General features: G+C 50.1%; 2 protein-coding genes and 1 long non-coding RNA gene across 3 annotated transcripts; 2 read left to right on the top strand and 1 right to left on the bottom strand.

Moving 5' to 3' along the window:
• Positions 1-19,937: 19,937 nt before the first annotated feature.
• LOC148217272 (uncharacterized) lies at positions 19,938-20,920 on the top strand. The gene is made up of 2 exons (XR_015801106.1): positions 19,938-20,048; positions 20,409-20,920. It is a non-coding gene; the product is annotated as an uncharacterized LOC148217272 (long non-coding RNA).
• A 26,685-nt stretch (positions 20,921-47,605) lies between these two features.
• LOC148217271 (olfactory receptor 14A16-like) lies at positions 47,606-48,538 on the top strand. Its single transcript, XM_088158780.1, has one exon. The coding sequence runs from the start codon at positions 47,606-47,608 to the stop codon at positions 48,536-48,538; it is 933 nt and encodes a 310-aa protein (XP_088014906.1).
• A 10,402-nt stretch (positions 48,539-58,940) lies between these two features.
• On the bottom strand, positions 58,941-60,009 carry LOC148217270 (olfactory receptor 14A16-like). The gene has a single exon (XM_088158766.1). It carries the CDS (start codon positions 60,007-60,009, stop codon positions 59,077-59,079), a length of 933 nt encoding a protein of 310 aa, XP_088014892.1. The 3' UTR covers positions 58,941-59,076.
• Between the last annotated feature and the right edge of the window lie 11,069 nt (positions 60,010-71,078).

Here is a 71,078-nt window from a genome sequence, read left to right as displayed (position 1 = left end):
TCCCAGTGGAGTGCCAAGCATCCCCAAGATCCATCCCAGTATAATCCAGTATACCCCAGTTTAACCCAGTAAAATCCAGACTATCCCAGTATAACCCAGTATAAACCACTACAACCCACTCATCCCCAGCACCCCATCCCAGTTATAAACCTGTATAACCCAGTATAACTCACAGTCGGCCACCAGGTCCTCCCAGCCAGCAGGGGGCACTCACACACCCCTTCTCCCTTTCTCATTGGAACCCAGTACAAACCACTAACACCCCAGCACCCCATCTCAGCACAAACCAGTACAAACCAGTACAAACCACTCACAGTTGCAGGGGTCATCCACCAGGAGGTGCTCGCACAGTGCCAGGTCCTCCCGGCCAGCAGGGGGCGCTGCAGTGTCCAGTGTGACCCTACAGAACCAAGGAAACCCCTGTGACACTGCGGGGCCCCACGGAACCAAGAGTCCATTGTGAGACACCTGGGCCACGTGGAGCCAAGGAACCATTGTGACACTGGGGAAACTCATGGCACCAAGGGGCCACTGTGACATTGTGGGGCCTCATGGAACCTGTGAGCCATTGTGACACTGCACGGCCTTGTGGAACCAAGGAGACCACGGTGACACTGTGGGGCCACATGGAACCAAGAGTCCATTGTGACACTCTGGAACTACAGAGACCATTGCTGAGAGTATGGAACCTCGAGGAACAAAAGTCCATTGTGACAGATCAAGGACTCATGGAACCCAAAAGAGCATTGTGACACCGTGGGACCCCATGGACCCAAATCTCCATTGTGACAGAACAGAACCTCATGGAACCAAGGGGCCTTTGTGACACTGCAGGGTCGCAGGGAACAAGGGGGTCCAAAGGTCTCAAACATTCCATACAGGGTTCAGAGCTGGGAAAGCAGAAGGTCCATGGCAGCACCTTAGGCTGGCACACACTAATAGAAGGTGTCTGTTTTCAATGAGGAAATTCAAGAATTTTAGCTTGCTTCAAAATTAAAAAAAAAAAATGAGGGGAGGGGGAAACTTTTTTTTGGCCTAAGTGCAGGCAGTTCTCCAAGCAAAGCAGGTCCCAGGTGAGTGAGGACAGACAGGATGGGGTTGGGCAATGTGGAGCAAGGTTGTCCACACTGGCTCAGACCTCAAGGCACAGCTTCTGTGAGCAGGCCAGACCTCGTGAGACCCTGGATCAATATCAATCACAGAATGCTGCAATCACCTCTGCTCTACAGAGAAAAGCAATGAAATACATCCTTCAAAATAGGAATGGATATTTTGAAGAACCTCATGGAAATATTTCTCCATAATTGGATTTGAAAATCTTCCTAATGAATGGCAGAAGACCAGAGGACAATCAAGGCAGAGCCATGGTTTGTCAGGACTTGCTTGATCCCAATCAGCCCCGTGGTGCATTTGGTGCTGAGCACTTGAACCTCAGGGCCTGAGAGAAGATTGCACAAACCCTTCCAGGACTTCAATCAGAAGAACCCAAAATGTCTCAAAGCATCAATGGGTCCCACTGAGGTCCATCCCCAACACAGGTTCCTCATGGACACCTTGGAGGAGAGAACTGGAGGACAGGATTGCCCAAAAATCTCTCAGAGACTCAGAGAAGAAAGAAAAAGGAAAGTACCTTAAACAGGCGACCTACCTTGAAGCATTATGAGCTCCACTGAGTGTTGTTACTTACAAAGACTCTCAAGGGACTAATTAAAGCAGATAATTGAAGGCCCTGATTACAGAAAGCTCTCAGAGACTCCAAGGCAAAAGCAAAACCCAAAGTCCTCTGAAAAACCTGCAGTTCCTGGGAGCATGAAGGAGCCCCCAGGGCCATTCCTGACCAAGGCTCCCCAGGGACTCGTCCCAGCAGATCCCTGAGGCCACTGGGATGTGGGGGGATGCTGAGGGCAGGACAAGGGGTGCCAGTGGCCAGCCTTGCTGGGGCTGTGCCAGGAGGCCCCAGTGGCTCAGGACAAGGTGTCTCCTCCCAGCCCTTGGTGGCACAGACCCTGCTGTGCCCCAGGGCACCAAGACTTGGCTTCTCTTTGTGCCCACCTGTCATCTCTGCCTCCAATTTCCTGCTGTGACTGGAAATAGGGAACACTTTCTCAGTTGTGTCCCTCAGTGGGACCCATTAAATCTTCAGGAAACTTTGGAATTTGATTCTGACTTGGAGTTCTTGAGAGGTTTCTTCATCTCCCTCTCCGGGACTGATGTTTAGGGCCTCAGCACAAACCCCAAGAGGGTCATTAAAATCCTTGTGCTGTGTCTGTGCTGCTGAGCTGGGCTGGGCTCCTGGCACAGAAGGAGATCCTGGCAACCAAGAAGAGCTTCAAAAACACATTTCTCTTCATGAGCAGCTCTTCTCCCAGCCCAACTGGGCTGGGGCAATGCCTGCAGCCACCCCAGGCACAGCACAGAGGCACAGAGAGCTTCAATCAGTCAGGGCTGGGAAGATGCTCACAAGTGCCTGGGGCAGAATCACTCCCAGCCCTTGACACAGGAAGCCTCTGGCTGCAGGACAATGCAGCTGCAGCTCCTGCAGTCATCTCCTAAAGCTGCAACATCCCAATGCCTGCAGACTGTGTGAGTACATTCTCTGATGATCTCTTGTGTAGAGCAGCCAGGGGTGCCCAGGGCTGTGGTGCAGCGCAGGGTCCTGCAGCCCAGGGTGCTGTGCTGGGGCAGGGACTCTGCTGCCTGCCAGGGACAGCTCTCAGCCAGCCCTGGGAGCTGCTCCCAGCACTGGGGGACAAGGTCTGGGTGGAAGGAGACAGCTGGTGAGGCTTGGAAGTGTTCTCCTTGTGTGGTGAGGATGCTGCATTGTTCAGCACTGCTCCCAGCATAGCATTTAACTCCACAATATTTCTAGGTAGACTATACAGGGAGCACGGTGAGGCAGGGGCTGCATAAAAAGGAAAATCCTGATTTTATAACCCACTGCTCTAGGTTGCTTAGACGGCAAATTGCATCATCTCTCAGCTCAGATTGGGGAAAGATATAATTTTTTTCTCTCAGATCTTAATAAAGCAGTCAGTGACAGAAATTAACACAGGGTCCCTCACAGGCAGCATCAGTGTCACTTTTCCAGCCTCCTCAGGGTTGCTGTGCTGTTCCCATCAGAGCCTGCAAAGGCAGAGGTGGCCCTGGGCAGTGCCCTGTGCTGGGAGGGGTCTGCAGGGCAGAGCTGAGCCCCCAGGGCTGGGCTGGGCTCTGGCAGCACTGGCAGGGCCCAGCCCTGGGCACAGGGAAGCAGCTGCTGGCAGGGACAGCTCCAGGAAGCAGAGCCCTGGGCACGCAGTGGGGGGAAAGTCCCACCAAGCTGGGCTGGGATATTTCAAGTCCTCTCCAAACTGAACTATTCCATGATTACTTTTCTTACAGATCCCCATGCCAAGACACAGGAAATGTCCAACAGCAGCTCCATCAGCCACTTCCTCCTGCTGCCATTGGCAGACACGCGACAGCTGCAGCTCCTGCACTTCTGCCTCTTCCTGGCCATCTCCCTGGCTGCCCTCCTGGCCAACGGCCTCATCATCAGCGCCGTAGCCTGCGGCCACCACCTGCACACCCCCATGTTCTTCTTCCTGCTCAACCTGGCCCTCACTGACCTGGGCTCCATCTGCACCACTGTCCCCAAAGCCATGCACAATTCCCTCTGGGACACCAGACACATCTCCTATGCTGGATGTGCTGCACAGGTATTTCTGATATTCTTCTTCCTTGGATCAGAGCTTGCCCTCCTGACCATCATGTGCTACGACCGCTACGTGTCCATCTGCAAACCCCTGCACTACGGGACCCTCCTGGGCAGCAGAGCTTGTGCCCACATGGCAGCAGCTGCCTGGGCCAGTGCCTTTCTCAATGCTCTGCTGCACACAGGCAATACGTTTTCCCTGCCCCTGTGCCATGGAAATGCCATTGGCCAGTTCTTCTGTGAAATTCCCCAGATCCTCAAGCTCTCCTGCTCCAAATCCTACTACAGGGAACTTGGGCTTCTAGCTTTTAGTGCCTCTTTGATATTTGGCTGTTTTGTGTTCATGGTTTTCTCCTATGTGCAGATCTTCAGGGCTGTGCTGAGGATCCCCTCTGAGCAGGGACAGCACAAAGCCTTTTCCACCTGCCTCCCTCACCTGGCTGTGGTCTCCCTGTTTGTCAGCACAGGGACATTTGCCTACCTGAAGCCCCCCTCTATCACCTCCCCATCCCTGGATCTGGCAGTGTCAGTTCTGTACTCCGTGGTGCCTCCAGCCCTGAATCCTCTCATCTACAGCCTGAGGAGCCAGGAGCTCAAGGATGGCCTGAGGAAAATAATCATGAAATCTTTTCAGAAGCAATAAACTCTCATTCTACTGTATAGCTCTTAAGATGTTACTCATTAATGCCCACACTGTGTCCTGGGTATTTTCTGCTGGCACAGGTATTATATTTTTGAGAATTTGTTCACAGGATAATCTTTGTCTGTACTGTGTTCCCCTGACATTATTCCTCCCTGGTATCTTTGGAGCTTCAGGGTCACTGCCTCTGGGCAGAACTGGGGTGGAAAGGGAACCCCAGTGCTCCTCACTGCCAGGCAGCCCCAGGGCTTCTGCTCCACAACCTCCCCATCCCTCACTTCCACACTCCCCTTCAGATCCCCTGTGCTGGTTTAAGGCCTCAAGGCTGTCTCAGCTCAGTTCCTGTCCTGCTGTGTGACTGTCCAGGGACTGCAGGCAGGGACAGGTTGTGGGCACTGCTGGGACAGAGCTGGGCTCTGCAGCAGCATTTCCATCATGCAGGGGCATCTCCCCAGTGCAGGAATGAAAGCTTCAATCTCCTTCCCAGTTTTCTCCCAAGGATGTTCCCAACACAGTGCCCTGGAGAGGAGAGCAGCAGTGACCAGCACAAGTGTGGCAGTGTTCAGGGTGGGGCTGTCCCAGCAGTGCCCTTGCAAAGCCAGCGCCACTCCCAGCAGTGGCCTCTCACCCCAGGGCACAGAGGTTGTTCTTCTCTGCGTGGAGGGACATCAAGTGACCGTGTCAGGAGTCTGTGTTTGCAGTGCAGGGACATTCCACAGCCCTGAACATCCTGTGTGTGTGTGAGGGGACACAAACCCAGTGACACAAACACCTGCAGCTGTTCCTGGAGTTTCCAGAGAGTAACATCCCCTGGGAACCCCTGGATGCAGGGCTGGGATGAGCTCCTGTGCCCAGAGCTCCCTGTGTCCATCCCTCCGGCCGTGGGGCACCTCGGGCAGGGGCAGGGCAGGGTGACACCCACAGGGCTGAGGTCCCTGCCAGGCTCTGGCAGTGGCAGCAGAGCCCAGGGAGCCCCTGCCCGTGCTGCAATGAACTGTGTGTGTGTGTGCCAGGGAAGGACTCGTGTCCCTGGACACCCCTGGGGCTGTGAGCAGGGCATGAGCCCAGCTCAGGGCTGGGCACCTGACAGAGCCCTGACATTGCTGGGGGTGCCCATAAGAGCAGAGCTGGGCAAGATGACTGTGGTTAAACCCCTCTGGGGATCAAGTGACAGCCAAGTGTCTCTGTCACTGGCCCACCTTACTCAGAAAATAGGGGAAAATAAAGTGAAAATATTGTGGGTCAGCATAAAAAGAGATTAATGGTTGGGGTGGGGAAGTAAAAATCAAAGGCCAAATGCAGAATCAAGAAAAATCATGGGCAGAAAAGAATACAGCCCCAAAATTCAGCACATGTAGTGTTTACTTTGGGAGACAAATGTACTAATAGAGAAAATCCAGAGACTCTCTTGTCACCTGCATTTCCCTGCTGATCAGGACATCCCATGGAATGGAAGATCCCTTGGGTCAGTCCAGCCCAGCTGTCCCATCTCAGTGTCCCCAGGAACGCTTGCCCACCCCCAGCACATTGGTTGGGGGGTTGCAGAGATGCCTCATGTGGGGCCAGCCCTGCTCAGGAGCAGCCAAAGCCTCAGGCTGGGACCAAACCCACTCCAGCCACGAGAGCCAAGCACAGCAGGACAGGGGCTGCTCTGGGCAAAGGGAACTCCATCCCAGCCACACCCAGGCCAGGGGGGCTCAGGGCGCTCTTCCCACCTCTGTTATTCCACCATTCAATGAATCTTTTCCTTGGAGAGCTCTTTGAAGACAGAATTGGCAGAGAGGCAGAAGCAGAGCTATCAAATGCACCAGTACAAACACAGCAGCTCCAGTGAGGAATGAACCCTCCCAGGGCAGTGCTGTGGCAGGAGAAGCAGCCAGGAGGAGGAGGATGAGCTCAGTGCATGTGTGTGTGTCCCAAGGCACAGAGGGTGAGGGTGGGCAGAGGTCAGGGCAGGGCTGGCAATGGCAGGGCAGAGGCAGGGGCAGCGAGATGGGAGTGTGCAGCCTGCAGGGACACAGCAGCAGCTGTGGGACAGTGCAGGACAAGCTGGGCTGGACATGGCCAAGGGCCCTGGCAGGGCTGGCAGTGCCCAGGAGAAGCCAAGTCTTGGTGCCCTGGGGCACAGCAGGGTCTGTGCCACCAAGGGCTGGGAGGAGACACCTTGTCCTGAGCCACTGGGGCCTCCTGGCACAGCCCCAGCAAGGCTGGCCACTGGCACCCCTTGTCCTGCCCTCAGCATCCCCCCACATCCCAGTGGCCTCAGGGATCTGCTGGGACGAGTCCCTGGGGAGCCTTGGTCAGGAATGGCCCTGGGGGCTCCTTCATGCTCCCAGGGACTGCAGGTTTGTCAGAGCACTTTGGGTTTTGCTTTTGCCTTGGAGTGTCTGAGATCTTTGTGCAATCATGGTCTCCAATTCTCTCTTCCAAAGAGTCCAGGAGGAGCCTGTGTTGGTGATGGATCTCAGTGGGACTGACACTGAAACTGCATGAAAAACAGGAACTCCCCAACAGCATCTTCTTAGTGTTAGAGAAATTAGGCATTACTTTCTTCTGGCCAGTATAATATTGTAGCCAGCAATAGAAATCATTCCACCCACACATATCTGGGTCGTGCAGTGAAAATCATTCCATCACACATGGTTCTTTACTAGGTTTTTCACATACTTATACAGACAATACTCAAAGAAATTAATGTTCATTGATCTTAAATTACACAATTCTTAGTATTCGATTGGCTGTTGGCTGTTGATCCCTTTGCCTTTGATGTCAATTAGGCCCTCATTCTTTGATTCTCTTACCAATCTTATCCCAGACCAGGTGTCTCCAACCACACCGGGGGTGATGTTTATTAATGTTCATTTACCTCCTGTGTATCTTCTGGCTACTCCCAATCTGTAGATGTTAAACTCATCAGGCCTCATCCAACCTTGGTGAACTGAGTCTTTTGAAGAGAAACTTCAATTCCCCTCCCCCTGGGCAAATGCAAACAAAATCCTGACTGAAGTTACATTAAAAAATTCAAAGTTGTATCATTTGCAGCAACTCCATTATGTTCCTTACTGTCCCAATTCTCTCCTTGGTCCCATGAGGGCACACAGTGTCACAACAGCCCCTTCATTCCATGAAGCCCTTCAGGGTCACAAAGGTCTCTATAAATCCATGAGGCCCCACAGTGTCACAATGGCCCCTTGGTTCCATGTGTCCCATGCTGTGACATGAATCCTGAGCTCCATGGTGTCCTGTAGTGTCACAATGGACTCCTTGGTTCCATGGTGACACAGTTGCCACAATTTCCAAGTTACCACAACTGTCCCTTGGTCCCACAAGGACTCACAGTGTCACAATGGCCCCTTGATTCTATGACATCATATTGTGTCACAGTATTCTCCGTGATTCCATTACATACACAGAATTCAGACTCAGAGAATTCACAGAATCACTGGGTTGGAAGAGTCCTTCAAGATCATCAAGTCCAATCCCTGCCTTAACACTTCAACTAGACCATGGCACTGAGTGCCATATCCAGTCTGTTTTTAAACACATCCAGATGGTGACTCCATCAACCCCTCTGGGCAGATCATTCCAGTACTTCATCACCCTTTCTGTAAAAAATACTTTCCTAATATCCAACCTATATTTCTCTTGGCGCAGCTTAAAACTGTGTCCTCTCATTCTGTCATTGTTGCCTGAAGGAGACCAACTCCCACCTGACTACAACCACTTTTCAGGGAGTTGTAGTCATAAGGTCATCCCAAATCCTCCTTTTATCCACGATAAATATCCCCAGCTCCCTCAGCCCCACCTTACAGGACCTGTGTTCCAGACCCCTCACCAGCCTTGTTCCCCTTCTCTGCACACACTTCAGCCCCTCCATGTCCCTCCTAAATTGGGGACCCAGAACTGGACACAGCACTCGAGGTGCTGCCCAACCAGTGCTGAGCACAGGGGAAGAATCACTGCCCTGCTCCTGCTGGCCACACCATTCCTGATCCAGGCCAGGAGCCATTGACCTTCTTGGCCACCTGGCCACACTGCTGGCTCATGTCCAGCCTGCTGTCCATCAGTGCCCCCAGGTCCCTTTCTGCCTGGCTGCTGTCCAGTCACTCTGTCCCCAGCCTGGAGCACTGCAGGGGTTGTTGTGGCCAAAGTTCAGGACCCAGTACTTGGTCTGGTTAAACCTCACCTTGTTGGATTTGGGCCCTGGATCCAGCCTTTCCAGGTCCCTCTGCAGAGCCCTCCTACCCTCCAGCACATCCACACTCACACCCAGCTTGGTGCCATCTGCACATTTGCTGATGCTGCACTCAATGCCCTCATCTAGATCATCAATGCAGATATTGAAATCCACGCTGGCTGGCTCTGATCCCTCAGCCATCCTGGAGGTGCCCTGTGATGGCACTCAAGGTGATCTGTTCCATCACCTCACCAGGCACCCAGGTCAGGCTGACAGGCCTGCACTTCCCCACATCCTCCTTCCAGCCCTTCTTGGGCATGGGCTCACATTGGCACCTCCAGTCCTCTGGCACCTCCCTGCTGAGCCAGCACTGATGAGAAATGATGGAGAGCAGCTTGGGGAGCTCATCCAGCAGCTCCCTCATCCCCCTAGGATGGATCCCATCTGTTCCCAGAGACACCAGTGAGCATCTGAGTGGCTCAGCAGGTCCCCAGCTGCTTCCTCCTGGATTACAGGGGGTCTGTTCTGCTCCCTGTCCCCATCTACCAGCTCAGGAGAACACTTGTCCTGGGGGCAACCTGTCTTATTGTTGAAAACTGAGGTGATGAAGGGGTGGAGTACCTCAGCCTTTTCCTCATCTTTAGTTACTATATTACCCACTGCAACAAATAAAGAGTAGAGGTTCTCCTTATCCAACTGTTTTCAATTAATTTATTTACAGAAATACTTTCTATTATTTTTTCACAGAAGTGGCCAGGTTAAGTCCTAATTTAGCTTTCACCTCTGATTTTCTTTCTGCATGACCTAACTACATCCTTAAACATTTCCTGAATTGTCTGACTTTTTGTCTAGTGGTGATGCAGCCTCTTTATTTTCTCTGTGTTCCTATAAAAGCTCCATGGGCAGCCAGGTCACTCATTTTCCTCACTGGCTCATCTTTTTGCACACAAGGACAGGCTGCTCCTTCCCCCTTAAGATTACATTCTTGAGGTGTGTCCATCCTTCCTGGAATCTGTTGTTTTTAAGGGTTATTTATCTTAAAAAACAAAATCAGTATCTGATTCAGTTATTCCCAAATCTACATCCTGAATAGGCCAAAGGCTTCTCTCTCTAATTCCAGTGTAGAAATTTTGTTGCTGCCCCTCCTTCTTTCACAGATTATTTTCAAAAACTGCATTATTTCATGGTCACTGTACCCAAACAGCCTCTGAGCACCACATCTCCCACCAGCCCTTCTCTGTGAACAGCAGGAGAGAGAGCTTTCCTTGCCAGTGAGAAGAGAAGGAATTCTGGTTTTAATCAAGAGCATATTATTTTTATTTTTCAGTTCAGCCAACTGAAACATTCCTTAAGTGATCTTGATGCTGAATGTCTCCTTAGGAGGTCTGGGCATGCAGAAGAATGAGCCCCTTGCAGGCCAACCCTGTTTGGACAACCTGCTCCTTAGCCTCACCATGTCTGACATTGCCTATCTGGGACTGACATCCTAAAGCATAAAACACCCTCTATAAATATTAATATTGTAATTTAATTAAGTAATAAAAATATGATTATGCTTTTCTTTTTATATTAGTATTATTCTTTTTTTATACCTAATTTTTATGTTTCTATGAAAAAATTGATACATTTTTAGCAACCAGAAAAATTAATGATCATTGGTTCTAAGTAACACAATTCACTTCATTAATTAATTCACCCCTCTTGGCCATTGATTTCCCCCTGTTTATGATAATTAGTCTTATTTTAATCCCTTTCTCATCTTTTAAATCATTTTCACAGACAGGATAAAATGGGGCCACTTTGGGGTCCATGAAGACATTTCTGGGGTACATTTCAGGAAGTTTTGGCTCTGGGAAGGGAATTTAGAGAGAACTTGATGGTCTGGAGGACACTTCAGGGAGCCGGGTGGTCACTTAAGGATTCTGACAGAAACTTCGGGGCCCAGGGGAACTTTTGGGGGTCCAGGGGGGCACTTGGGGGTCACGGAGGAGAATCTGGGGCCATTTGGGGTCCGGGCGGGCACTTGGGGGGCTCTAACGGGGCTCTCTGTGGTGCAGGGGATGATGGGAGTTGTAGGCACAGGTATAATACAGTTAAATAAGGCCGCAGAGCATCATGGGAGTTGTAGGTGCAGCTACAGTGTCTCTTGGTGGGACGCGGTGCATGATGGGAGATGAAGTCATGGCTGCAATAGCACTCTATGGGAACCACAGAGCATGATGGGAGCTGTAGTCCCGGAAGTGGCTCAGACGGGGTGTTTGGGGGTCCGGGAAGGCACCTGGGAGACGCTTTTGCATCAGAGCAGAGACTTGCGGTGCTCAGGGGGGAGCGTGAATGGTTCTAGAGCCTTTGGGGGGAGCTTGGGGAGCTCTAACCGGGCTCTTTAGGGCCAGGGCACAGCAGGAGTTTTAGATACGGAACTGTGTTAGGAGGGACTTTGGGGGCCTGGGGATTGGCAGAGGATGAGTTCCCAGAAGTGACTGTAACGGGAATCTCTGAGGTTGGGAGCATTCAGGGGATCTGGGGACACTTTTAGGGCATCCTGAATGGGTGCTGAGGAGGCATTTGGGAATCCTGGAGGGTCTGGGGGACACTTAAGGGACATGTGGGGACGGACACCAGGGTTCTGTGGGACGTGGGACATGAGAGGCATTGTAGTCCTGCCTCCAATGGGGCTCTGTCAATCCCAGGATGTCCCAGGATGTCCCTGTATTTTTAAGTGCACCCCACAGTCCATCCCAGTCCACCCAGATCCCCCCTCAGCACTTCCCATCTTCCCAGTATGTCCCAGTGCTCCCCAGTGTTTCAAAGGAAACTTGAACTTCTCCCGTGGCACCCAAAGCCAGCAGTGGGGTCAATGCAGTGTCCGTGGCCACAGTCCCTGGCAGTGGCCCAGAGCAGGTTGGGATGATGATCCACCCTCACAGCTGGCCCAGGGCAGCTCTGCAGTGGTTTTGGTGGTACCTTGAGCTGGCACACACCTGAGGAGTGTGTCTGTTTGCAGTAGGGAACATTAGGAATTTTAGATTGCTTAAAAAAAAAAAAAAAGGATAAACATCTATTTTCCTGATTGCAGCCAGTTCTCCAAGCAAAGCAGGTCCCAGGTGAGTGAGGACAGACAGGATGGGGTTGGGCAATGTGGAGCAAGGTTGTCCACACTGGCTCAGACCTCAAGGCACAGCTTCTGTGAGCAGGCCAGACCTCCTGAGGAGAGACCCTGGATCAATATCAATCACAGAATGTTGAAATCACCTCTGCTCTAAAGAGAGCAGTAATAAAATACACCCTTGAAAATAGGAATGGATATTTCTAAGAAGCTCTTTCAGATATTTCTCCATATCTGGAACTGAAAACCTTCCTAATGAATGGCACCAGACCAGAGGGAAATCAAGGCAGAGCCATGGTTTCTCAGGACTTGCTTGATCCCAATGAGCCCCGTGGTGCATTTGGTGCTGCCAAGGTGCTCCAAATAATATTTTGGAAATATTGGCTCTCTCTCTGCAGTGCTGCCTTTGCCAGGAACCCAGCCCAGCTCAGCAGCACAGACACAGCACAAGGACTTTAATGACCCTCTCGGAGTTGGGGATGAGTCCCTGAAAATCAGTCCCTGAGAGGGAGTTGAAGAAACCTCTCAAGAATTCCAAGTCAGATTCAAACTCCAAAGTTTCTCTTACTTTTAGTGACTCCCACTGATAAATGTGAAGGAGGTTTCCCATGGATTGAATTAGAACAGGAAAAGAAACCTCTCAAGAACTCAAAGTCATATTCAAAGTCCAAAGTTTCCTGAAGTTCTAATGGGTCCCACTGAGGGACATGACAAAGAAAGTGTCTCCAGGTGCTGGTTTGTTGTTTTTACGTTATATTTTCAGAACGTGTGTTCATTGTTTCTATTATATACTTTTAAAATGTAGCCATATTTTTTTTATGTTGTAATTTTTGGTGGGGTTTTTTGCTTTTCCAAATGAAGCAGAGAGACAGGACGGTTCCTTTAGAAATTGTGATTTATTTTTTTTCTTTATTTTCCATCCAGGCAGAAATGGTAAGTTTTTCTTACAAATGGTCACAGCATGGCTTAGAAGTCACAAGACTTATGGTTACAAGGCCTTTTAAGGATTTATTAACCAATAAAGCACTGTCAACAGAGATATTTAGGTTTCTAATTCAATGCAAAGATATTTCGTCTTACTGACTCATACCACAGAGTGAACTTTCTTAGCCAATTATATCCCAACACACAAACTTACATGGCTGCACTCTGAAACTTCTTCTTCCCTTTGTAAGTACCTTTATTTCTTCTAGATCTTTAATTCTAAAGCTAAACTTGTGTTTAGTTCTAAGCTTTGGCTTACAGACCCTTGCATTTTGAATTCCAACACAGCAATGAATTGACTTTGCTCTGGATGTTGCCTGCAGCCTCCATCAGCTCCAGCTGAGCTTTGCCTTTCCTAAACACATGAACACACGCTCAGGGCAGATTTCTGAATTCCTCCTCTGGACTTTGTCCTCACTTGCCACCTCCAGGTCGTTGTGCTGTGGCTCATGCCTGTCATTTGTCCCTGGGGCAGCACAGCCCCCCTGGCCAGCACAGGCCCCACATCCCCTCATCAGACACGGCACAGCACAGGGAGTGTTTTGGGTGGGCAAATGTTCCCCACCAGAGTGTCCACTCCACACCTCAGTGTCCAGTCCCAGCACCCACATCCCGTGCCAGGGTTCACAGAGAGCCCTGCCCTGGGCTCTGCCAAGGGCTGGGTGAGGAGGGAGCCCGGGCAGGGCTGATGCTGCCCCTAGAGCAGTGCTGAAATGGGCAGGAGGAAGGAGATAAGCACAGAACAAATAGACCAAGAAAGTGGGGAGAGTGCCCAGGTCTGGAAGTGGCTGATGGAAGAGGCTGGAGGGATGCTCAAAGCCCTGGGGCACCTTCTCACACTGGCCATGCCACCAAGGCCACAGACCAAGCTCCTCAGTGCTGCACCTGCCTGTGTGAGATCCCTGCCAGGGGACTGGCACAGCAGCACACACCTGCTGGAACGTGTCCTGGCCCTGCAGAGTCACACAGCTCAGCTGACACGAGTGGGTTTTATCTCCTGGGCACTTCTCAGTCTAGCCCAGCTTCTGCCCAGCTCTGCCCACTTCCCCTGCCCTCACCCAGCCCAGCCCATTCTGGCTGAGCCCCATGGCAGTGCCTGCTCTGGGGTGCTCCAGCACTGGGGGCACTCACCCCACAGCCCTGGCCCCTTGAAGGGCTCAGCAGCTGCTGAGGGGCAGAGAGGGAGCTCAGCCTCCACATCAGCCCCAGGGCTGGAGCTCCCCATGGCAGGGGAAATGGAGCTCAGGGACAGTGCAGAACTGCTGGTCCTGGCTCCAGGAGATGCCCAGCACAGGCTGCCTCTGCCTGCTCAGTGCCAGCCCCTGTCTCTCCCCAGGCCAGCAGAGCAGCCCTTGGCAGGGGACAGAGGGGCCTGGCCAGAGCTGGTGCCTGCAGCAGCAGCAGCTTCCTCTGCATTCCTCCCTGCAGACACAGAAACGCTCCCTTGCTCCTCTCCCTGCACATCCCTTTCCCCAGCTGAGCGTGTCCTGCCTGGCCTGGCTGGCTTGTCCTGCTGGCCCAGCCCCTGCTCCCCACAGGGCCCTGAGCTGGCCCTGCTGCTCGGGACACACCAGGTTCTGCTGCTGTCCATGGCCGGGGCTGCAGGGAAGCAGCAGCTCCAGGGGGAAGGTTGCAGAAAGGCTCTGGGCAGGGAGGCTGAAAGGGGCACCCCAGGGTCTGCAAGGTCTCTGTGTGGGAGCTGAGCTTGTGACCCCTTGAGCCCTGCCAAGTGCTGGGGATGCACCTGCAGCTCCAGAGGAGATGTGACAGCTGGGAGCAGAGACAAATAATTCCTGCTGGATTCTTTAGTGTGTTTGCTTCTACAGGTGACCTGCATTCATATGTAGAGGAGGTGTTTTGTGTCAGATAACACAGGATAGTGATATGAATAATATTTTTTTATTTTTATGAAATATTAAAAATTAAAATATATTCAATATATTTTAATATAAAAATAATATAAAAATTATACATAATAATAATAAAAAATATTTTGTGCATAATCCACAATGAGAAAAAAATATATACATGATCTGAAGAGCATCTGAGCTTTTCAGTGGATGAGAGAATCATTGATATTCCAGTAGTCAAACCTGTTCAAATACTTTCCTTAGACCTTCCTTGAGATGAGAGGTGACCACCAGTGGGAAAGGCCATCCAGAGCTCTCCATCCTGTCCTGGCAACTTTTGTCTGGGAGAACCCTTGCATAAAGGGAATTTTTTAGAGAGAGTACCAATTTCAGCCTTGGGCACCTGGGAAGACCCAGTGCTCCAGGGTCTGATGAAAGGCAACCCTCAACATTCCAAGATCAGCCAGACCTGTCAGGTGGCCCCCAGGAAGGGAAACCATGCAGATCTGTTCCATCTCCCCTTGCTTCCATGAGGCCCTGCAGGGTCACAATGGCCCTTTGGTTCCATGGGGTCCCACAGTGTCACAGTGGCCCCTTCATTTCAGAAGGCCTCCAAGTGTCTCAATGCTCTCCATGGTTCATAGGGCCCCACAGTGTCCCCATGGTCTCCACAGGAAGGGAACCACAGAGCTCCAGTGTTTCAGGGGCGGATGAACTGCAGTCATGAGAGGCCAAAGTCAGCCAGACCTGTCTGCAATGGCAGCTTTTGTGTAGGAGCAATCTTGGGATCTAGGACTTCTGGAGCTGGAATTGCAATTTCAGCCATGAGTGCCAGGAGAAGGATTTTGTTTGTTTCCATAGGATGGAAAGCACAGAGCCCCAGTGTTTCAGGGTAGAATAGAGATGGCCAGCAGAGGCTAAGGCCAACCAGACCTCAGTGTCCTGGCAGCTTTTATTCCTTGCAGATAGGAATTTTGGAGGAAAAGTTCCAAATATGACCATCAGTGCCTGTGCAGGAAGAAACGTTCTTTTCCATAGGAAGGAATACACCGAGTCCCAGTGTTTGAAGGCAGGGTGAGAGCTGGCCCTCAGGAAGACAAGGGCAGCAAGACTTGTTGGAAATCGCAGCTTTTGTCTGGGAGCAATCCCTGGATATTGGGAATTTTGGAGGGGAAATCCCATTTTGGCTAGGGGTGATTGAATGAGAAGGACAATTATTTTCCATTTGAAGGAAAGCCCAGAGCCCCAGTGTTTCAGGGGCATATGAGAAGAGAACCTCAACATGCCAAGGTCATTTGGACCAGTCAGGCCAAACCACTAGACCTGTTACCTGTTCCCTTGTTTCCATGGGGCCCTGCAGTGTCACACTGGTTCCATGAGGCCCAGATGTGTCACACTGGACTCTTGTTTCCTTGGGACTCCACAGTGTCACAATGGTCCCTTGTTTCCATGAGCCCTTGCAGTGTCACAATGGACTCCTTGGTTCCATGGGGCCACAAAGTGTCACAGTGGCCCCTTGGATCAGTGAGGCCTAGGATGCCTTTAAGATTTTAGCCTCTATATTTTTGAAATCCTGTACTGCATTTTGGCATAACTCTAAACTCCATATAATGTGTTAGTTAACTTTGTTTACATTTAGGTCAGACAAAACAATTCCTCTAGGCCTGAAACTCAAGGACATTTTAAAGCCTCAGGCTCTAAAAAGTATAAACAAAAGTGATTTGGTGAGAGGGAGCAAACTGGGGGAATATGACTTCAATACCTGAAGCTGTAATTGGAGGATTAACCCCTGATATGCAAACAGACCAAACTTAAATCTATCTGAAAAACTTGTCACCCCTGTCCATCTTGGGTGTAGCCTCTGGGAGGCTTTTGACTGTCCAAGGTGAATCTATTGAAGGCCTTTAATAAATACCCACTTTATTCCCTTAACCTTGTCTAGCCTCTGTTCCAGATAGCCACTCCAAGGCATCACCTGTAGTGTCAGAATAGTCTCCATGATTCCATAAGGCCCTGCAGTGTCACAACAGACCATTGATTCCATGAGACCCCATAGTGTCACAATGGCCCCTTAGTTCCACTGAGCCCAGGAGTATCACTAGAGTCCCCTTGTTTCCAAAATGCCCCAAAATGCCACAATGGCCCTTTAGTTTCAGAAAGCCTCAAACTGTAAAACTGGTCTCCTTTGTACCATGATGCCTTGTACTGCAACAAAGTTCTCCTTGGTTCCACAGTGTCAGAATGGCCCCTTTGTCCCATGCAGCCCCACACTGTCACTGTGCTCCCCTTGATTCCATGAGGCCCTGCCGTGCTACAATGGCCCCAATGGCTACAATGGTCTCCAGGGAGACTCTCTACAACCACCTGAACAGAGGCTGTAGTCAGGTGGGGGTTGGTCTCTTCTCCCAGGCAACCTCTGACAGAATGAGAGGACACAGTCTGAAGGTGAGCCAAGGACAGATTAGCTTTGATATCGGGAAAAAATTCTTCACTGAAAGGGTGATTGGACACTGGAATCTTCTGCCCAGGGAGGTGCTGGAGTCACCATCCCTGGAGGCATTAAAAAAAACAACCTTGGATATGGCACTCAGAGCCATGGTTTAGTTGATGAGGTGATGTTAGGTCATAGGTTGGACTTGAGAATCTCAAAGGACTTTACCAACCTCATTCATTCTCTGATTCTGTTTCATAGTAGTGTCCATTGTTCCATGAGGGCCTGCAGTGTCACAATGAATGTTTGGTTTCATGAGTCCCCACAGTGTAATAATGGACTCTCCGTGCCAAGAGGTTTCTCAGTGTCACAATGGTATTTTGGTTGCAATGAACTTCTGGTTCCATGAGCTTTCATAGACTCATCAACAGTTCTGCAATGTCACAATGCACCCATGGTTTCAGGAGGTTCCACAGTGTCACCAGGGCCTGCTTGGATCTGCAGTATAACAGTGGGCCTTTGGTTCCATGTGGCCCCACTCTGTCAAAATGGATTTCGGTTCCATGAGCTCCCACAGTGTCAAAAAGCCCCTTTGTTCCTTGAGGTTCCATAGTGTCACAGTTGATTCCTTGATTCAGTGAGGCCCCGCTGTCACAAAATCTCCAAAATATCAGAATAAGACTCCTTAACACTAATTTCGTGCTAAAGAGGGTATCATTTATTCAGGCCTGAGGTCCAGCAGGGGAAAACACCAAACCTTACATAGACATGTGATGCTAAAAGCATGTTGCTCATGTACAATTGCTACATGTGTATTACAATTTATCCATTACCATGAAATCAACCCCAAGTTCCCAGTTCACTCCTTGCTTTTTCTATCACTGCACCCTTGAGCCATCTGTCATTTTCTTTTGCAACCATCCCTGCCAGGAAAACAGTCCCTCAATGCCTCGTTTCTCTAATGAAAGTCCAAACACAGTAAAAATTGATTGAAACCTTTTGACATCAAGGCCAAGGCTCTGTGTGTGCAGGCAGAGGCAGGCAGGAGGCAGAGCTGTCAGCAAAGGAAGGGGCCAGCGAGGTGGGGCAGCCGGGGGATGACGACAGCCTGCAGGGACAGAGGCGCAGGGCATGGACACCGTAGGACAGCCTGGGCTGCAGAGGGCACAGGGATGGGCAGCAGCTGAAAGGCCCTGACACAGCCAACTCCTGCAGCACTTGGGCCATGCAGGCTGGCCCTGGGCCTGAGGCCAGCAGGGGACAAGTGAGCCTTGCTGTGCTGGGGCCTCATTGCTTCCTTGTCCCTGCTCAGCAGCCTGGCAGGGGCCGCCCCATGGTGCTGCCCTTGGCATTGCACATGCCCAGAGCCCAGTGGCCCGGGAAGAGCCCTGAGCAATGAGGGAGGGACAGGATGTGCCTTGCCAGGGGCTGGGGCTCAGCCCTTGGCCCTTTGCATTCCTGAAACACATCCAGGTTTGCTCAGCATCAGAGACACCTTTGCCTTGTTTGTCCCCACCTGTCATCAGTGCCTCCAGTGTTCTGCTCTAATTGGAAACTGGGGACACTTTCTCAGTCCCTCATTGGGACCCATTAAAACTTGAAGAAACTTCAGTGTTTCAATTAAAATTTGAGTTCTTGAGAAGTATTTCAAGCACACTCTGAGGGACTGAGTCTGATGCAGACAGCACCAATGCCCTGAGAGGGTCATTAAAATCCTTGTGCTGTGTCTGTACTGATGAGCTGGGCTGGACTCCTGACACAGAGGGTGATCCTGGCAACCAAGAAGAGCTTCAAAAACACATTTCTCTTGATGAGCAGCTCTTCTCCCAGCCCAGCAGGGCTGGGGCACTGCCTGCAGCCACCCCAGGCACAGCACAGAGGCACAGAGAGCTTCAATCAGTCAGGGCTGGGAAGATGCTCAGAAGTGCCTGGGGCAGAATCACTCCCAGCCCTTGACACAGGAAGCCTCTGGCTGCAGGACAATGCAGCTGCAGCTCCTGCAGTGATCTCCTAAAGCTGCAACATCCCAATGCCTGCAGACTATGTGAGTACATTCTCTGATGATCTCTTGTGTAGAGCAGCCAGGGGTGCCCAGGGCTGTGGTGCAGAGCAGGGTCGTGCAGCCCAGGGCGCTGGGCTGGGCAGGGACTCTGCTGCCTGCCAGGGACAGCTCTCAGCCAGCCCTGGGAGCTGCTCCCAACACTGGGGGACAAGGTGTGGGTGGAAGGAGACAGCTGGTAAGGCTTGGAAGTGTTCTCCTTGTGTGATGAGGATGGTGCATTGTTCAGGACTGCTCCCAGCATAATATTGAACTGCAGAATATTTCTTAGTAGATTACTTAGGGACCAGAGTGATGCAGGGGCTGCATAAAAAGGAAACTCCTGATTTTATAATCTATTGCTCTGCATTGCCTAGGTGGGAAATTGCATATAGATATTTATCTCTCAGTTCAGGATGGGAAAAACATAAAATTTTTTTCTTGGATTTTAATAAAGCAGTCAGTGACAGAAATCAGCACAGGGTCCCTCACATGCAGCATCAGTGTCACTTTTCCTGCCTCCTCAGGGTTGCTGTGATGTTGCCATCAGAGCCTGCAAAGGCAGAGGTGGCCCTGGGCATTGCCCTGTGCTGAAAAGCGTTTTCAGGGCAGAGCTGAGCCCCCAGGGCTGGGCTGGGCTCTGGCAGCACTGGCAGGGCCCAGCCCTGGGCACAGGGAAGCAGCTGCTGGCAGGGACAGCTCCAGGCAGCAGAGCCCTGGGCAGGCAGTGGGTGGAAAGTGCCACCAAGCTGGGCTGGGATATTTAAACTCCTCTCCAAACTGAACTATTCCATGATTACTTTTCTTACAGATCCCCATGCCAAGACACAGCAAATGTCCAACAGCAGCTCCATCAGCCACTTCCTCCTGCTGCCATTGGCAGACACGCGGCAGCTGCAGCTCCTGCACTTCTGCCTCTTCCTGGCCATCTCCCTGGCTGCCCTCCTGGCCAACAGCCTCATCATCAGCGCCGTAGCCTGCGGCCACCACCTGCACACCCCCATGTTCTTCTTCATGCTCAACCTGGCCCTCACTGACCTGGGCTCCATCTCCACCACTGTCCCCAAAGCCATGCACAATTCCCTCTGGGACACCAGACACATCTCCTATGCTGGATGTGCTGCACAGGTATTTCTGATATTCTTCTTCCTTGGATCAGAGCTTGCCCTCCTGACCATCATGTGCTACGACCGCTACGTGTCCATCTGCAAACCCCTGCACTACGGGACCCTCCTGGGCAGCAGAGCTTGTGCCCACATGGCAGCAGCTGCCTGGGCCAGTGCCTTTCTCAATGCTCTGCTTCACACAGCCAATACATTTTCCCTGCCCCTGTGCCATGGAAATGCCCTGGGCCAGTTCTTCTGTGAAATTCCCCAGATCCTCAAGCTCTCCTGCTCCAAATCCTACTACAGGGAACTTGGGCTTCTAGCTTTTAGTGCCTCTTTGATATTTGGCTGTTTTGTGTTCATGGTTTTCTCCTATGTGCAGATCTTCAGGGCTGTGCTGAGGATCCACTCTGAGCAGGGACGGCACAAAGCCTTTTCCACCTGCCTCCCTCACCTGGCCGTGGTCTCTCTGTTCCTCAGCACTGGCATTTTTGCTCACCTGAAGCCCCGCTCCATCTCCTCCCCATCCCTGGATCTGGCCATGTCAGTTCTGTACTCTGTGGTGCCTCCAGTCCTGAACCCTCTCATCTACAGCCTGAGGAACCAGGAGCTCAAGGATGCCCTGAGAAAATTGCTGACTCTGTATTTTCTGAAGCATTAAACTTTTCTGCTGCATAATCTTCTGAATGTAACTCTCTAAAAGCTCACCTTTTTCCCCCCATATTTGTCTGTTTTTCCTAAGGTATCTTTTTCTATTGTTTTAATATTTCTTACAAAATATTGCAGTGTTACTCTTTGCATTTCTACATGAATATCTACCTTTCGTTTGAAACACAAAGACATGCAAGAGGTCTTTCAGCTGTGCATTTTAATAAAAACAAATGCCTGCCCTGCCCTGTGTGTCCAGGATCCTTCCTCAGCTCTTCTCTGTCTCTGCAGGGCAGTGCCTGTGGGCAGAGGTGGAGGGAAGAGACTCCCAGCACAGCAGCACAGCCAGGGACAATGGCCCTGGCTCTTCCCACATCTGCTCTTCCCAACTCCACCCTCTCCTTGCCAGCCCTTCTGTGGCTGTGAGGCCGCAGTGCTCTGGCAGCTTGGTCACTGTCCTGTTGCGTGTCCATGCTGTGCCCACAGGCAGGGACAGGCCATGGGCACTGCTGGGACACAGCTGGGCTCCAGCACAGCAGCTCCATCAGCAAAGGGCATCTCCTGAGGGCAGGGCAGGAAGGCTTTGCTCTCCTCCAGAGCTGCTGTCAGCAATGTGCTCCAGGAATGACCTGGCCAAGCAAAGCCCAGTGCCTGGGGCAGAGGGGCAGTGTGCAGGGGGCACACAGCAGTGTCCTGACACAGCCAGAGCTCCTGGGATGGTCCTGAGGGAGTAGCAGGGCAGGGTCTGGGCTGTGTCTTTGTTCTGGGCACAGCCTGGGAAGGTGCCCCAGGGCAATTGTCCCACACCAGCCCCTGCAATCACCACACCCAGCACTGGTATTTCCCCCAGCTGTACGAGGTTGTTTGTCCCTGCATGGAGGGACACCAAGTGACCAGGCCAGCAGGCCATGTTTGGTGTGTACTGAGGAGATTTCAGTAGTGCATCATGTATGTGTGGGGAGATGAACCCGAGTGAGCACAAACACCATCATCAGCACTCGGGGGTGGCACAGTTCTGGTGGCACAAACAATGCCTTGAGGCCAGTACACTCTGGAAAAACACCTGAACTCATTACTGGGCTGTGGTAAGGATTGCATAGAAAGAAACATTCTGGCAGGGATGTTCCAAGAAAAAATATTCAGGCAGCTAAGGACTGCATAGAGAGACAACTGGAATGGTAGGTTTTGGGGAAGAAATCAGAGCTGCCTTCCTTCTGAACTACCCTGAGGACCTGGACAGGGTTGTACTGTGCTCTGGGCACTGACCATGAGCTGAGGGATGTGGAAAAGGCCTTTGGAGTCAGGGATGCTGACAAGGATGGGCAGTGTCACTGTGAGACCTCTCTCAAACCCCTTGGAAAGGCCAGAGCCATCCCAGAGGGTCCTGGGCACTTGGGAAGGGCAGACATGGAACCAGTCTGCAAACAGTGCAAGGAGGGGCACTGGGACAGCCACAGACTGGTCAGGCTCAGCAGGGAAGGGCAGGTGGCAAATCCTCCTGCAGCCATTCCAGGCACTGGCAGCACGAGGCAGGGATTGCAGAACCCCCATGGGAGGGAAAAGAAGGGGATGTTGTGTGCCCAGACTTTAGCCAGGCCTGGGACATGGTCTGCTGTGCTCTCCTCAGAGCCAGATTGGAGAGAGCTGGGCTGCAGGAGAGGAACATGGGGTAGGTGAGAATTTGGCTGAACAATGAGGGTCAAATGTCATCCATGGCACAGAGTCCTCTTGGCAGCCACTCCCTGGTGACATCCCTCAGTGACCAGCCCTTGACCACCAGTGTGGAACATTTCTATTATGTCTACAATGGCATGAAATGCATTTTCAATTCCTTTCTGGATGCAGCCAAGTTGTAGGGAGTCTGTGACAGAATTCATCTGGTTAATGGCGACTGCAAAATGTAATTTGGCAAAATGACTGAATTGGGTAAATTTGTCTTGCCATCAGGTGTCAACCAAGCCACAAAAAAAGGTAGAATTTATATATCAGAAAAAAAGGCAGTTCAATAGGGGAAAATCAAACCCAAACAAAAAAAAAAAAAAAAAAAGCAAGACCCACCCACAACAACAAAAACCCTACAAACCAAGCAAGCACAAAAAGCAACGGCCATACACAGAAGAAAAGCAAATCCACAGGAAATCTCCTAGCAGCAGAAAATACTTAACCATATTGTAGCAGGAGTGGATTCTGTATGTGTAGGCGCTGTTTTGAATAAAAATGTTCTTAAAAAAGAAATCAATTCCCTACGCTTCTTGCCCGTCGCTTCTCAGTTAATTTCTGATCATGGTGTGACATGCAATGGAACATCCCTTGGGTCATCCAGCCCAGCTGTCCCATCCCTGTTCCCTCAGGAACACTTGCCCACCCCAAGCCCATGGCTTGCAGGGGGTTGCAAACACGCCTCATGTGGGGCGAGCATTGTGACAAGGACAGGAGAACAGAACAACATTTACACTGATCAAGGGCAGAGAACAGAACAGCACAGCCTTGGAGAAACAGATAAAGGATGTAGCTGAGGCAAACAGAAGTCACACAAAATGCAAGGAGGATGCCAGCTCAGCTCTGCAAGGCTGATAAAGCAGAAATTATAAAAAACAATAATACAGCGCTAACTCAAAAGTGTAGGTTGAGAAGAAGCTCCCTGAAAAGGGCACCAGATGTTGAAGACAGACCCCAAAGAACCATATAAGGACTTGTGATAAGGAGTGTAACTATGTCCAATAAATTCAAAGAAAGTGGGGAATAGCTAAAGAGTATGTAACCAGTGTGTGTGATAAAAACTCTGTTCATTCAATGCTCAGTGCACTCGAATGGAGGAAGGTTTGCCACAGTGACCACCATGATGTAATAAAGAATATCTGTTTTCAGATATTCAAAACTGTGTTCAAAATTTTCTTTCCTGTGGCTTTCAGTGTCAGTGCTGTCCTTGTCTCCATTATGGCCCTTGCACAATTTCACAATGGCCCCTTGGTTCCATGGGGCCCTGCTGTATAACAATGGACCCTTGGTTCCATTTGGGTCTGTACTGTCAAAATGGCCTCCTTGGTTCTGCACTGCCACAATGCTCTCCTTGGTGCCACGAGGTCTTGGTGTGTCACAACAACCCCTTGGTTCCATGAACTGCCATGGTGTCACCACAGTCTCTTGGATCCTCAGTATCACAATGGACAATTGGTTAAAGCAGCCCTGCAAGGTCACAATGAATATTTGGTTCATGAGGACCCACAATGTCACCATGGCCCCCTGGCTCCACGAGGTCTTGCTGGATAAGAATGACCCCTCAGTTCCATGAGGTTTTGTACTGTCAGCAATGCTCTCCTCGGGTCCGCAGTGTGAAAATGGCTGTATGGTTCCATGAGGTTTCTCAGTGTCACAGTGGTCTCCTTGGTTCCATGGGGCTCTGCAGTGTCACAATGTCCCATTGTTTCCATGAGGTCCTGTCCCATCAACCATGTCCTTTGTTCAAATGAAGCCCTGCAATGTCACCATGGTCTCTTGGTTCCATGAGGCTCCATAGCCTAACACGGTTGCCTTGATTCCAAGAGGTTCTGCTGTGTCACACTGGACTCTTGGTTCCATGAGGTTCTGTGGTATCACCATGGTGCCCCTGGATCCGCAGTATCACTATGGACCACTGGTTCCATGTGACCCTGCTGTGTCTCAGTGGCTCCTTGGTGCCATGAAGCCCCACTGTATAAAAATGGAATCTTGGTCCCATGAGGTTCTGGACTGTCAGAATGGTCTTCTTGGTTCTGGACTGTAACAATGGACCCTTGGTTCCACGAGGTTCCATTACGTCACAATGATCTCCTTGGTTCCACGAGGCCGTGGAGTGTCACAAAGGACCCTTGGTTCCATGAGGTTCCATAGTGTCACCATGGTCTCTTGGGATCCACATTGTCACAATGGACAATTGGTTCCATGGGACCCTGCTTTGTCACAATAAACCCTCAGTGCCATGAGGTTCTGAGTGTCACATAGGCCTCCCTGGTTCAACGAGGCCCTGGAGTGTCACAGTGGCTGCTTGGTTCCATGAGTTTCCATAGTGTCACAATGGTCTCCTTGTTTATGCAGTGTCATAGTGGACCCTCGGTTCCATAAGGTTCCTAAATGACACTGGTCTCCTTGGTTCCATGAGGCCCTGCTGTGACACTCTGGACCCTGGCTTCCATGAAGTTCTTCAGTGTCACAATGGCCCCTTGGATCCATGAGGTCACAGTGTCACCATGACATCCTTGGATCTGCATTGTCACAAGGGAACATTGGTTCCATGTGGGTTGGCTGTGTCACTATGGTCTCCTTGATTCCATGATTCCCCTCAGTGTCACAATGGAACCTTGTTTCTGTGAGGCTCTGAACTGTCACAATTGTCTCCTTGGTTCCATTAGTTCCCGCTCTGTCACAGTTGTCGCCTTGGTTCCATGAGGATCCAAAAGCTTTGAATAAACTCAGTGACACCTGCTTAACACACCTGGACTGTCTGTATTCAAAAGAGAGGTTAAAGGTGAGAATGGCACCAGCAGCTTCTATCTGCAACAGAGATCCAGAGAAAGGACAGGGACAGAGAATTCAGCTGAAAGACTCAGAGAATTCTGCTTACAGACATCATTTCTGCTCACACTCGCCCTTGCAGAAAGGAGAGCCTTCCAGGAGAGCCTTCCAGTCAGCCTGGACTGAGCATGTGGTTCTACAGTGGGAGTTTATCGTTTAGGAAACCTGCTCAGGCTTTTCCATTCTTTCCTCACAAACAGGAAAACTTCTCCTGTGCCTGTGTTCAGGCAGAGCCCTGAGGAGAGCAGGTGGGACATGGTGCAATGGGCTGGGACACCCAGCTGCAGAGCTCAGGGGACAAGGTTCTGCTGCAGGGCACAGGGATGTCAGTCCCAGGTGGGCGATGTCAGACATGGTGAGGCTGGGGGTGAGGAGCAGGTTGTCCAAACAGGGTCAGCCTGCAAGGGGCTCATTCTTCTGTGTGCCCACACCTCCTAAGGAGACATTCAGCATCAAGATCACTTGGGGAATGCTTTTATCCCCTCTTCTCAGAAATGAAAACTAAAAAAAATGCTCACATGATTAAAGAAAAAAAGTAATGAGGTGCACTTTGAAATCTTCTTCCTTAAAAGAACTCCAAGCATTCTCCAAGCAGCTGCACAAGCCCTGGAGACTTGACGACAATTGAAGGAAGACAAAGAGCTCCTAAGAACTTTTTGTATTTTAATGATCCCCGTGGTGGATTTAGGGCTGAGTGCAGGAGCCTCAGGCACTGAGAGAAGGTTGAAGAAGCTGCTCCAGGAGTCAGAAGCAAAACTCCAAGTCCCTTGGAGCATCAGTGGCCCCACTGAGGGCAGGGAGTGCCAAAGGCTCCCCAGGGACTGGTGAGAGCAGATCCTTGAGGGCAGGATTGCAGGAGCCCGAGGCTGTGAGCAGGGAACTGCAATGCTGAGCAAGGCCTGGGCTGGCTGGAGGAAGCAGAAAGGCCAAGGCCTGAGCCCAGGCCTGGCCCAGCAGGGCCTGTCCCTCACGGGTGGCTCGGGGCTGTTGCTGGGGCAGTGGGATGGCAGGGGCAGCAAGGACAAATGTCATCAAGCTGTGTGACACTCCAGATGCTCATGGAACCAAGGGCCAGTGTGACACAGCAGGGCCTGATGGAAACAAGAGGCCATGGTGACCCTGCAGGGCTGCAACACCCCAGAACACTGAAATGCTGGGGGTGACCAAAGGTTCCTTTACTTGAGTTTAGTGCACAGGAGAAACCCCAGACAGATATTCTCAAGACGTCAAAATGACACAAAAATTTAGTGGTATAGAAAACCAAGGAACTTTGGAAAAGGATTTAATATAACATCCAACTCAACATAAAACACTTATCATAGCCAGAACTTCATTAACTTTTCCCACTTAACCTCAAAACCTTTAAACATTTAGGTTGTTGCGGTGCCCAAAAATAATGGTGTTCCATATAAAGAGCATTAGAAGGAAAGAGAGACAGAAGGACAGAAGCTCTATAGACAGACACACACATGGCTCCCAGCTCCTAGGGTTCCAGTGTGGGTGAGACACAGACCCCAGGAGAAGGCAGGGTATGGACCATGGGCTGAGCGCCTGCTCTGTGTTTTAAGCCCCTGGGCCTTCGTGTGCCTCCCCCAGGTGGGACTTGTGATTGCTGGGGCAATCAGAGCCTGGGTCAGCAGCACCCCACTGTGTGACTGATTGACAGCTCATCCCCAGGTGTCTGGGACATTGATCTCATCCAGCCTCTGACAGTGACCATGGTGACACTGCAGAACCTCATGGAACCATGGGTCAGTTGAGACAAGGACAGCAGCAGATCCAAGGACACCATGGAAACACCATGGAACCCAATGGAACCAAAGAGACCATGGTGACACTCTGATGCCTCATGGAATCAGGGGGACCATTGTGAAACTCAGGACCCCTATGGAACCAAGGGTCAGTGATGAAGCTGTGGGGCCTGTAGAACCAAGGAGTCATTGTGGCACTGAAACAAGGGGAATAAAAATTGAAATAAAAGAGTAAAATTTAAAAATACAGGTGGATGCTTTAACTAGAAGGGAGTTGACAAGATTCTATGAATGCTTAAAATTTGCTGTCTTTGAAAGAACAGGAGGAAAGAGCAGGGCTACAAGATAAGATAGATGGGCAAGAATGTGCAAGCAGGATGGATGAGATAGGCCCCTTCCAGATAAGGGAAGGAGCCCTTGCTGCAGGAGTTGGCTGTGTCAGGGCCTTTCAGCTGCTGCCCATCCCTGTGCCCTCTGCAGCCCAGGCTGTCCTACGGTGTCCATGCCCTGCGCCTCTGTCCCTGCAGGCTGTCGTCATCCCCCGGCTGCCCCACCTCGCTGGCCCCTTCCTTTGCTGACAGCTCTGCCTCCTGCCTGCCTCTGCCTGCATACACAGAGCCTTGGGCTTGACACCAAAAAGAGATCATTCCATTTTTACTGTGCCTGTGAATTTTTAGCACAGGAACAAGGCATGCAGGGGCTGCTTTCCCAGCCAGGATGGTTGGAAGAGAAGAAGAAAATACCTGGCTCAAAGGTGGAGTGATAGAACAAACAAGGACACAACCTGCTAACTTGGGGTGGGTTTTATGGAAATGGGTAAATTGTAATACACATGTAGTCACTGAATATAAGCAACACACTTGTATTATCATGTGTCTACATAAGTTTAGTAGTTATTCCACATTGGACCTGAGGTCTGAAAGAAATGATGCCCTTTTTAGAACCAAAGTACTTTTAAAAGTGTCATATTCTGATATTTTGTTGATTTGGTGACAGTGGGGCCTCACAGAACCAAGGAGTCAACTGTGACACTATGGAACCTCAAGGAACAAAGGGGCCTTTTGAAATTGTGGGAGCTCATGGAGCAAAAATCCATTTTGAAAGAGTGGGACCACATGGAACCTTTGGTCCCTTCTGACACTGCAGCTCCAAGGAGACCATTGTGGCACTGAGAAACCTCATGGAACCAAAAGTCCATTGTGACCTAGAAAGGCCTCATGGAACCAAGGGGCCATTGTGACACTGTGGGGCCACATGGAACCAATGGTCCATTGTTATACTGCAGATCCAAGGAGGCCATGGTGACACTGTGGAACCTCCTGCAACCATGGGTGCATTGTGACACTGCAGGGCCTCACAGAACCAAGATGACCATGTTATACTACAGAACCTCATGGAACAAAGGGTCCATGGTGACATTGCAGAGCTGTTGCTGAGTGTATGAAAGCTCATGGAACCAGAAGTTCATTGTGACCAAAGGGTCATTGCAACACTCAGAAACCTCTTGGCACCAAGGGTTTGTGATTACACTGTGGGGACTCATGGAACCAAAGGTCCATTGTGACATTGCAGGGCCTCATGGAACAATGGAGACGATTATGAAATCTTCAAATCCAACCTGTGACCTAACATCACCTCAAAAACTAAACCATGGCTCTGAGAGCCACATACAGACTTTTTTTGGCTGCCAGGGACCATGACTCCACCACTTCCCTGGGTAGAAGATTCCAGTGCCCAATCACTCTTTTACTGAAGAATTTTTTCCTGATGTCAAAGCTATAGTACCCTTGGCTCATCTTCAGACTGTGTCCTTTCCTTCTGTCAGTGGTTGCCTGGGAGAAGAGACTGACCCCCACCTGACTACAGCCTCTGTTCAGGTGGTTGTAGAGAGTCTCACTGGAGACCATTGTAGCCATTGGGGCCATTGTAGCATTGCAGGGTCTCATGGAATCAAGGGGAGCACAGTGACAGTGTGGGGCTCCATGGGACAAAGGGACCATTCTGACACCATGGAACCAAGGAGAACTTTGTTGCACTACAGGGCATCATGGAACCAAGGATGTCATTATGACACAGAATGGCCTCATGGAACCATGGAGATCATGATGACACTTTGAGGCCACATAGAACCAAAGCACCATTGTGGCACTGCAGGGCCTCATGGAACCAAGGGCACAAGAGTGACACAGAGAGCTCCAAGGGACCAAGGGGGCATTGTCACACTGCAGAACCAAGGAGACCATTGTGACACTATGGGGCACCATGGAACCAAGACTCCATTGTGACACAGCACGGCCTCATGAAACCATGGAGGCCATTTTTATAATTTGAGTATTTGTGAAACAAAGAGACCATTGTAGCATTTCAGGGCCTTATGAAACCAAGGAATCCATAGTGACACTCTGGGGCTCCATGGAACCAGGGGGCCATAGTGACACTTTGGGATCTCATGGAATCATGGAGTCTATTGTGACACTTTGTGGCCCCATGGAATCCTGGAAACCATGATGGCACTTTGAGGCCTCGTTGAATCAAGGAGCATTGCAGAACCTTGTGGAACCAAGGAGACCCTTCTGCCATTGTGAGTCCCCATGGAACCAAGGGTCCTTTGGGATACTGTGGCACCAAGGAGAACCCTGTGACACTGCAAGGCCTCATGGAAACAAGGGACCATTGTGACACTGTGCAACCCCATGGAAACAAGAGGCCAGTGTGACACAGCTGGGCCTCGTGGAGCCAAGGATCCAATATGACACAACCACTGTGACACTGCAGAGCTCATGGGTCCAAGGGAAAAGGTAACAGGTCTGGTTGGCTTGGCATGACTGGTCCAAATGCCCTTGGCATGTTGAGGGTCTCTTCTCATGTGCCCCTGAAACACTGGGGCTCTGGGCCTTCCTTCAAAGGAAAAGAACTGTCCTTCTTATCCAGGCATCAATTGCCAAAATGAGATTTCCCTCTCTAAAATTCTCAATATCAGTGATTGCTGCCAAAGAAAAGTTGACATTTCCACCATTCTGGCTGCCCTTGGCTTCTTTAGGGCTGGGTCTCATCTGTCTTCAAACACTGGGGCTCCATGCTCGCCTTCCTATGGAAAAAAATCCCTCTTGCAGAGCCACCCATGGCAAAAATTGGTGCTTTTCTTCCAGAATTCCTATCTGCAAGGGTTTCTGCCAGACAAAAGCGGCCAGGACAGACAGGTCTGGCTGGCCTTGGCCTCTGGTGGCTGCAGTTCATGAAACCATGAAACACAGGGGATTCATGGATCCCTTCCTGTGGAGACCATGGTGAAACTGTGGGGCCCCATGGAACCATGGAGACCATTGAGACACTTTGAGGCCTTCTGAAATGAAAGACCCATGTGACACTGTGGGGACACCGTGGAACCAAGGACATCACTGTGGCTCTGCTGGGCCGCATGGTGCCAAGGGGCCGGTGTGAAGCAGCAGGGCTTTGTGGAACCAAGAGGCCATTGTTGCATTACAGGGCCTGGTGCAGCCAAAGGGCCGTTGGGATCCTGCAGGGCACCATGGATCCATGGAGACCATTGTGGCATTGCAAGGCCCCATGGAATCATGGAGACCATTGTGACCAAAGGGCCATTGTGACCCTGCAGGGCCTCATGGCAGCAAGGGGCCATTGTGACACTGCAGAAGCAAGGAGAACACTGTGACACTCTGAAGCCCCATGGAAACAAGGTGAGAGCCCAGGAGATAAAACCCACTCGTGTCAGCTGAGCTGTGTGACTCTGCAGGGCCAGGACACGTTCCAGCAGGTGTGTGCTGCTGTGCCAGTGCCCTGGCAGGGATCTCACACAGGCAGGTGCAGCACTGAGGAGCTTGGTCTGTGGCCTTGGTGACATGGCCAGTGTGACAAGGTGCCCCAGGGCTTTGAGCATCCCTCCAGCCTCTTCCATCAGCCACTTCCAGACCTGGGCACTCTCCCCACTTTCTTGGTCTATTTGTTCTGTGCTTATCTCCTTCCTCCTGCCCATTTCAGCACTGCTCTAGGGGCAGCATCAGCCCTGCCCGGGCTCCCTCCTCACCCAGCCCTTGGCAGAGCCCAGAGCAGGGCTCTCTGTGAACCCTGGCATGGGATGTGGGTGCTGGGACTGGACACTGAGGTGTGGAGTGGACACTCTGGTGGGGAACATTTGCCCACCCAAAACACTCCCTGTGCTGTGCCGTGTCTGATGAGGGGATGTGGGGCCTGTGCTGGCCAGGGGGGCTGTGCTGCCTCAGGGACAAATGACAGGCATGAGCCACAGCACAATGACCAGGAGGTGGAAGTCAGGACAAAGTCCAGAGGAGGAATTCAGAAATCTGCCCTGAGCGTGTGTTCATGTGTTTAGGAAAGGCAAAGCTCAGCTGGAGCTGATGGAGGCTGCAGGCAACATCCAGAGCAAAGTCAATTTATTGCTGTGTTAGAATTCAAAATGCAAGGGTCTGTAAGGCAAAGCTTAGAACTAAACATAGTTAAGTAGATATAGGGTTAGCTTTAGAATTTAAGAGAAGAAATAAAGGTACTGACAAAGGGATCAAGGAGTTGTGGAGCCAGAAATGCTAGTTTCTGTGTCAGGATATAATTTGCTAAGAAAGTTCACTGTCTTATAAATCAGTAAGACGAAATATCTTAGTATTGAATTAAAAACAGAAATATCTTTGTTGACATTGTTTTATTCATTAATAAATCCTGAAAAAACCCTGTAAACATAAGTTTTGTGACTTCTAAGTCATGCTGTGACCATTTGTACGACAAACTTACCCTTTCTGCCTGGATAGAAAAGAAAAAAAATAAATCGCACTGTCTAAAGCAACTCAGAAGTCCTGTCTCTCTGCTTCATTCGGAAAAAAGAAACAATCCTCACCAAAATTGTAATATGAAAGCAGTAAGCCCACACTTTATAAATATTTCATGAAAACAATAAACCCGCACTTTATAACATAAAAACAATAAACCTGCAACTGGACACACATATTCAGTCATGTCCCTCAGTGAGACCTATTAGAACTTCAGGAAACCTTGGGGTTTGAATCTGACTTTGAATTCTTCAGAGGTTTCTTTTCCTCCCTTACCCCATTTTTTCCTACCTGACATCATTGTCATCAATTTTCTGCTCTAATTCAACCTTTGGGAAACTTTCTCCTTCATGTTTATCAGTGAGACACACTAAAATTAAGAGAAACTTTGGAGTTTAAATCTGTTATGAATGATATTCTAGTTATCAAACAACAAGATTAACTGTGGCAGCAAATTTTTAATAGTAACCATTATAAATGAATACAAGTATTGGAGATGAATACAATCAAAGTGCATATATTTGAGAATATACAAAATTTGGCAGTAAGTAATTCAGTATCATTGAGGTTCATATAAAGCATAAGCAAAACTGACCGGGGGTACAGGGAGGGGCTCCCATTCCTCACGTACCAAAGCATCCAGGCTAACAATCCCACTTATATACTGTAGGCTACAGAAGGTTCTAGAAAACTCCTCCTAGTTTCTATTCCTAAAATCTCCGTCACTGTGTGCACGGTGCATGCTCTACTAATGGGTTAGGGGGTCTCTCATCCTTTTGAGGGTCTTATTTCCGATGAAGGCTCATCGTCTTCATCAGTGACCCAGGTGTGACCTGCAGGTAGCGCAGGCGCCCTGTGTGACTGAGCAGATGTTTTCCACAACAAGACTTTAATTGAGTCCCATGCTTGGAATCATCCCATTTTGGCCCATTTCAAGGTCAAAACTTTCTAGATGCTGTTTGTCAGACCTACGTCCTTCTACTATTCTTGTTTGACTTTCTTCCAACCTTCTTCTTCGACTCCCAACATCTGGAAGATGTCCTGTGTCCTGTCTCACCCATCTCCCCCCTCACTCTGTAACAATTGTCTTCTATTGATCTAAATACAATTTTGCTAATATAGTTACAAATTAATTAGTACGGATCACATTTATCACACCTTAATTTTCTATTTATGTAAAAAAATCAATACATTTTTGGCAACCAAAATTTTTTTTGGTCATTGGTTCTAAGTAACACAATTCCCTTCATTAATAACTGACCACTACTGGCTAAGTATTTCTCCAGCTTTATGATTATTTCTCCAATTTTAGTACCATTGTCATCTTTTTAATCATTTTCTCAGACATTATAAAAGGTACCCATTTGGGATTCATGGAGACATTTCTAGGGTACATTTGAGGCAGTTTTCAGTCTAGGCAGGGATTTTAGACAGAACTTTAGAGTCCAGAAGAAACTTGGGAGACCTGAGTGGGCACTAGGAGGGGCACTGAGGGATTGTGATGGATACTTTGGAGCCCGGGAGAGCTCTTGGGAGTCCGGGAGGGCACTTGGAGGTCAGGGAGGAGAATCTGGGGCCATTCGGGGTCCACGCGGGCACTTGGGGGGGCTCTAACAGGGCTCTCCGGGGCGCAGGGGATGATGGGAGTTGTAGGCATGGGTATAATACGGTTTGATAGAGCAGTGGAGCATCATGGGAGTTGTAGGTGCAGCTACAATGGCTCTCGGGGCGCGGTGCATGATGGGAGATGAAGGCACGGCTGCAATAGCACTCTATGGGAACTGCGAAGCATCATGGGAGCTGTAGTCCCCGAAGTGGCTCTGACAAAGAAAGGAAACTCCTCTTTGCCAGACCTCCTGAGGAGAGACCCTGGATCAACATCAATCACAGAATGCTGCAATCACCTCTGCTCTGAAGAGAACAGTAATAAAATACACCCTTGAAAACAGGAATGTGTGTTTCTAAGAAGCTCTTTGAAATATTTCTCCATATCTGGAGTTGGAAACCTTCCTAATGAACTGCACCAGAGCAGAGGGAAATCAAGGCAGAGCCATGGTTTGTCAGGACTTGCTTGATCCAAATGAGCCCCGTGGTGCATTTGGTGCTGCCAAGGAGCTCCAAATAATATTTTGGAAATATTGGCTCTCTCTCTGCAGTGCTGCCTTTGCCAGGAACCCAGCCCAGCTCAGCAGCACAGACACAGCACAAGGACTTTAATGACCCTCTCTGGGTTGGGGCTGAGTCCCTGAACATCAGTCCCTGAAAGGGAGTTGAAGAAACCTCTCAAGAATTCCAAGTCAGATTCAAACTCCAAAGTTTCTCTTATTTTAATGAGTCCTATTAATAAATGTGAAGGAGGTTTCCCATGGATTGAATTAGAACAGGAAAAGAAACCTCTCAAGAACTCAAAGTCATATTCAAAGTCCAAAGTTTCCTGAAGTTCTGATGGGTCCCACTGAGGGACATGACAAAGAAAGTGTCTCCAGGTGCTGGTTTGTTGTTTTTACATTATATTTTCAGAATGTGTGTTCATTGTATTTATTGTATATTTTTAAAGTGTGGCCGTATTTTTTTATGTTGTAATTTTGGTGGGGTTTTTTGCTTTTCCAAATGAAGAGAGAGAAGGGACGGTTCCTTTAGAAAGTGTGATTTATTTTTTTTTTTTAAATTTTCTATCCAGGCAGAAATGGTAAGTTTTTCTTACAAATGGTCACAGCATGGCTTAGAAGTCACAAGATTTATGGTTACAAGGCCTTTTAAGGATTTATTAACCAATAAATCACTGTCAACAGAGATATTTAGGTTTCTAATTCAATACTAAGATATTTCATCTTACTGACTCATACCACAGAGTGAACTTTCTTAGCCAAATATATCCCAACACACAAACTTACATGGCTGCACTCTGAAACTTCTTCTTCCCTTTGTAAGTACCTTTATTTCTTCTAGATCTTAAATTCTAAAGCTAAACTTGTGTTTAGTTCTATGCCTTGCCTTACAGACCCTTGCATTTTGAATTCCAACACAGCAATGAATTGACTTTGCTCTGGATGTTGCCTGCAGCCTCCATCAGCTCCAGCTGAGCTTTGCCTTTCCTAAACACATGAACACACGCTCAGGGCAGATTTCTGAATTCCTCCTCTGGACTTTGTCCTCACTTCCACCTCCTGGTCATTGTGCTGTGGCTCATGCCTGTCATTTGTCCCTGAGGCAGCACAGCCCCCCTGGCCAGCACAGGCCCCACATCCCCTCATCAGACACGGCACAGCACAGGGAGTGTTTTGGGTGGGCAAATGTTCCCCACCAGAGCGTCCACTCCACACCTCAGTGTCCAGTCCCAGCACCCACATCCCGTGCCAGGGTTCACAGAGAGCCCTGCTCTGGGCTCTGCCAAGGGCTGGGTGAGGAGGGAGCCCGGGCAGGGCTGATGCTGCCCCTAGAGCAGTGCTGAAATGGGCAGGAGGAAGGAGATAAGCACAGAACAAATAGACCAAGAAAGTGGGGTGTGTGCCCAGGTCTGGAAGTGGCTGATGGAAGAGGCTGGAGGGATGCTCAAAGCCCTGGGGCACCTTCTCACACTGGCCATGCCACCAAGGCCACAGACCAAGCTCCTCAGTGCTGCACCTGCCTGTGTGAGATCCCTGCCAGGGCACTGGCACAGCAGCACACACCTGCTGGAACGTGTCCTGGCCCTGCAGAGTCACACAGCTCAGCTGACACGAGTGGGTTTTATCTCCTGGGCACTTCTCAGTCTAGCCCAGCTTCTGCCCAGCTCTGCCCACCTCCCCTGCCCTCACCCAGCCCAGCCCATTCTGGCTGAGCCCCATGGCAGTGCCTGCTCTGGGGTGCTCCAGCACTGGGGGCACTCACCCCACAGCCCTGGCCCCTTGAAGGGCTCAGCAGCTGCTGAGGGGCAGAGAGGGAGCTCAGCCTCCACATCAGCCCCAGGGCTGGAGCTCCCCATGGCAGGGGAAATGGAGCTCAGGGACAGTGCAGAACTGCTGGTCCTGGCTCCAGGAGATGCCCAGCACAGGCTGCCTCTGCCTGCTCAGTGCCAGACCCTCTCTCTCCCCAGGCCAGCAGAGCAGCCCTTGGCAGGGGACAGAGGGGCCTGGCCAGAGCTGGTGCCTGCAGCAGCAGCAGCTTCCTCTGCATTCCTCCCTGCAGGCACAGAAACGCTCCCTTGCTCCTCTCCCTGCACATCCCTTTCCCCAGCTGAGCGTGTCCTGCCTGGCCGGGCTGGCTTGTCCTGCTGGCCCAGCCCCTGCTCCCCACAGGGCCCTGAGCTGGCCCTGCTGCTCGGGACACACCAGGTTCTGCTGCTGTCCATGGCCGGGGCTGCAGGGAAGCAGCAGCTCCAGGGGGAAGGTTGCAGAAAGGCTCTGGGCAGGGAGGCTGAAAGGGGCACCCCAGGGTCTGCAAGGTCTCTGTGTGGGAGCTGAGCTTGTGACCCCTTGAGCCCTGCCAAGTGCTGGGGCTGCACCTGCAGCTCCAGAGGAGATGTGACAGCTGGGAGCAGAGGCAAATAATTCCTGCTGGATTCTTTAGTGTGTTTGCTTCTACAGGTGACCTGCATCCATATGTAGAGGAGGTGTTTTGTGTCAGATAACACAGGATAGTTATATGAATAATATTTTTTTATTTTTATGAAATATTAAAAATTAAAATATATTCAATATATTTTAATATAAAAATAATATAAAAATTATACATAATAATAATAAAAAAATATTTTGTGCATAATCCACAATGAGAAAAAAATATATATATGATCTGAAGAGCACCTGAGCTTTTCAGTGGATGAGAGAATCATTGATATTCCAGTAGTCAAACCTGTTCAAATACTTTCCTTAGACCTTCCTTGAGATGAGAGGTGACCACCAGTGGGAAAGGCCATCCAGAGCTCTCCATCCTGTCCTGGCAACTTTTGTCTGGGAGAACCCTTGCATAAAGGGAATTTTTTAGAGAGAGTACCAATTTCAGCCTTGGGCACCTGGGAAGACCCAGTGCTCCAGAGTCTGATGAAAGGCAACCCTCAACATTCCAAGATCAGCCAGACCTGTCAGGTGGCCCCCAGGAAGGGAAACCATGCAGATGTGTTCCATCCCCCCTTGCTTCCATGAGGCCCTGCAGGGTCACAATGGCCCTTTGGTTCCATGGGGTCCCACAGTGTCACAGTGGCCCCTTCATTTCAGAAGGCCTCCAAGTGTCTCAATGCTCTCCATGGTTCCATGGGGCCCCACAGTGTCCCCATGGTCTCCACAGGAAGGGGACCACAGAGCTCCAGTGTTTCAGGGGCTGATGAACTGCAGTCACGAGAGGCCAAAGTCAGCCAGACCTGTCTGCAATGGCAGCTTTTGTGTAGGAGCAATCTTGGGATCCAGGACTTTTGGAGCTGGAATCGCAATTTCAGCCATGAGTGCCAGGAGAAGGATTTTGTTTGTTTCCATAGGATGGAAAGCACAGAGCCCCAGTGTTTCAGGGTAGAATAGAGATGGCCAGCAGAGGCTAAGGCCAACCAGACCTCAGTGTCCTGGCAGCTTTTATTCCTTGCAGATAGGAATTTTGGAGGAAAAGTTCCAAATATGACCATCAGTGCCTGTGCAGGAAGAAACGTTCTTTTCCATAGGAAGGAATACACCGAGTCCCAGTGTTTGAAGGCAGGGTGAGAGCTGGCCCTCAGGAAGACAAGGGCAGCAAGACTTGTTGGAAATCGCAGCTTTTGTCTGGGAGCAATCCCTGGATATTGGGAATTTTGGAGGGGAAATCCCATTTTGGCTAGGGATGATTGAATGAGAAGGACAATTATTTTCCATTTGAAGGAAAGCCCAGAGCCCCAGTGTTTCAGGGGCATATGAGAAGAGAACCTCAACATGCCAAGGTCAGTTGGACCAGTCAGGCCAAACCACTAGACCTGTTACTTGTTCCCTTGTTTCCATGGGGCCCTGCAGTGTCATACTGGTTCCATGAGGCCCAGATGTGTCACACTGGACTCTTGTTTCCTTGGGGCTCCACAGTGTCACAATGGTCCCTTGTTTCCATGAGCCCTTGCAGTGTCACAATGGACTCCTTGGTTCCACGGGGCCACAAAGTGTCACAGTGGCCCCTTGGTTCAGTGAGGCCTGTGATGCCTTAAGATTTTAACCTCTATATTTTTTAAATCCTGTACTGCATTTTGACATAACTCTAAACTCCATATAATGTGTTAGTTAACTTTCTTTACATTTAGGTCAGACAAAACAATTCCTCTAGGCCTGAAACTCAAGGACACCCTAAAGCCTCAGGCTCTGAAAAGTATAAACAAAAGTGAATTGGGGAGAGGGAGCAAACTGGGGGAATATGACTTCAATACCTGAAGCTGTAATTGGAGGATTAACCCCTGATATGCAAACAGACCCAACTTAAATCTGTCTGAAAAACTTGTCACCCCTGTCCATCTTGGGTGTAGCCTTTGGGAGGCTTTTGACTGTCCAAGGTGAATCTATTGAAGGCCTTTAATAAATACCCACTTTATTCCCTTAACCTTGTCTAGCCTCTGTTCCAGATAGCCACTCCAAGGCATCACCTGTAGTGACAGAATTGTCTCCATGATTCCATAAGGCCCTGCAGTGTCACAACAGACCATTGATTCCATGAGACCCCACAGTGTCACTAGGGTCCCCTTGTTTCCAAAATGCCCCAAAATGCCACGATGGCCCTTTAGTTTCAGAAAGCCTCAAACTGTAAAAATGCTCTCCTTTATACCATGATGCCCTGTACTGCACCAAAGTTCTCCTTGGTTCCATGGTGTCAGAATGGCCCCTTTGTCCCATGGAGCCCCACACTGTCACTGTGCTCCCCTTGATTCCATGAGGCCCTGCCGTGCTACAATGGCCCCAATGGCTACAATGGTCTCCAGGGAGACTCTCTACAACCACCTGAACAGAGGCTGTAGTCAGGTGGGGGTTGGTCTCTTCTCCCAGGCAACCACTGACAGAATGAGAGGACACAGTCTGAAGGTGAGCCAAGGACAGATTAGCTTTGATATCGGGAAAAAATTCTTCACTGAAAGGGTGATTGGGCACTGGAATCTTCTGCCCAGGGAGGTGCTGGAGTCACCATCCCTGGAGGCATTAAAAAAAACAACCTTGGATATGGCACTCAGAGCCATGGATTAGTTGATGAGGTGATGTTAGGTCATAGGTTGGACTTGAGAATCTCAAAGGACTTTACCAACCTCATTCATTCTCTGATTCTGTTTCATAGTAGTCTCCATTGTTCCATGAGGGCCTGCAGTGTCACAAGGAATGTTTGGTTTCATGAGTCCCCACAGTGTAATAACGGACCCTCAGTGCCAAGAGGTTTCACAGTGTCACAATGGTATTTTGGTTACAATGAACTTCTGGTTCCATGAGCTTTCATACTCTCAGCAACAGTTCTGTAGTGTCATAATGCACCCATGGTTGCAGGAGGTTCCACAGTGTCACCAGGGCCTCCTTGGATCTGCAGTATAACAGTGGGCCTTTGGTTCCATGTGGCCCCACTCTGTCACAATGGATTTTGGTTCCATGAGCTCCCAGAGTGTCAAAAAGCCCCTTTGTTTCTTGAGGTTCCATAGTGTCACAGTTGATTCCTTGATTCAGTGAGGCCCCGCTGTCACAAAATCTCCAAAATATCAGAATAAGACTCCTGAACACTAATTTGGTGTTGAAGAGGGCATCATTTATTCAGGCCTGAGGTCCAGCAGGGGAAAACACTAAACCTTACATAGACATGTGATGCTAAGAGCATGTTGCTCATGTACAACTGCTACATGTGTATTACAATTTATCCATTACCATAAAATCAACCCCAAGCTCCCAGTTCACTCCTTGCTTTTTCTATCACTGCATTCTTGAGCCAGCTGTCATTTTCTTTTGCAACCATCCCTGCCAGGAAAACAGTGCCTCAAGGCCTCGTTTCTCTAATGAAAGTCCAAACACAGTAAAAATTGACTGAAACCTTTTGACATCAAGGCCAAGGCTCTGTGTGTGCAGGCAGAGGCAGGCAGGAGGCAGAGCTGTCAGCAAAGGAAGGGGCCAGCGAGGTGGGGCAGCCGGGGGATGACGACAGCCTGCAGGGACAGAGGCGCAGGGCATGGACACCGTAGGACAGCCTGGGCTGCAGAGGCCACAGGGATGGGCAGCAGCTGAAAGGCCCTGACACAGCCAACTCCTGCAGCACTTGGGCTATGCAGGCTGGCCCTGGGCCTGAGGCCAGCAGGGGACAAGTGAGCCTTGCTGTGCTGGGGCCTCATTGCCTCCTTGTCCCTGCTCAGCAGCCTGGCAGGGGCCGCCCCATGGTGCTGCCCTTGGCATTGCACATGCCCAGAGCCCAGTGGGCCGGGAAGAGCCCTGAGCAATGAGGGAGGGACAGGATGTGCCTTGCCAGGGGCTGGGGCTCAGCCCTTGGCCCTTTGCATTCCTGAAACACATCCAGGTTTGCTCAGCATCAGAGACACCTTTGCCTTGTTTGTCCCCACCTGTCATCAGTGCCTCCAGTGTTCTGCTGTGACTGCAACCTGGGGACACTTTCTGAGTCCTGTCCCTCAGTGGAGTCCATTAAAACTTCAGGAAACTTTTGAGTTTGAATATGATTTTGACTTCGGAGAAGTTTTCCTTCAACTCCCTCTCAGGGACTGATGTCCAGGGACTCAGCACTGTTGAAAAATCCCAGCTCTACAGAGATGGGGAAACTGAGAGGCACTTTTTAAAAAAGATTTTTTTCCATTTTCAGTCTTCTTGAAGGGTGAAACATAAGAGGTGTAAAACTCCATGCCATTCTATCTGAAGCCAACTTATTTCCTCGTTATAAAACCTTAGAAATATTTCTTAGCCTATTATCTTTTGCCACACAATGGTGCTAATAATTCTAATGCCAATCATCTATTATTTTACAACACACGATCTTGCCAAAATGCATATTTAACAGTTCTAATTCTCCAAAATATCTGATCTTTTTGCAAGGCCATTGTTTGAAACTTGTTTCTAGTTCAATCTCCCTCTCAGCAATGTCTTCTCTATTCCAGGGCCATTCTGAGTCAGCACACCTTATCTCAGAGTTTGCATGCACATGTACAAGACTGTGTGAGCTTTCAGTCAGGCTTTGAGAATCCTTTACAAATAAATTTCTCACAAATATCAATCACAGAATGCTGCAATCACCTCTGCTCTAAAGTGAACAGTAATAAAATACATGCTTCACAATTGGAATGGATATTTCTAAGGAGGTCATTGTCATATTTCTCCATAACTGGAGTTGAAAATCTTCTGAAAGAATTGGATCAGACCAGATGGAAAGCAAGTCAGAACCGTTGCTTTCAAGGAAACCTCTAAAGAATTAAGTATTATTCGAACTCCAAAATTTCTGATATTGTTCATGTGTCCCACTGAGGGACACAACTGAGAAAGTGTCCCCAGGTTCCAGTGAGAGCAGGAAATTGGAGGCAGAGATGACAGGTGGTGTGGGAAATGCAGGCATGGAGAGCTCTCAGGGCCTTGTGCATACAGGCTCAGAGATTGAGATGGATCCAAGGTTTGACCCAAGACCTTGGAGAAATCTTAGACAATCAGAGCATTCAAAGTACAATAGATATAAAACAGGAATATAAGTTTTTAGTATAACTAGATCTATATTTTAGAGCAAACAGAAATATGCATTATGAAAGCAAAGCAGTATGTTAAGTAAGATAATAAAAGATTGTAAAGCTTAGCAATAGAACTTGTTATAATGTTAATTAGAAGTTTAAGATATATCAGTGTAGGTTTGTGAAGTGTTATAAGATTGGTTGAAAAATGACACATTACTGCAAAGCCATGAGAAGGAAAGCAATTAATGATTGGTGTAAAAGGATGCTGGCAAACTTCACACAAGTATTTGATTGGCTAAAAACTAACATAAGGCATTGTAACTAAGAATGAGGAGGCTTCTGATAGTTTGGTGTTGGATGTAACAGCTTTAATGTCTCACCCTTCTATGAGACTGACACCATGAGGCCATAAACCATCTTTGACAACGTCTCTCAGTTGCCCCATCTCTTGTAATATCAATCTCCCAATGCACATTTTCTTGACATCAGACATGACTAATGAAATCAATAGGGACTTATGGACACCAGGTCTATCCCAATAAAGTCAATATGGATTTAGGGACACCTGGTTTATCCATTGAAGTCAATGGGCTTCTGGTGAAATTTGGTCCTAATATAGGCAAATTTGAGGAAAATCTTGGTCTGAATTCTGGGAGTTTCCACTCCAGGATTGTAGTGCTGATGCTCTGGATGTGCTGGATGAATTCCTGGAGGCCAATCCCCAATCCCTGACCCCTCACCTGTGGTCCATGCTGGAGCTGGGCCTCCAGATGAGCCCAAAAATTTCCATTGTTAGCCTGAAATCTGGGAATTCTAAGCCCAAAATTGGTAATTTTAGCATCCAAAATGTTGGGACATCAGCACTACCCCCTGAAGTAAAAGGGGATTGAAGGACACCAGGTCTACTCATTGATAGGGCTTGATTGGGAATAGTTACTCTTTAAACTGGGAGCACTGGGAGGGGCTAAGGGGGGACCCTGGGGTGACTGGGAGCACTGAAGCAAAAGTGAGGCCACTGGGAGGGATTTGTAGAGATAAATGGAGATAAACAGGACTCCAGATCTAACCCATTGAAGTCAATAGGAATTTAGGGACAGCAGCTCTACACTTTAAAGGCAATGGGGTTTAGGGGCACCAGGTCTACCCAGTCGATGCAAAGAGGATGTTTTTAGGGACCCCAGGAGTTTTTGGTGATCCAGGAATCCAAGGGGTAACCAGGAATATCCTGGTGATTTCAAGGGGTATCCAGGTGAGTTTTTGGGGATAACCAGGTGTAGTCTGGCGATTGTTGAGGGGGATCCAGGTGATTTTGGGCAGTATCCAGGTGTACCCTGATAATTTTCAGGGATATCCAGGTAATTTTTGGGGCACGCAAGTGCCCTGACTCACCCTGACAGGCCAGGAGAAGATGATGGCCACCGTCCTCCCAGTCGATGTGGACACAGATGACCCTTGGCAGTTGTGGGGCTGTTGGGGGGCACCCCAACATTCAGAGGTACCCCAAAACTCCAGGTGAGGACATCAGGGATGGGAAGGAGCACTGAGTTACCTCAGGAGAGGACGCAGTGCAGGTACAGCCAGGTGCTTTGGTGCATGGGGTTTGTAAAGATGGTATTCTGCAGCAGCTCCAGCTCTGGGGTGGGCAAAGGAGGCACCCCAAAATATCAGGGGGCAGCAGGGGAAACCCCAATATCTCAATGGGGACACCCAGGTATCCAGGAGTTCAGGTCTACCCTTTGAAGTCATTGGGGATTTAGGAATACCAGGTCTACCCAATCAAGGTGAGAAACAAACCAGGTCCCACTTGAGGTGAGGGAGGAGCTGTAAAATTTTGGGGATCCTGCAAAACTGGGGGAGATTTTTGAGGAATCCCTCACCTTCCTTCAGCCTTCCAGGGGGCAGTGCCCTTGCCATAGTTCCTGGTGGGCATCACCAGCCCCATGCAGTGTTGCCAGGCTGAGAAGTTTGAGAAGCTGAGGATCAGCAAGGCCCTGGTGAAGGCCAGCTTGGCCTTGAGGTCCTGCCCGGCTGCAAGTGCCTACCAGTGTTCCCAGGTGTGGGAAGGCACCAATATAAACCAGTAAGCACTGGGAGTCACCCCTGAGCCCCTGAGCCCATGGCAGCAGCTCCCAGTATAAACCAGTAAGGCCAGCACAACCTGAAGTCACTCCCAGTAGGTCCCAGGCCCCATCCCAGTATAAACCAGTAAGGCCAGCATCCCCAGAAGTTGCTCCCACTAGAGTGCCAAGCATCCCCAAGCTCCCTCCCAGTATAACCCAGTACACCCCAGTCTGACCCAGTAGAATCCAGAATATCCCTCTATAACTCAGTATAAACCTCTAAAACCCTGTCACCCCCAGGACCACATCCCAATATAAACCAGTATAACCCAGTATAACCCAGTGACCCCCAGCACCCCATCCCAATATAAACCAGTGTAACCCAGTATGACCCAGTATAACCAAGTATAACCCAACATAAACCAGTCACCCCTTGTACCACATCCCAGAATAACCCAGTACAAATCAGTAACCCCCCAGCAGCCAATCCCAGTACAAACCAGTATAAATCAGTACAACCAGTACACACAGTGCTAGGTCTACCCAGACACTCACACACCCTCTCTCAGTATAACCCAGTACAACCCAGTGACTCCAGCCCCATCCCAGCACTTCCTGAACCCCATCCCAGCACAAACCAGTACAAACCAGTACAAGCCACTCACAGTTGCAGGGGTCAGCCACCAGGAGGTGCTCGCACAGTGCCAGGTCCTCCCGGCCAGCAGGGGGCGCTGCAGTGTCCAGTGTGACCCTACAGAACCAAGGAAACCCCTGTGACACTGTGGGGCCCCACGGAACCAAGAGTCCATTGTGAGACACCTGGGCCACGTGGAGCCAAGGAACCATTGTGACACTGGGGAAACTCATGGGACCAAGGGGCCACTGTGACATTGTGGGGCCTCATGGAACCTGTGAGCCATTGTGACACTGCACGGCCTTGTGGAACCAAGGAGACCACGGTGACACTGTGGGGCCACATGGAACCAAGAGTCCATTGTGACACTCTGGGACTACAGAGACCATTGGTGAGAGTATAGAACCTCGAGGAACAAAAGTCCATTGTGACAGATCAAGGCCTCATGGAACCCAAAAGAGCATTGTGACACTGTGGGGCCCCATGGACCCAAATCTCCATTGTGACAGAACAGAACCTCATGGAACCAAGAGTGCATGGTGACCCAGCAATGCCTTGTGGAACCAACGAAATCAAAGGTCTCAAACATTCCTTGCAGGGTTCTGACTTGGGGAACCTGTTTGGTGGTACCTTGGGCTGGCACACACTCATAGAAGGTGTCTGTTTTCAATGAGGAAATTCAGGAGTTTTAGAATGCTTCAAAACAAAACAAAAAAAAGGCAAGAAACTACTTTTGGCCTGAGTGCAGCCAGTTCTCCAAGCAAAGCAGGTCCCAGGTGAGGGAGGACAGACAGGATGGGGTTGGGCAATGTGGAGCAAGGTTGTCCACACTGGGTCAGACCTCAAGGCACAGCTTCTGTGAGCAGGCCAAAGCTCCTGAGGAGAGAACCTGGATCAATATCAACCACAGAATACTGCAATCACATATGTCTAATGAGAAGAGCTATAAAACACTCTCTTTAAAATAGGAATTCATATTTCATAGAAGCTCTTTGAAATATTTCTCTCTAACTGCAGTAGGAAACCTTCCTAATGAACGGCACCAGACCAGAGGGAAATCAAGGCAGAGCCATGGTTTGTCAGGACTTGCTTGATCCCAGTCAGCCCCGTGGTGCATTTGGAGCTGAGCCCTTGAACCTCAGGGCCTGAGAGGAGATTGCACAAACCTTTCCAAGAGTCCAAGGCAGAAGAAAAACCCCAAGTGTCTCAAAGCATCAATGGGCCCCACTGAGGTGCATCCCCAACACAGGCTCCTCATGGACACTCTTTGGAGGAGAGAATGGGAGGCCAGGATTGCCCAAAAATGTCTCAGAGACTGAGAAAAGAAAGGAAAAAGCAAAGTACCTTAAAAAACTGAGTACCTTCAAGTATTAATGAGCCCCACTGAGTATCATAACTGACAAAGGCTCTCAAGGGACTAATTAAAGCAGATAATTGGAGGCCATCACTACACAAACCTATCAGAGACTCAATGTGAAAAAGTAGAACTTAAATTAACCCTGAGTACCTTGAAGCATTAATGAGTCCCAGTGAGTGTTGTTACTGACAAAGGCTCTCAAGGGACTAATTAAAGCAGATAATTGGAAGCCATGATTGCACAAAGATCTCAGAGAACTCCAAGGGAAAAGCAGAACCCAAAGTCCTCTGAAAAACCTGCAGTCCCTGGGAGCATGAAGGAGCCCCCAGGGCCATTCCTGACCAAGGCTCCCCAGGGACTCATCCCAGCAGATCCCTGAGGCCACTGGGATGTGGGGGGATGCTGAGGGCAGCACAAGGGGTGACAGTGGCCAGCCTTGCTGGGGCTGTGCCAGGAGGCCCCAGTGGCTCAGGACAAGGTGTCTCCTCCCAGCCCATGGTGGCACAGACCCTGCTGTGCCCCAGGGCACCAAGACTTGGCTTCTCTTTGTCCCCACCTGTCATCTCTGCCTCCAATTTCCTGCTCTAACTGGAAATAGGGAACACTTTCTCAGTCATGTCTCACAGTGGGACCCATTAAAACTTGAAGAAACTTCAGTATTTTAATTTAGATTTTAGATCTTGAAAAGTTTTTTGAACACTCTCTCAGGGAATGATTATAATGTAAAGCAAACTAAAGCCTCCAGAGATTGATTAAAGTCCTTGTGCTGTGTCTGTGCTGCTGAGCTGGGCCGGGCTCCTGGCACAGAGGCAGCTCCCAAGGTAAACCAAGAGAAGCTTCAAAAAGACATTTCTGCTGAGGAGCAGCTCCTCTGCCAGCCCAGCAGGGCTGAGGGCACTGCCTGCAGGCACTGAGGGCACAGGAGCCAGGCACAGACAGGCTCAAGGCAATCAGGACTGGGAAGACATTGAGCTGAGACTGCACTTGGGGAAACATCTTCACAGCCCTGGACATGGTGAGTGTGTGGGTGCAGGGCAATGTCCCCTGTGCTCCTGGAGGCATCTCCTGGAGCCAGCACAGCCCACAGCCTGGGGATGTGTCAGGAGGACTCTCCCAGATCCAGGGACGGCTGCAGGGGCTGAAGCTGGGGCTGCAGCCAGGGCTGCCCAGGGCTGTCCTGCAGAGCAGCTCCTGCAGCCCTCAGGGCTCTTGGCCAGCCCAGCCCATGTGCCACCTGCCAGGGACAGCTCTCAGCCTGCCTGGCAGCTCCCCATGGACTGTGGGGAGAAGTTGGAGGTGCAAGGAGCCACCCCCATCAGGGCAGATTCCTCCTGCTGTGGAGATGGTGCTGCATGGCCAGGGCTGCTCTCAGCTTTCTCCTCAAGGCAAGGCAAAGGGGCTGTCAGGTGTGTCTGTGTCACTGACACTCCTGCACTGTCCCCCTGGGCATCAGCAGATCTGCCTCCCATCTCCCTCACAAAGTGCCTCCTCACCCTCCTGTGCCTACAGACAGCAGCAGCAGCACCTTGGCTTGCAGCATCTCAGTTTGTGTGAGCTGCCCTTAAGGCCCTGCTGGCAGGGAGATGGCCCTGGGCAGTGCCCTGTGCTGGGAGGGGTGTGCAGGGCAGAGCTGAGCCCCCAGGGCTGGGCTGGGCTCTGAGAGCACTGGCAGGGACAAGGCTTGAGTAGAGAGAAGCCTCTCCCAGTAGGCACAACTCCAGGCAGCAGAGAGCAAGAACAACCCTTGGTATCTCTCTGTCTATCTGCAAAAAAATTAAAAATACTTTGGGGAAAAGTATTTTGAACATGGAGCCTTCAAAGTCCACTTAGTTTTTCAAGAATGTTTTAAAGGCGATCACAATGAAATAGAGAGAGGGGAAATGAGCAAAGTGCAAGAGTGTGGGACCAGCAGGACTGACTGCACAGTGTCAAATGTATCCCTGTTTTCCTTCTGGACTTCTCAGTGTTCTGGCTGAGAGCAATTCTGAGGATGAGACAGTAAATCAGCATCAACAGATACCCAAACTGAAAAAGGTTTAGCAAAGTTACCCCAACAAGAAGAGCATTATTTTGAGGGGATTCCTGAGAAAATAGCATAGGATTGAGTCAAAGGAGTTGGTCACGGATGTACAATGTCTTCTTTCAACAGTCCACCATGTCCAGAGTGAAGAAATGTCCAACAGCAGCTCCATCAGCCACTTCCTCCTGCTGCCATTGGCAGACACGCAGCAGCTGCAGCTCCTGCACTTCTGCCTCTTCCTGGCCATCTCCCTGGCTGCCCTCCTGGCCAACGGCCTCATCATCAGCGCCGTAGCCTGCGGCCACCACCTGCACACCCCCATGTTCTTCTTCCTGCTCAACCTGGCCCTCACTGACCTGGGCTCCATCTGCACCACTGTCCCCAAAGCCATGCACAATTCCCTCTGGAACACCAGACACATCTCCTATGAAGGCTGCGCTGCTCAGGTCTTTTTCCTTGTGTTCTTCATTTCCGCAGAGTTTTATCTCCTGACCATCATGTGCTACGACCGCTACGTGTCCATCTGCAAACCCCTGCACTACGGGACCCTCCTGGGCAGCAGAGCTTGTGCCCACATGGCAGCAGCTGCCTGGGCCAGTGCCTTTCTCAATGCTCTGCTGCACACAGCCAATACATTTTCCCTGCCCCTGTGCCATGGCAATGCCCTGGGCCAGTTCTTCTGTGAAATCCCACACATCCTCAAGCTCTCCTGCTCACACTCCAGCCTCAGGGAAGTTGCTGTCATTGTGCTTAGTGCTCTTCTATATTTTGGTTGTTTTGTGTTCATTGTTTTCTCCTATGTACAGATCTTCAGGGCTGTGCTGAGGATCCCCTCTGAGCAGGGACGGCACAAAGCCTTTTCCACCTGCCTCCCTCACCTGGCTGTGGTCTCTCTGTTTATCAGCACTGGCGTATTTGCTAACCTGAAGCCCCCCTCCATCTCCTCCCTAGCATTGGATATCTCCTTGTCAGTTCTGTACACGTTGGTGCCTCCAGCCCTGAACCCCCTTATCTACAGCCTGAGGAACCAGGAACTCAAGGATGCCCTGAGTAAAGGGTTGACTGGCTTTTTTCTGAAGCAATAAACTGTGCCTTTCTTCTGCAGAGTACTCAGAATGGAAGTAACTATAAACTGTTTTGCTCCTCTTCGTAATTTTTTGCTACTGTTATACTGTTTTTCTACTGCTATAATGTATTCCAGAAATTAATTTCACTACTCATAATATTTCTACATCAAAATTTACCTTTCCTTTATAGCACAATGACTTTTTAAAAGCTTATTGTCTGTACATTTTTTTAATGAAGTACTCTGATCTGTGGGGAGAGATCAGAGCTGCCTCCCTTCTGAACCACCCTGAGAACCTGGACAGGGCTGTGCTGTGTTCTGGGCACTGACCTGGAACTCAGGGATGTGGAAAAGGCCTTTGGTGTCAGGGATGTTGCAAAGTCTGGACAGTGTCATTGTGAGACCTCTCTCAAACCCCTTGGAAAGGCCAGAGTCATCCCAGAGGGTCCTGGGCACTTGGGAAGGGCAGACATGGAACCAGTCTGCAAACAGGGCAGGGAGGGGCACTGGGACAGTCACAGACTGGTCAGGCTCAGCAGGGAAGGGCAGGTGGCAAATCCTCCTGCAGCCATTGCAGGCACTGGCAGCACAGGGAAGGGATTGCAGAACCCCTGTGGGAGGGAAAAGAAGGGGATGTTGTGTGCCCAGACTTTAGCCAGGCCTGGGACATGGTCTGCTGTGCTCTCCTCAGAGCCAGATTGGAGAGAGCTGGGCTGCAGGAGAGGAACATGGGGTGGGTGGGAATTTGGCTGAACAATCAGAGTCAAATGTCATCCGTGGTACAGAGTCCTCTTGGCAGCCACTCCCTGGTGACATCCCTCAGTGACCAGCCCTTGACCACCAGTGTGGAACATTTCTATTATCTCTACAATGACATGAAATGCATTTTCAATTCCTTTGTGGATGCTGCCAAGTTGCAGGGAGTCTGTGACCGTATTCATCTGGTTAATGGCGACTGCAAAATGTAGTTTGGCAAAATAACTGAATTGGGTAAATTTGTCTTGCCATCAGGTGTCAACCAAGCCACAAAAAAAGGTTGAATTTATGTATCAGATAAAAAGGCAGTTCAATACGGAAAATCAAACCCAAACAAAAAAAACAAAAAAAACAAAGCAAGACCCACCCGCAACAACAAAAAACCCCACAAACCACAAAAAGCAAAGGCCATACACAGAAGCAAAGCAAATCCACAGGAAATCTCCTAGCAGCAGAAAATACTTAACCATATTGTAGCAGGAGTGGATTCTGTATGTGTAGGTGCTATTTTGAATAAAAATGTTCTTAAAAAAGAAATCAATTCCCTAAGCCCCTTGCCCGTCGCTTCTCTCAGTTAATTTCTGATCATGGTGTGCCATGGAATGGAACATCCCTTGGTTCATCCAGCCCAGCTGTCCCATCCCTGTTCCCTCAGGAACACTTGCCCACCCCAAGCCCATGGCTTGCAGGGGGTTGCAAACACGCCTTGTGGGGAGAGCACTGTGACAAGGACAGGAGAACAGAACAACATTTACACTGATCAAGGGCAGAGAACAGAACAGCACAACCTTGGAGAAACAGATAAAGGATGTAGCTGAGGCAAACTGAAGTCACACAAAATGCAAGGAGGATGCCAGCTCAGCTCTTCAAGGCTGATAAAGCAGAAATTATAAAAAACAATAATATTGCCCTAACTCAAAAGTGGAGGTTGAGAAGAAGCTCCCTGAAAAGGTCACTGGATGTTGAAGACAGACCCCAAAGAACCATATAAGGACTTGTGATAAGGAGTGCAACTGTGTCCAATAAATTCAAAGAAAGTGGGAATAGCTAAAGAGTATGTAACCAGTGTGTGTGATAAAAACTCTGTTCATTCAATGCTCAGTGCACTCGAATGGAGGAAGGTTTGCCACAGTGACCACCATGATGTAATAAAGAATATCTGTTTTCCGATATTCAAAACTGTGTTCAAAATTTTCTTTCCTGTGGCTTTCAGTGTCAGTGCTGTCCTTGACTCCATTATGCCCCTTGCACAGTTTCACAATGGCCCCTTGGTTCCATGGGGCCCTGCTGTATAACAATGGACCCTTGGTTCCATTTGGGTCTGTACTGTCAAAATGGCCTCCTTGGTTCTGCACTGCCACAATGCTCTCCTTGGTGTGTCACAACAGCCTCTTGGTTCCATGAACTGCCAGAGTGTCACCATGGTCTCTTGGATCCTCAGTATTACAATGGACAATTGGTTAAAGCAGCCCTGCAAGGTCACAATGAATATTTGGTTCATGAGGCCCCACAGTTTCACCCTGGCCCCTTGGTTCCACGAGGCCTCCCTGGATAACAATGGCCCCTCAGTTCCATGAGGTTTTGTACTGTCAGCAATGCTCTCCTTGGTTCCTCAGTGTGAAAATGGCTGTATGGTTCCATGAGGTTCCTCAGTGTCACAGTGGTCTCCTTGGTTCCATGGGGCTCTGCAGTGTCACAATGTCCCATTGTTCCCATGACGTCCTGTCCCATCAACCATGTCCTTTGTTCAAATGAAGCCCTGCAATGTCACCATGGTCTCTTGGTTCCATGAGGCTCCATAGCCTAACATGGTTGCCTTGATTCCAAGAGGTTCTGCTGTGTCACTCTGGACTCTTGGTTCCATGAGGTTCTGTGGTATCACCATGTGCCCCTGGATCCACAGTATCACTATGGACCACTGGTTCCATGTGGCCCTGCTGTGTCTCAGTGGCTCCTTGGTGCCATGAAGCCCCACTGTATAAAAATGGAATCTTGGTCCCATGAGGTTCTGGACTGTCAGAATGGTCTTCTTGGTTCTGGACTGTAACAATGGACCCTTGGTTCCACGAGGTTCCATTATGTCACAATGATCTCCTTGGTTCCACGAGGCCGTGGAGTGTCACAAAGGACCCTTGGTTCGATGAGGTTCCATAGTGTCACCATGGTCTCTTGGGATCCACATTGTCACAATGGACACTTGGTTCCATGGGACCCTGCCTTGTCACAATAAACCCTCAGTGCCATGAGGTTCTGAGTGTCACAATGGTCTCCCTGCTTCAACGAGGCCCTGGAGTGTCACAATGGACCTTGGATTTCATGAAGTTCTTCAGTGTCACAGTGGCCCCTTGGATCCATGAGGTCACATAGTGTCACCATGGCCTCCTTGGATCTGCATTGTCACAATGGAACATTGGTTCCATGTGGCCTGGCTGTGTCACAATGGTCTCCTTGATTCCATGATTGCCCTCAGTGTCACAATGGAGCCTTGTTTCTGTGATGCTCTGAGCTGTCACAATTGTCTCCTTGGTTCCATGAGTGCCCCCTGTGTCACAATTGTCACCTTAGTTCCATGAGGATCCAAAAGCTTTGAATAAACTCAGTGACACCTGCTTAACACACCTGGACTGTCTGCATTCAAAAGAGGGATTAAAGGTGAGAACGGCACCAGCAGCTTCTATCTGCAACAGAGATCCAGAAAAAGGACAGGGACAGAGAATTCAGCTGAAAGACTCAGAGTATTCTGCTTACAGACATCATTTCTGCTCACACTCGCCCTTGCAGAAAGGAGAGCCTTCCAGGCAAGCCTTCCAGGCAGCCTGGACTGAGCATGTGGTTCTACAGTGGGGGTTTGTCGTTTAGGAAATCTGTTCAGGCTTTTCCATTCTTTCCTCACAAACAGGAAAACTTCTCCTGGGCCTGTGTGCAGGCAGAGCCCTGAGGAGAGCAGGTGGGACATGGTGCAATGGGCTGGGACACCCAGCTGCAGAGCTCAGGGGACAAGGTTCTGCTGCAGGGCACAGGGATGTCAGTCCCAGGTGGGCGATGTCAGACATGGTGAGGCTGGGGGTGAGGAGCAGGTTGTCCAAACAGGGTCAGCCTGCAAGGGGCTCATTCTTCTGTGTGCCCAGACCTCCTAAGGAAACATTCAGAATCAAGATCACTTGGGGAATGCTTCTATCAGCTCTTCTCTGAACCAAAAAATTTAAAAAAATACTCACTTGAATAAAGAAAAAAATGCATGAGGTGTACTTTGAAATCTTCCTCCTTAAAAGAACACGAAACTGACTCCAATAAGTAGAACAATCCCTGGAGTCTTGAAGCCCTGAGCAATGAGGGAGGGACAGGATCTGCCTTGCCAGGGGCTGGGGCTCAGCCCTTGGCCCTTTGCATTCCTGAAACACATCCAGGTTTGCTCAGCATCACAGACACCTTTCCCTTGTTTGTCCTCACCTGTCATCAGTGCCTCCAGTGTTCTGCTCTAACTGGAACCGGGGATATTTTCATGTGAGTTGTGACCCTCAGTGGAGTCCATCAAATCTTCACGAAACTTTGGAATTTCAATTTAAGATTTCAGAAGATTTCTGAAGACACTCTCAGGGACTGATTCTGATGTAAATAGCCCCAAAACCCTGAGAGGGTCATTAAAGTCCTTGTGCTGTGTCTGTGCTGCTGAGCTGGGCCAGGCTTCTGGCCCAGAGGGTGACTGTGGCAATGAAGAACAATTTCAAAAACATTTCTCTGGATGAGCCGCTCCTCTCCCAGCCCAGCAGGGCTGGAGCCCTGCCTGCATGTTGGAATATCCCTGCTCTACAGAGATGGGGCAACTGAGTGGCTTCTTGTTTTTTTTAAGATTTTCTTCCTTTATGAGTCTTATTGAAGGGTGAAACATAAGACATGTAAAATTCTATTAGAAGCCAAGTTATTTCCTGGTTACAATACCTTAGAAATGTTTTTCAGCCTATTTGCTTTTGCCACACAATGGTGCTAATAATTCTAACACCAGTCACCTATTATTGTATCCCACGTGGCCTTGCCACAATGCATCTTTCACAGTTTTAATTCTCCAAAATATCTGGTCTTTTTGCAAGGCCATTGCTTGAAACTTGTTTCTAGTTCAATCTGTCTCTCAACAATGTCTTCTCTATTCCAGGGCCTTTCTAAGTCAGCACACCTTATCTCAGAGTTTGCATCCAGATGTACAAGACTGTGTGAGCTTTCAGTCAGGCTTTGAGAATCCTTCACAAATCCAAATCTCACAGAGCTGGGGTGAACATTGGTGACATCAACTACAATAACCAATAGAACTGAAGGAATTCACATGTGCCTACAAAGGCCTATGGGAGGGAGGAACATCTCGCCATGATCTAGAGGGGTGTTTCTCCTTGCCTGCTGTTGTCCCACCAGGGCTGAAGTCACAAAGCTGTCTGAGCCTCCTCAGGAGGAGTATCAGTGAGAGATTTTACCTGATAAAGCACCAAATGATCCATACCATGGAATGGCTTTACAAGTGTGGGAAGGTTTTCAACTGCAGCTCCAACATCATCACCCACCACTGCCTCTGCACTGGGGAAAGGTCCTATGAGGGTGGGGAATGTGGGAAGAGCTTTGGGTGGAGCAACAAGGTGATCCAGTAGCAGAGGACTCACACCAGGGGAGGCCCTCTGAGTGTCCCGGGTGTTTGAAGAGGTTTCAGAACAGGTCTGCTGTCCTCTGCTGTAAGAGAGGAGAGGCCCTTCTGCTTCCCTGACTGCAGGAAGGGCTGCAGCTGCAACTCCACCCTCATCAGGCACCGGAGCATCCACACTGGGGAGAGGCCATAGGAGTGTCCCCAGTGTGGGAAGAGCTTCACCCAGAGCTCTCTCTTGGCCAAACACCAACGCAGGCACCAGTAAGGGAAGCCCTGTGAGTGCTCCAACAGTGGGAAGAGCTTCGTGTGCATCTCCAACCTCATCCCCCATCACAGGAGCCACGCTGGTTGGGCAGAGCCCTGGTGGCCCACATCCCTGGTGATCCAGGTTGGGATGACACCTGGCTGGTGCTCTTCAAGTCCTCCTGGATCCCCATGGGCACCTGGATGAACCCTGGGGCAGGAACATCCATGGGGACTCAGATCAACATTGGAAATTAATTGAGGAGATGATTTTTTGACTTTACAGCCCAAAAAATATCATCTGCTCTGTCCAGTTGTTTCTTCTGGTGGCATCAAGCAATGCTGGATGATCTTGGAGATCTTTTCCTACCTGAATAATTCCCATGTCAATCCCATCAAAACACCCAGAATTGGAGTACCAATAAAGAGATCAAGCAAAGAGATCTCAAGCTGAATCATTTTACTGGCATTTGAGCATGAATTTGGGGTTCAGGGCAATATTCAGGAGGATTTGGTATTCTGAGACTGCCTGAGCCAAGGACGATGGTGTCACGATCCGCTATTAATACAGAGCGGGGATCGTGATGGTTCTTTTGATCTTAAAGGTGCAAAGAGCCAAAGTGCAGGGGACAAAATCAGTTTATTCAACAGCAGAAAATCAGTTTATTCAACAACAGCAATGCATTTCATCAAATGCCAACAATTCAGTTACGGTAAAGGGGAGAGGTATAGGAAACAAAGTATTGGGAGAGGGGAAGGAAAGAAAAGGGATGGGAAAATAGCTACCAACAGACGAGACGGGCGTCCTCACGGGTCATCCGATAGAGGAGTCTTCATCCGTGGGGAGATCTCAGGGGTCTTCTCCAGGGGGTAGACGGGTCTTCATCAGTGGAGAGATCTCAAAGGGTCTTTCCAGAGGGTCGCTCTTTTATAGCCCTTCTCCAAAGCGAGTGGCCTCTGGCCAAGAGGTGGGAAGATTTATGGACCATTGTGTGGTGCTGCAGGAGACAGGTACGGTCAAGCAGTCCTCAGTTGGTACAACACAACCTCTGGTTGGTGCCATGACAGCACAGTCCAGTGAACACAATACACCAGCACACAGTCACGAGCATCCACCTTGGCCAGGCCAGGAAACCATTGTTGGGAGTCAGCCTGGGTGGGGGTCCTCGAGGTCTCCTTGTGACGGTCGGGAGGCAAAATCGAGGGGAACTTCAGACTGACCCTTACAGATGGAGACACTTCAAGAAAGGAATGATGAATGAGCAGAAGGAGCCTGTCCCAGTGTGCCAGAAGTGAGCTAGTGAGGAAAATGACTGGCCTGGCTGGGTATGGAGATTTTTCTAGGCACTCAGGGAAAAATTTGGGTGCATCATATTTGGAAAGAGGTGCAGGCAACTCAGGAAGTGTTTAAGGATGTTATTAAGTCATGCAGAAAGAAAATGTGAGAAGTGAAAACTCAATTAGGACTTAACCTGGCAACTTCTGTGAAAAATAATAGAAAATATTTCTATAAATAAGTTATTAGTAAACTGGCAGACAAGGAGAATCTCAGCTCTTTATTGGATGCTGTGGGGAATAGAGAAACTGAAGACAAGAAAAAGGCTGAGCTACTTAACCCATTCATTGCCACAGTTTCAAACAATTAGACAGGATGTCCTCAGGACAAGTGTTCTCCTGAGCTGGTAGATGGGGACAGGGGGAAGAACAGACCCCTGTAATCCAGGAGGAAGCAGCTGGGGACCTGCTGAGCCACTCAGATGCTCACTGGTGTCTCTGGGAACAGGTGGGATCCATCCTAGGGGGATGAGGGAGCTGCTGGAAGAGCTCCCCAAGCTGCTCTCCATCATTTCTCATCAGTGCTGGCTCAGCAGGGAGGTGCCAGAGGACTGGAGGTGCCAATGTGAGCCCATGCCCAAGAAGGGCTGGAAGGAGGATGTGGGGAACTGCAGGCCTGTCAGCCTGACCTGGGTGCCTGGTGAGGTGATGGAACAGATCACCTTGAGTGCCATCACAGGGCACCTCCAGGATGGCTGAGGGATCAGAGCCAGCCAGCATGGATTTCAATATCTGCATTGATGATCTGGATGAGGGGATTTAGTGCACCATCAGCAAATGTGCAGATAGCACCAAGCTGGGTGTGAGTGTGGATGTGCTGGAGGGTAGGAGGGCTCTGCAGAGGGACTCAGACACCACTGTGACACTGACACTGCATGGTGTCATGGCACCAAGAAACCATTGTGACACTGCAGGATCTTGTGTCAGCAGGGGTCCATTGTGGCACCGTGCGAACAAGGAGTCCATTGTGGCACTGTGGACCCTTATGGAATTCGGGGGTCCATGTGACTCCATGAGACCTCATGTAATCAAGAAGACAGTTGTGCCACTTTTTGTCCTTGTGGAAACAAGGAGACCACTGTGATACTGCTGGGCCTTGTATAATCAAGAGTGTGACACTGCAGGGACTCATAGACTGAAGGAAACAATTATGACACCATGGTGCCCCATGGGACCAAGAGGCCATTGTGACACTGGAACCAAGGAGAGCATTGCTGCACTGTGAGACCTCATGGAACCAAGGATCCATTGTGACACTGCAGGGTACAAGGATCCAAGGGATTTTGTGACACCCTGGGGCTCCATGGAACCAAAGCAACATTGTAATACTGGGAGGCCTCATGAAATTGTGAGACTCTAGGACCGTATGGAATCATGCTGACATTAAGCTGGGTGTGAGTGTGGATCTTCTGGAAGGTAGGAGGGCTCTATACACGGGCCTGGACAGGCTGGATCCGGGGCGCAAATCCAATCAGAGGTTTAACAAGATAAAATCAAGGCTCCTGCACTTTGGCAACAACAAACGCTGCAGTGCTGCAGGCTGGGGACAGAGTGGCTGGACAGCAGCCAGGCAGAAAGGGACCTGGGGGCACTGATGGACAGCAGGCTGGACATGAGCCAGCAGTGTGCCCAGGTGGCCAAGAAAGTCCATGGCAACTGGCCAGGATCAGGAATGGTGTGGCCGGCAGGAGCAGGGCAGTGAATCTTCTCTGTACACGGCACTGGTTGGGCAGCACCTCGAGTGCTGTGTCCAGTTTTGGGTCCCCAATTTAGGAAGGACATGGAGGGGCTGGAGCGTGTCCAGAGAAGGGCAACAAGGCTGGTGACGGGTCTGGAACACAAGTCATGTGAGGAGTGACTGAGGGAGCTGCAATTGTTTATCCTGGAGAAGAGGAGGCTCAGGGAGACAAGGTGGTGTCAGGGCACAGGTTGGACTTAATGATCTCCAAGGTCTTTAACAGCCTGGCTGATTCTGTGATTCTCTGAAACCACCCCTGGAGCAGTTGCAGGATGAGCCCTGGGCCTCCTCTCCACAAGGTCCAGCAGCCCAGGTCCCTCAGCTTCTCCACACAGCCCCAAAGCCCATCCTGTCAGTCCTGCAGAGCCTTTCCAGCCTCTCCTCATTGCCCACAACAGGGAGTCCCGCTCCCAGACACAGCAGCCCAGATGTGCCCCCCTGGCCTGTGGTGCCTCTGGCAAGGGAGCAGCACGAGGCACTGCAGGACCCTGCAGACAATTCCTGAAGCACTTGGAGGATGATCTTGCTCCCCAAGGGACATTCCCATGGTGCCGACTCAGGAACTGAAATGAGGAGTGAGGCCAGAGAGGAAAGGGCAGAGATGGGTTGTTTGCAGAGGAGGGTACAGGGATGGGCAAGACGAAGAAATCTAGAAATATTTCTAGCAAGAGTAAAGATAGGAAAGCTGAAGACAAGGAAATGCTCAGGACAGTTTGGGAGTGGCTGCCAGGCAGCCCTGGATCTGGGCAACAACATCTGCAGTGGGACAGGAAACTCACAGCTCATGGGAACAAACTTTCTGGCTGACTTAAGAGGCCACGACAAAGCTGATGGGTTTCCCTACCGTTCCCCAGCCCTTGCTGGCCCCAGGGGCTAATGGCATTTGTGCTCACTCAGCTCCATGTCCCCACAGCAGCACCATGGGAGTGCTGAGCCTGCTGTGTGCAATGCAAACAGGGGCTCCTGAGCCAGTGCTGCCGTGTGTGTGCCTGCAAGGATGCAGCTCCTGTGTGAGCTGGGGGAGAGGCCAGGGCTGCAGAGGGGGGATGTTGTTGGCAGGTGCATGAGGACGCTCTGGGACGCTGCCCTGGGGTGTCCAGTGCACTGGGGATGGATCATCCCCTGCTCTGCTGCTCCTTGCCAGGGTGTCCCCCTTGCAGGGAGCTTGCAGAGCACCAGCCATGCTGTTTGCCCCCAGCCTGCCCACGGCCAGCCTGGGGCTGCTCCCGGGGCTTTTCTGTGCTCAGCATTGGGCTGGCCAAGTGTTGTGGAGCGAGCCTGGCCAAGGAGCCTGGAGCCCCCAGGCCCTGGCCTGAGGCATCAGCGCTGCCCCAGCAGTGCCCATGGCCTGTCCCTGCTGCACTGCCACCCCCAGGGCTGTGCCCGGCCCCGAGAGCACTCAGGCCCTGCAGCAACACGAGGGCCAGGAGGGCAGCGGGGCAGTGGCACGGGAGCAGCACTGGCAACACCAAGTGCTGCTGCTGCTGCTGGGCACAGCTGCTGTGCCAGCACTGATCTGCCCCAGCTCTGCACACAGGCATTGCTGCTGCAGCTCCAGAGAAGGGAACAAAAGGAGCATCTCTGGAGAAAACTCTGCTGGGAGAGAGATCCTTTAGTTCATTTAAATCCACTAAGTTCACTAGTTCATTTAAATCCACTAAGAGCACAGCACCTTATTTACAGTCTGTGGCCACAGGGAAAGTGGGTCGAAAGACAATGAGAAATGGCATGAACAATGCAATTTTTTAATGGATTATAGTAAAAAAGTGAAACAAAAACAACAATCTCCAAAATAAAACCAACAAGAATTATCAAAGGTGACTTTTTTACAAATGATTTGCAGAAATTGACCATCAGTTTACACTTTCTTGAATCCTCCAGTCATCAGTGTCCACACTGCAGCCTTGAGCTCCTGGTTCCTCAGGCTGTAGATGAGAGGGTTCAGGACTGGAGGCACCACCGAGTACAGAACTGACAGTGCCAGATCCAGGGATGGGGAGGAGATGGAGGGGGGCTTCAAGTAGTCAAAAAAGCCAGTCGTAACAAACAGGGCTACCACAGCCAGATGAGGGAGGCAGGTGGAAAAGGCTTTGTACTGCCCCTGCTCAGAGGGGATCCTCAGAACAGCCGTGAAAATCTGCACATAGGAGAAAACAATGAACACAAAACAACCAAAAGCTAAACAGACACTAACAGCAAGGATCCCAACTTCCCTGAAGTTGGAGTGTGAGCAGGAGAGCTTGAGGATCTGAGGAATTTCACAGAAGAATCCCCCCAGGGCATTGCCATGGCACAGGGGCAGGGAAAATGTATTGGCTGTGTGAAGCAGAGCAGTGAGAAAGCCACTGGCCCAGGCAGCTGCTGCCATGTGGACACAAGCTCTGCTGCCCAGGAGGGTCCCGTAGTGCAGGGGTTTGCAGATGGACACGTAGCGGTCGTAGCACATGATGGTCAGGAGATAATACTCTGCACCAATGAAGAATAGAAGGAAAAAGAGCTGAGCTGCACATCCTATGTAAGAGATGTGTCTGGTGTCCCAGAGGGAATTGTGCATGGCTTTGGGGACAATGGTGCAGATGGAGCCCAGGTCGCTGAGGGCCAGGTTGAGCAGGAAGAAGAACATGGGGGTGTGCAGGTGGTGGCCGCAGGCTACGGCGCTGATGATGAGGCCGTTGGCCAGGAGGGCAGCCAGGGAGATGGCCAGGAAGAGGCAGAAGTGCAGGAGCTGCAGCTGCCGCGTGTCTGCCAATGGCAGCAGGAGGAAGTGGCTGATGGAGCTACTGTTGGACATTTCCTCACTCTGGGCATTGTGGGCTGTTAAAAGAACACATTGACAAACTGGGAGACAGTTCCTTGACACAATCCTGTAAAATTACATTAGGAATACTCTCAAAACTACTTCTCCTCCTGTGGGGGAACTTGACTAAAAACTTTTATTTTTGATTTTGATTTTCTGCTCCTGAGTTCCTGCCTCATCGTCAGCTTTTTTCTCGACACTAATGCTGAGGAGCCCAGAAGGAAAACAAGGCTATATTTGACACAGTGCAATCTGACCTTCTGGTCCCATACAGCTGCCCTTTGCTTAATATACCTCTCTCTAATTCAAGGTCATCACACTTCAAATGTGCTGGAAAATTAAAGAAACCTTTTTGAAGGCTCTAATTTCAAAACACTTTTCGCTAAACTCTTTTTTTACTCTATACTGATTGAGAGAGAGAGACATACCAAGTGTTCATCTGGCTCTACTGCCTGGAGTTGTGCCTACTGGGACCTGTTTTGCACTATCCAAGCCTTGTCCCCTTCCAGTGCTGCCAGAGCCCAGCCCAGCCCTGGGGGCTCCGCTCTGCCCTGCACACCCCTCCCAGCACAGGGCACTGCCCAGGGCCATCTCCCTGCCAGCAGGGCCTTAAGGGCAGCTCACACAAACTGAGATGCTGCAAGCCAAGGGGCTGCTGCTGCTGTCTGTAGGCACCGGAGTGTGAGGAGGCACTTTGTGAGGGAGATGTGAGGCAGATGTGCTGATGCCCAGGGGGACAGTGCAGGAGTGTCAGTGACACAGACACACCTGACAGCCCCTTTGCCTTGCCTTGAGGAGAAAGCTGAGAGCAGCCCTGGCCATGCAGCACCATCTCCACAGCAGGAGGAATCTGCCCTGATGGGGGTGGCTCCTTGCACCTCCAACTTCTCCCCACAGTGCATGGGGAGCTGCCAGGCAGGCTGAGAGCTGTCCCTGTCAGGTGGCACATGGGCTGTGCTGGCCAAGAGCCCTGAGGGCTGCAGGAGCTGCTCTGCAGGACAGCCCTGGGCAGCCCTGGCTGCAGCCCCAGCTTCAGCCCCTGCAGCCGTCCCTGGCAGCAGGAGCCGTCCTGCCCTGTCCCTCTGACGGTACCCAGGGCAGCCCCGCTCTGCAGCACATCCTCCTCCTCCTCCTGCTGTGCCTCAGAGAAACTGGGGGAGTCCTCCTGACACATCCCCCAGGCTGTGGGCTGTGCTGGCTCCACGAGATCCCTCCAGGAGCACAGGGGACATTGCCCTGCACCCACACACTCACCATGTCCAGGGCTGTGAAGATGTTTCCCCAAGTGCAGTCTCAGCTCAATGTCTTCCCAGTGCTGATTGCCTTGAGCCTGTCTGTGCCTGGCTCCTGTGCCCTCAGTGCCTGCAGGCAGTGACCTCAGCCCTGCTGGGCTGGCAGAGGAGCTGTTCCTCAGCACAAATGTCTTTTTGAAGCTTCTCTTGGTTTACCTTGGGAGCTGCCTCTGTGCCAGGAGCCCGGCCCAGCTCAGCAGCACAGACACAGCACAAGGACTTTAATTAATCTCTTGAGGCTTTAGTTTGCTTTACATTATAATCATTCCCTGAGAGAGTGTTCAAAAAACTTTTCAAGATCTAAAATCTAAATTAAAATACTGAAGTTTCTTCAAGTTTTAATGGGTCCCACTGTGGGACATGACTGAGAAAGTGTTCCCTATTTCCAGTTAGAGCAGGAAATTGGAGGCAGAAATGACAGGTGGGCACAAAGAGAAGCCAAGTCTTGGTGCCCTGGGGCACAGCAGGGTCTGTGCCACCAAGGGCTGTGAGGAGACACCTTGTACTGAGCCACTGGGGCCTCCTGGCACAGCCCCAGCAAGGCTGGCCACTGGCACCCCTTGTCCTGCCCTCAGCATCCTCCCACATCCCAGTGGCCTCAGGGATCTGCTGGGACGAGTCCCTGGGGAGCCTTGGTCAGGAATGGCCCTGGGGGCTCCTTCATGCTCCCAGGGACTGCAGGTTTTTCAGAGCACTTTGGGTTTTGCTTTTGCCTTGGAGTCTCTGAGTGCTTTGTGCAATCATGGCTTCCAATTATCTGCTTTAATGAGTCCCTTGAGAGACTTTGTCAGTAATGATACTCAGTGGGGCTCATTAATGCTTCAAGGTACTCAGTTTTTTAAGGTACTTGGAGTTTCCCTTTTTACACCTATTCTTTTAGTAGTTTATGCAGTGATGCCCCCAATTATCTACTTTACTTAGTCCCTGGAGAACTTTGTATTGACACTCTGTGGGGCTCATTAATACTTTGAGATACTCAAGGTTTTAAAGGTACTTTGGGTTTTCCTTTCCTCTCTGAGTCTCTGAGAGGTTTCTGAGTTCTCTTCTCCAAGGAGTCCATGAGGAGCCTGTGCTGGGGATGGACCTCAGTGGGACTCATTAATGTTTTGAGAGACTTTTGGGTTTTCTTTTGACTTTGGACTCCTGGAAAGGTTTGTGCAATCTCCTCTCAGGCCCTGAGGTTCAAGGGCTCAGCACCAAATGCACCACGGGGCTGATTGGGATCAAGCAAGTCCTGACAAACCATGGCTCTGCCTTGATTTCCCTCGGGGCTGGGGTAGTTCATTAGGAAGATTTTCAAATCCAGTTATGGAGAAGTATTTCCAAGAGATTCTAAGAAATGCCCATTCCTATTTTGAAGGGTGTATTTCATAGATGTTGTCTTTAGAGCAGAGGTGATTACAGCATTCTGTGATTGATATTGATGCAGGGTCTCTCCTCAGGAGGTCTGGCCTGCTCACAGAAGCTGTGCCTTGAGGTCTGACCCAGTGTGCACACCTTGCTCCACATTCCCCAACCCCATCCTGTCTGTCCTCACTCACCTGGGACCTGCTTTGCTTGGAGAACTGGCTATATTCAGGAAAAGAGATGGTTTTCCTTTTTTTTTTAATCTAAAACTCCTAAATTTCTTCATTGAAAACAGACACGTTTGATTAGTGTGTACCCACCGTGCAGTCTTGGTTCTGTGAGGTTCTGTACTGTCACATGGACTTTTGGTTGCTTGAGGTTCCATACTTCAACAATGCTCTCTGAAGTTCCAAAGTGTCACAATGGACCCTTGGTTCCATGCAGCCCCTCAGTGTCACTGTGGTCTCCTTGGTTCCACAAGGCTGTGCAGTGTCACAATGACTCACAGGTTCCACGAGGCCCCGCAGTGTCACATGGGTTTCCTTGGTTCTGTGAGGTTCTGTAGTATCACAATGGATGTTTGGTTCCATGGGGCCCACAGTGTCACAGGGGTCTCCTTTTTCCTGTGGCACCCAGCAGATGTGCAATGCCAAGGGCAGCACTATGGGGCGGCCCCTGCCAGGCTGCTGAGCAGGGACAAGGAGGCAATGAGGCCCCAGCACAGCAAGGCTCACTTGTCCCCTGCTGGCCTCAGGCCCAGGGCCAGCCTGCATGGCCCAAGTGCTGCAGGAGTTGGCTGTGTCAGGGCCTTTCAGCTGCTGCCCATCCCTGTGCCCTCTGCAGCCCAGGCTGTCCTACGGTGTCCATGCCCTGCGCCTCTGTCCCTGCAGGCTGTCGTCATCCCCCGGCTGCCCCACCTCGCTGGCCCCTTCCTTTGCTGACAGCTCTGCCTCCTGCCTGCCTCTGCCTGCACACACAAAGCCTTGGCCTTCATACCAAAAGGGATCATTCAATTTTTACTGTGCCTGTGAACTTTCAGTGGAGAAACATGGCATGCAGGAGCTTCTTTCCCAGCAGAGACTGTCAGAAGAGAAGAGAAACAAACACATCTGGCTCAAGGGATGCAGTGAGAGGAAAAACAAAGACTGATTCAGGAACTTGGGGTGGGTTTTATAGAAATGGCAAATTGTAATACGCCTGTAGTGACTAAATATAAGCAACACACTTGTAGAATCACATGTCCACATAAGTTTAGGAGTTATCTCACATTGGACCTGAGGCCTGAAAAAAAGGATGTCCTCTTGAACACGAAATTAGTGTTAAGGAGTCTTATTCTGATATTTTGGAGATTTGGTGACAGCGGGTTCTCACAGAACCAAGGAGTCAGCTGTGGCACTATGGAACTTGAAGGTACACTGTGGAACCTCCTGCAACCATGGGTGCATTGTGACACTGCAGGACCTCACTGAACCAAGGTGACCATGTTATAGCACAGAAGCTCATGGAAAAAAAGGGTCCATGGTGACACTGCAGAACTGTTGCTGAGAGTATGAAAGCTCATGGAACCAGAAGTCTATTGTGACCAAGGGGCCATTGGAACACTGCAGATCCAAGGAGACCATTGTGACACTGAGGAACTCATGGAACCAAGAGTCCATTGTTACATTGTGGGAACTCATGAAACCAAAGGTCCATTGTGACATTGCAGGGCCTCATGGAACAATGGAGACTATTATGGAACAGAATCACAGAATGAATGAGGTTGGAAAAGTCCTTTGAGATCATGAAGTCCAACCTATGACTTAACATCACCTCAAAAACTAAACCATGACTCTGAGTGCCACGTCAAGACTTTTTTTAAATGCCACCAGGGATGGTGACTCCACCACCTCCCTGGGTGGAAGATTCCAGTGCCCAATCACTCCTTCAGTCATGAATGTTTTCCTGATGTCAAACATATCCTACCCCTGGCTCATCTTCAGACTGTGTCCTCGCGTTCTGTCAGGTGTTGCCTGGGAGAAGAGACCGACCCCCACCTGACTACAGCCTCTGTTCAGGTGGTTGTAGAGAGTCTCACTGGAGACCATTGTAGCCATTGGGGCCTTTGTAGCACGGCAGGGCCTCATGGAATCAAGGGGAGCACAGTGACAGTGTGGGGCTGCATGGGACAAAGGGGCCATTCTGACACCGTGGAACCAAGGAGATCATTGTTACACTACAGAGCGTCATGGAACCAAGGAGGCCATGATGACACTTTGAGGCCATGTGGAACCAAAGGACCATTGTGGCATTGCAGGGCCTTATGGAAACAAGGGCACAAGAGTGACACTGTGAGCTCCAAGGGACCAAGGGGGCATTGTCACACTGCAGAACCAAGGAGACCATTGTGACACTAGGAGGCATCATGGAGCCGAGAGTCCTTTGTGACAGAGCAGGGCCTCATGATACCATGGAGTCAATTTTACAATTTGAGGTTTTGTGAAACAAAAGGGCCATTGTGGCATTTCAAGGCCTTATGAAATCAAAGGGCCATTGTGAGACTGTGGGGCTCCAAGGAACCAAGGGGCCATTGTGACACTGCAGGGCCTCATGGAATCATGGAGTCCATTGTGACACTACAGGGCCCCATGGAACTAAGGATTCATGGAACAGTGCTGGACTCCATGGAACCAAAGTAATCCATCGTAGGGCCTCATGGAATCCTGGAGGCCATGATGACACTCTGAGGCCTCGTTGAATCAAGGGGCTCTGCAGGACCTTGTGGAACCAAGGAGACCCTTCTGCCATTGTGAGTCCCCAAGGAACCAAGGGTCCATTGGGATACTGCAGTGTGGGAAATGCAGGCAGGGAGAGCTCTCAGGGCCTTGTGCATACAGGCTCAGAGATTGAGATGGATACAGGGTTTGACCTAAGACCTTGGAGAAGACTTAGAGAATTAGAGCATTTAAGTGGAACAGACATGAACAAAGAATATGAGTTTGTATTTAAAGTAGAAATATGTTTTCAGCAAACAGAAATGAATATTATGTAAGCAAAGCAATACATTAAAATAGTAAAAGATTTTAAAGTTTAGCAATAGAACCTTTGTAAGGCTAGTTAGAAGTTTAAGATGTATCAGTGAATGTTTGTGAAGTGTTATATGATTGGCTGAAAAATTATTCATTGCAGCAAAGCCATGGGAAATAAAGCAATTAATGATTGCTGTAAAAATACACTAGGAAGCTTTGTAGAAGTATTTGGCTAAAACACTAACATAAGGCATTGTAACTGAGAATTAACGTCTCACCCTTCTATGAAACTGATGCCATAAGGCAACAAACCATCTTTTACAAAGTCTCTCAGTTGCTCCATCTCTAGTAATATTTATATTCTCATACTGTGGTACCAAGGAGATTCCTGTGACACTGCAAGGCCTCATGGAAGAAAGGGGGGCCCATTGTGACACAACAGGGACTTGTGCAGCCAAGGGGCCATTGTGACACTGCAGGACCTTATGGAATAATGGAGAGCATGGAAATTGTGACACCAATTGTGGCATTGTGTAGTCCCATGGAACCAAGGAAAGCATTCTGACACTGCAATGCCTGATGGGAGCAAGGGACCATTGTGACATTAAGGAGGCCCACGGAAACAAGAGGCCAGTGTGACACAGCTGGGCCTCATGGAACCAAGAATCCAATATGACACTACCATGGTGACACTGCAGGGCCCCATGGAATCATGGAGACCATTGTGACACTGTGGGGCCCATGGAACCAAAGGGCCATTGTGACCCTGCAGGGTCTCATGGAAAGATGGGGCCATTTTGACATTTCAGAAAAAAGAACATGGAAACACTACAGGGCCTCATAGAAAAAAGAGAATGTGGAACAGATCTGGTTGGCTTGTCATCTCAGAGGCTTCCTGAAAGGTCTGGCTGACCTTGGAATGTCAAGGACCACTGGTCATCAGCCCCTGGAGCACTTGGGCTCTGTCCTTTTCTTCCTCTGGAAAAGAACCATCCTCCTCCTCCAAGTGTGTGGGGCCAATCCTCCTAAAAAATTCCCTATATGCAAGTGTTTCTCCCACACAAAAGCTGCCAGGACAGTCAGCTCTGGCCAGCCTTGGCCTCTGGTGGTCACCTCTCATTTGCCCCTGAAAAAGAGGAATCTGTGGTTTCCCTCCTATAGAAAGAACAATCCATCTCATCCAGGCGCCCATGGCCAAAATATGATTTTGTTCCAAAACTCCATAGAGCCAAGAATTGCTCCCAGTAGAAACCTCCAGGAGAGACAAATGTGACTGGTTTGGCATCACTGCCTCTCATCGACCACCAAAACACTGGGCTCTGTGCTTCCCTTCCAATGGAAAAGAAGCATCCTTCTTGTCCATGTGCCCATGGGCCAAAACTGAGATTCCACCTCACAAATTTTCTATATACAATGATTGCTTAGAGGGAAAAAGTAGGCAAGACAGACAGGTTTGGCTGGCTTAAGCCTCTGATGATTTTCTTAAGACTATGAGGGCAAAATATTCATTTGACAACACCTTGACAAGGTGGGGCTTTGGGGCAGCAAAGGACAATATAGGGACAAAGGAGCGCTGTGCTCAATGGAGTGGAGACTGAGGACAGCAGAGGAGAGACATGGGAGGAATAGAAGGGTGATTTCAGAGCTGGTGAATCCTTTTGACATAGCAGATGACAGCTGGAGAAAAAAGAATTAATGCAAAGGGCACATGAAGAGGCCCAGATTGGACAAAAAGATAAAGCAATTCCTCTCTCAGGGCAGGGCTGGGTGCAGCACATCCCCCAGAAGGAGTCTGGAGCAGCCCAAGGCTCTGTGTGTCCAGGCAGAGGCAGGCAGGAGGCAGAGCTGTCAGCAAAGGAAGGGGCCAGCGAGGTGGGGCAGCCGGGGGATGACAACAGCCTGCAGGGACAGAGGCGCAGGGCATGGACACCGTAGGACAGCCTGTGCTGCAGAGGGCACAGGGATGGGAGCAGCTGAAAGGCCCTGACACAGCCAACTCCTGCAGCACTTGGGCCATGCAGACTGGCCCTGGGCCTGAGGCCAGCAGGGGACAAGTGAGCCTTGCTGTGCTGGGGCCTCATTGCCTCCTTGTCCCTGCTCAGCAGCCTGGCAGGGGCCGCCCCATGGTGCTGCCCTTGGCATTGCACATGGCCAGAGCCCAGTGGCCCGGGAAGAGCCCTGAGCAATGAGGGACGGACAGGATGTGCCTTGCCAGGGGCTGGGGCTCAGCCCTTGGCCCTTTGCATTCCTGAAACACATCCAGGTTTGCTCAGCATCAGGGACATCTTTGCCTTGTTTGTCCCCCCTCTCATCTCTGCCTCCAGTGTTCTGCTCTAACTGGAACCTGGGGACATTTTCATGTGAGTTGTGACCCTCAGTGGAGTCCATTAAAACTTCAAGAAACTTTGGAATTTTAATTTAAGTTTTGAGAAGTTTTCTGACGACACTCTCAGGGACTGATTCTGATGTAAATAGATCCAAAATCCTGAGAGGGTCATTAAAGTCCTTGTGCTGTGTCTGTGCTGCTGAGCTGGGCCAGGCTCCAGGCCCAGAGGGTGATTGTGGCAAGGAAGAAGAGTTTAAAAAGCATTTCTCTGGATGAGCAGCTCCTCTCCCAGCCCAGCAGGGCTGGAGCACTGCCTGCATGTTGGAATATCCCTGCTCTACAGAGATGGGGCAACTGAGTGGCTTCTTGTTTTTTTAAGATTTTCTTCCTTTATGAGTCTTGTTGAAGGATGAAACATAAGACGTATACAATTCTATCAGAAGCCAAGTTATTTCCTGGTTACAATACCTTAGAAATGTTTTTCAGCCTATTTGCTTTTGCCACACAATGGTGCTAATAATTGTAACACCAATCACCTATTATTGTATCCCACGTGGCCTTGCCACAATGCATCTTTCACACTTTTAATTCTCCAAAATATCTGGTTTTTTTGCAAGGCCATTGTTTGAACCTTGTTTCTAGTTCAATCTGTCTCTCAACAATATCTTCTCTATTCCAGGGCCTTTCTAAGTCAGCACACCTTATCTCAGAGTTTGCATGCAGATGTACAAGACTGTGTGATCTTTCAGTCAGGCTTTGAGAATCCTTCACTAATCCAATTCTCACAGAGCTGGGGTGAACATTGGTGACATCAACTACAATAACCAATAGAACTGAAGGAATTCACATGTGCCTACAAAGGCCTATGGGAGGGAGGAACATCTCACCATGATCTAGAGGGGTGTTTGTCCTTGCCTGTTGTTGTCCCTCCAGGGCTGAAGTCACAAAGCTGTCTGAGCCTCCACAGGAGGAGTATCAGTGAGAGATTTTACCTGATAAAGCACCAAATGATCCATATACTATGGAATGGCTTTACAAGTGTGGGAAGGTTTTCAACTGCAGCTCCAACCTCATCACCCACCAGTGCCTCTGCACTGGGGAAAGGCCCTATGAGGGTGGGGAATGTGGGGAGAGCTTTGGGTGGAGCAACAACGTGATCCAGTACCAGAGGACTCACAACAGGGGGAGGCCCTCTGAGCATCCCGAGTGTTTGAAGATGTTTCAGAACAGGTCTGCTGTCCTCTGCTGTAAGAGAGGAGAGGCCCTTCTGCTTCCCTGACTGCAGGAAGGGCTGCAGCTGCAACTCCACCCTCATCAGGCACCAGAGCATCCACACTGGGGAGAGGCCATAGGAGTGTCCCCAGTGTGGGAAGAGCTTCACCCAGAGCTCTCTCTTGGCCAAACACCAACGCAGGCACCAGTAAGGGAAGCCCTGTGAATGTCCCAGCTGTGCGAAGAGCTTCGTGTGCATCTCCAACCTCATCCCCCATCACAGGAGCCACGCTGGTTGGGCAGAGCCCTGGTGGCCCACATCCCTGGTGATCCAGGTTGGGATGACACCTGGCTGGTGCTCTTCATGTCCTCCTGGATCCCCATGGGCACCTGGATGAACCCTGGGGCAGGAACATCCATGGGGACTCAGATCGACATTGGAAATTAATTGAGGAGATGATTTTTTGAGTTTACAGCCCAAAAAATCTCATCTGCTCTGTCCAGTTGTTTCTTCTGGTGGCATCAAGCAATGCTGGATGATCTTGGAGATCTTTCCTACCTGAATAATTCCCATGTTGATCCCATCAAAACACCCAGAACTGGGGTACAAATAAAGAGATCAAGCAAAGAGATCTCAAGCTGAATCATTTCACTGGCATTTGAGCATGAATTTGGGGTTCAGGGCAATATTCAGGAGGATTTGGTAATCTGAGACTGCCTGAGCCAAGGACGATGGTGTCACAATCCGCTATTAATATAGAGCGGGGGTCGTGATGGTTCTTTTGATCTTAAAGGTGCAAAGAGCCAAAGTGCAGGGGACAAAATCAGTTTATTCAACAGCAGAAAATCAGTTTATTCAACAACAGCAATGCATTTCATCAAATGCCAACAACTCAGTTACGGTAAAGGGGAGAGGTATAGGAAACAAAGTATAGAGAGAGGGGAAGTGTCTTGGTTTGAAAGACAGGTATGGTCTAAGGAAAGGCAGGAGCCCCTTTTCTGCGATGCAGAGTGCAACCCCCCTCCCTTTTAATTATTTTAGGTCCAATTCAGACACCTTCAGGCAGGAGATATGGGGATAAGAATAACAGTTCTTTACTGGTATCTAACAAAGCAGAAAAACAACAACAGCTATAAAAATTGGCAACAGAAACAGTCTAGCTCCGCTCCAGTCCCTTCTGGCCGCAGGCCGTCTCCCTGTGCTGTTACCGGTGCTGTGGGCAGGGCAGGTCCCGCGCAGTTGAAGAGGGCTGGGTGATGGCGGCCGCGGCCCAGGGGTGAGCGGGGATGGGGAAAGTGACTCCCCCCTCACGGTGTCGGTCGTGGTGATCAGCAGAGTGTCCGGAGGTAGTAGGGTGAGCTAGGAGAGCAGCAGAGCGATGTCCAAAGGCAGGGAGCGTGGATCTCAGTGCTGGGCTGGCAGGGGAAGATGCCAGAGCAGAGCCCAGGTTGTCTTCCCACTCCACGAGCCAAGCGAGAGAGAGCCCCGCTCCAGACCCCCCCCCCCCATCCCACCTTTCCTTTTCCGGTTCCCCCCCCCTCCCTCCAGCCACCCCCCTACGAGAGAACATTATCTGTCGTTTTAAGGTGTAGCCACAATTACTTAGCATAACAATGGGAGAAAATTCCACTGAAAGAAAAGGGCGTAATTCAACCTCCAACAGGAAGGAAAGAAAAGGGATGGGAAAATAACTACCAACAGACGAGACGGGCGTCCTCATGGGTCATCTGATGGACGAGTCTTCATCCGTGGGGAGATCTCAGGGGTCTTCTCCAGGGGGTAGACGGGTCTTCATCAGTGGAGAGATCTCAAAGGGTCTTTCCAGAGGGTCGCTCTTTTATAGCCCTTCTCCAAAGCGAGCGGCCTCTGGCCAAGAG

This window comes from Sturnus vulgaris, unplaced genomic scaffold, assembly GCF_052056855.1.
Source record: "Sturnus vulgaris isolate bStuVul1 unplaced genomic scaffold, bStuVul1.hap1 Scaffold_87, whole genome shotgun sequence".
In the NCBI taxonomy this organism is placed as follows: domain Eukaryota; kingdom Metazoa; phylum Chordata; class Aves; order Passeriformes; family Sturnidae; genus Sturnus; species Sturnus vulgaris.
Note: the sequence above shows the minus strand (reverse complement) of the source record. Positions and strands in the feature narration are given on the sequence as shown.

Excerpts from the sequence above, each read along its gene's own strand:
- LOC148217271 (XM_088158780.1), top strand. The coding sequence starts at position 47,606 with ATGTCCAACAGCAGCTCCATCAGCCACTTCCTCCTGCTGCCATTGGCA.
- LOC148217270 (XM_088158766.1), bottom strand. The coding sequence starts at position 60,009 with ATGTCCAACAGTAGCTCCATCAGCCACTTCCTCCTGCTGCCATTGGCA.